General features: G+C 43.4%; 2 protein-coding genes across 4 annotated transcripts; one reads left to right on the top strand and one right to left on the bottom strand.

The window, feature by feature from the left end:
• Positions 1 to 4,759: 4,759 nt before the first annotated feature.
• Positions 4,760 to 29,639, bottom strand: LOC104564903 (protein FAM131B). The gene is made up of 7 exons (XM_010211538.2): positions 29,383 to 29,639; positions 10,707 to 10,816; positions 9,215 to 9,250; positions 7,205 to 7,298; positions 6,439 to 6,636; positions 5,968 to 6,111; positions 4,760 to 5,615 (listed from the first exon to the last, which is right to left on the bottom strand). The coding sequence occupies exons 1-7, from the start codon at positions 29,408 to 29,410 to the stop codon at positions 5,077 to 5,079; spliced, it is 1,149 nt and encodes a 382-aa protein (XP_010209840.1). The 5' UTR covers positions 29,411 to 29,639; the 3' UTR covers positions 4,760 to 5,076.
• A 16,246-nt stretch (positions 29,640 to 45,885) lies between these two features.
• Positions 45,886 to 58,226, top strand: ZYX (zyxin). 3 transcript variants are annotated; one of them, XM_088520810.1, is made up of 10 exons: positions 45,886 to 46,155; positions 49,978 to 50,238; positions 53,059 to 53,240; positions 54,344 to 54,436; positions 54,732 to 55,223; positions 55,552 to 55,693; positions 55,780 to 55,949; positions 56,112 to 56,290; positions 57,130 to 57,250; positions 57,687 to 58,226. In XM_088520810.1, the coding sequence occupies exons 1-10, from the start codon at positions 45,903 to 45,905 to the stop codon at positions 57,795 to 57,797; spliced, it is 2,004 nt and encodes a 667-aa protein (XP_088376936.1). In that variant the 5' UTR covers positions 45,886 to 45,902; the 3' UTR covers positions 57,798 to 58,226. The 3 variants fall into 3 exon arrangements, with proteins under 3 accessions (XP_088376936.1, XP_088376937.1, XP_088376939.1); XM_088520813.1 differs by lacking the exon at positions 45,886 to 46,155 and adding an exon at positions 49,305 to 49,406; XM_088520811.1 differs by lacking the exon at positions 54,344 to 54,436 and having other exon boundaries at positions 45,888 to 46,155.
• Positions 58,227 to 64,764: the final 6,538 nt, after the last annotated feature.

Here is a 64,764-nt window from a genome sequence, read left to right as displayed (position 1 = left end):
CTGCATCAGAGTTGTTCCTTTACTTTCAAAGCAGGTTTCACTTCTATCTTTGTGACTTTCTGCACTGGTTTGCTGGGGTCAGTTGGGCATCAGCATCTGCACAAGTACTCAGAAGTGAGCACAGCCAGGGCAGGCTGCCTCTTTCAGAGCAGCTTGCTATCTGATCAGCTGAGAGGTATAGTTGAACTCTTCTCTTTGCTGCAACTATACTATGAAATTCTTAGTGTGGTAAAGAAAAAAGGGTGAAGGAAAAGGCAAGCGGCTTGTCAGCAGCTTCCCAGAGGAGATGCTGATTTAGAGGCACAGAAACTGAAAGCAGCAGATTGACTTCTCCATACCAGAGCCTGAAGTAATGGGGTTGAAGAGAACTCACAAGGTTTGTAAAGAAAGCTTCAGATTTTTATAAATAAAAGCTTATATAAGCTTCCCTAGGACAATTCTTGACTTTGAATTTTAGAATGAATAAGCAAAATGCTGGGTAGTTTCAAAGATTATTCATGTCCTTATTTTAATCCCAGGCTCCTGAAGGGAGCAGGGAGCAGGGCCGGTAGACCTCATGCGACTGAAGCACAGGCAGGGTGCCTAAATATGGAAGACCACTAGATTTGGATAAAGAAAGTAAGATCTGATCCCCCCCCTGAGTTGTACAACTGTAGGAATAAAAGCATTAACTCGACTTCCTTTCCCATATGATTGCACTGAATTGCAGATTCATCAGATTACATATACAGTCATGTAAGGAAATGTTGTACCTACTGCTACATAGGTATAGGCCTAAACCAGTGACCTAGGAGGGTGCTTCAGTTTCCAAGCCATCTTCTTTTATCAAGATGTTTAGGATAAAATCTTCGATGTACCATTGAATACTTCCTTAACTTTTCTAGTTGTCCTCAACATATGGGAAATGTGCAGGATATATCTTAGATATGCAAGATGCCCATCTCCTATGCTTTGGTTGTTCTGAGGCAGTTACTTGCTGTGCTTTATTAGGATATACTGAAAGAGCTGTCTCCAATTCTTAATATAATAATCCTGCTAAGATTTTTCCAACCTTGTGTTCCCATTCCTCTATCTAATCACTTTCTAGGTTTAAATGCAGTAGTGTAGCTGATCAGATATAAGCAACTGCTGGAAAGGAACACAAGAGAATTTTCTTGCAGTGGAATCTGCAACCTTTTTTCAATAGGGTCACTTATGTTTAAGCATTCATTCATATTCAGCACAATAACAGCAATATCTCCTGTTGAAGACAAAAGCTTTAAGGTGGGAAGAATTTAGAAAAAAAAAAAAAGAGAATCTTCCACCTCTGCTGCAATTTCCCATTTTCTTAGGCGGTGCAGCTGCGTTCTACAAAGTTTATGTATAAATGAACAGCAGGGCTCACTTTCTTGGTAACTCTAGATCAAGTATATTCAGCTTACCTTTCCTGCTTATTGCCAGCCTCACAAATTCAGTTTGGGCTCTGAGTATTTGGCTGGACTTTCTCCAATTCATCCATCCTCACCAGGATAAAGGAACTGCAGGCCAAATTTTGCTCACAGAGCATCTGTGCCTTCCATATGCTTGAAAAGGTGTAGCTATATAATAAAAGTTTTTCTGGGAAATGTACAGCAGGTTCCAGGCCCCCCCTCTTATTTTGGTTACTCACAGCCAGTAGGCCTATTACATAAGAAAAAGCCAGGTTATACTAATCATTTTTCCATTTTCAAAGAAATTCAAAACACCTTCCCAGTTCAACTCAGCATGATCACACAGGTAGCTAGTGGTTCTCTAGCCAGTCAAGCTCGAGGCAACTGGAGAGGCAGATACTTTTCTCTTTTGGATGGTGGAGAGGTCCTGAGAAACAGCTTTTCCCTTTTTCAAAAAAAAAGGGGGGGGGGAGGAGGGGGGATTTTATTCACAGAAAGGGAAGATTTGTATAAAAGAAGTCTTATAGAATTTAATAAAGTTGAAATTAAAAAGTTTATATAGAGATTATTTTTCAACCAGTCAGATTTCACAGAGAACAAAAGAGATGAGTCTAGAGATCAGGAATTACACAGCAAGATATAATTCTCTACCCGTTCCACAGAGCTTATAAAACCCTACAGAAAGGATTTTTCTTGTGATTCGGTGCTGTAGAATTATCTATAAGGTGAGGGGAGGTTTCTTCTAATGTAGTATAATGTTTCTCTGCCACTACTTTGCTTGGAGAAACCATATATCTTTTATCCATTGATCATATATCTCAGTAAAAATCTTCATATGGAGCAAAGAAGCCCTGGACAAGGTGACTCACACATCCCAATCTTGCAAAGGATATGGAGGTTTCACCTACACTGAAAGTGACTAGTCCAGAATGGTCCTAGAGAGGAACATGGGGATGAAATAGTTCAGAGAAAAAAAGCAACAAGCCACCCAAATTTTCACCCACAAAGGAACATACCAGACAATTTTTGCTTCCCTGAAGTTTTTTTTAAAAAAAAAAAAAAAAACAGTAAGAAAAAGTTAACACTTACTTATGTGCTGAGGTGCCATTGACACCTGCCCAAACTCTCCCCTTCAGCTAGTTGATTTCCTAAGCCCTGCCCCACAGTTAGACCCAAGTTAGACCAAGAGTTCAGGACACTGAGCTAGCACTGTGCCTGCAAGAACTGTAGGAGATCATCAAAGTCTCCTGCCTGGAGGAGGTTAGCACCTGAATGTGTGAACATCTTTAAAGAGATATCAAAAGATCATCATTCAGGAGAAGAGCTACCTCCTAAGAAAGATGTAGGTAAGCCCAAGGAAACAGGGGTGGGGGGAGTGGGGAAAAGTGGTCACAAAAGCTTTTATCTCTTACCTACCCCAAATTATCATTCTTACTTAAGTCTCCCGAAGGTGTTTTCCTTTCAGGTGTAATGAAGAGGAGAGACAGATCCGCTTGATGTGGAGTTGGCTGGCAAGACTTGGGAGTTCATGAAGGAGTCCCCTCTTCATATGACTGCATGTGTGTCAGAAAACTGAGTGGGCTAAAATCCTATCTGAGAGTCCCATTCACATTTCTCATAGTTCTGGACATAATCTGCTTTCCTTGCCAGGAGCTGTCTGAACTCTGAGAGCCTTGAAGATACTACTTTGGTCACATTTTTGTCTCCTCATATTTTCTTCCTGAAAATATGCTGAGGTCTAAACCTGAATCAAGAAAGGAGCAGGTATCACTCTCTTGTTATCCGAGCAATGTATCAAGCCTGAAGAGAAGGCAAAGGATAAACAAATGTATCATGAACTGAACAGGGTAGCTATAAGTTGGAGTAAGAGAGAAAGAGGTGCCCCTGGGACGGTGTGGCAATGTCCAGGCAACTTGCTCTAGCTCATCTCTGGCATCAGATCTAAACCATGCTTTGCTGAGGCTTCCTTGCAAGTGGTATTTCAATTAAAACTCAACACTTGTGTAATCTCTGCTGGTTCTGTTGAGTCGTCTAGCAAAATCCATAGCCCTATACTTTCTTTTTTTTTTTTTTGAGGGGGAGCGGGAATTGGTTTGATTTTGCTCCAATTATTTTCTGATGAAATATCTTGAGTAGAGATGGTTTGTTGAATTTCCTTTCAAAGCCCTTTCCTCCAAACAGAATGTCTGTAGAAACACAGCAAGGAACTGTGGGAGACCAGACTTTCATTACTCAGTGAACCACAGGCTTTTTTAAGGAAAAAAAAAAAAGAGGGAAAGAACTTGTACAAATAGGGAAACTGAAACCAGCTGTCTCCATTTCTAAAGCGAAATGGGAGGGGAAAAGAAATGGAGGATTACTTAAATTGCTTGAAGGAGAAAAAAAAAAAGAAGAAAATATAGACAGGAAGAATTAAAAAAAAAGAGAGAGAAAGAGAGCAGAAAAATTTCTCTCTCACCCCTTTTCCTCCATTTACATTTGGCACTGCAGAATGAGTAGGAGACCTGGGAAAGATGCAGTATTAGTGATCAGCAAGGGCTAGAGCATGGGCCTTTCCCAGTATTAACTGGTTTGTTAAGAATGCTTACCCAGCAGTATAAAAGCTTATAAATAAATAAATAAATAAAAACTTCCAAGGCAAACTAGAAATTTGTGTTTCTGTAACTGTACACATTGTTCCTGAACCTGCAGTCTACTCTCTGGGTCTTAGTGCTGGCAAAAGAAAAGACAGAAGGATACAGCAACAGCACCAAGAAATATATGTTTTGAGCCCCCTGCAAGAGTTAGCTTTTTATGACTGCCTGTAGCTGAAAATGTCCTTTCCCCTGGCATCCAGTGCCCAACACCAAAAGGACACACCAGTCTTGCCAGTTCCTGGGCAGATAGAAATGTCAAAGGGAAAAACAAATAAACAAAGGATTAGAAGTATGCATGAGTATCTGAAAGCAGCGTTAGATTTGTATCCACATCCATTCCTCCATTCCACAGTACAGCCATGCCCACAGCATGTGTATTGCAGCACAGCCTGCGTCCATAGAGTGCAGCCCATATCCATTGAGCCTATAATTTCATACCAAGGTGCTATTGAGGATCTGGTTACAGAGCCAGTCCTTCAACTCGGTACAGTCTGTATTAAATACACCCTTATCCTCTGCACCAACCATGATCCTATACTAGTACAATCTATATTTGCAAAGCCGTATCTTCAGTCTATAACAGTCTATATTCACGTATTCTATCAAAAGGGACTGCATCCATGAAGTAACATGATCCATCATTCTTTCAAGATGGATACTAGCCACATAGCCACGCCCCATATCAAGCCTGTCTCATTAGCTGCATCCCCAATACCAGAAGAGTTTGTATTCAGAGCCAAAGCTTTGTATTAAAAAGATTTAGAAATGATTTACCAATCCAGATTTCTCCAAGCACCTCATGTGTGCTGCCCAGAGCAATAAAACTTGGAAATATGTGTCCATGGTGAAGGGGTAGAAGAGGTTTTCATCTGTCAATGACTTTCAATTTTCCTCTTATTTAAAAAATATATGTCAGGAATGGAAGGTGTGTCTGCTTGGAAGTCTGGGAAGCTGGAGAGAAGAATCCCTGCCATTTCATTCCTTTCCATCCCTTTCTTTGTTTATCAGTGATGAGAACTTCACAGAAAGCATCAGTTGTTTGATTCTCCCTCTTCCTCATCAAAGGACTGTACCCCAGAAGAGGTGACATCTGAGACTTTGCGGCTCAGTGCAGCATGCTCCAGCTCCTCTCTAGGAGATAGCGATTCTAGGTCCCGGCACACTGCATCATCCTCCTCTGGAGAGGGCTTCTTGTTTAGGAGAGGAGCCTTCTCCAGACGTGGGTTCCCTTCATCCTCAACATGGTCCTCCATATAGGTGCTGGACTCAGCCCCACCCTGAGCAGTCTGCAGGGGCCACACATGGACCAGCCCTGTGCTCTGGATGAAGTTCTGCTGTTGTCGCTGTTGCTGCAGCTGTTGCTGCTGGATGAGGCTGCCCTGAATCAAAATGCTTTCCTGAAGGTTTGTCTGGGAGTCATCAAAATTCTGGCCTAAGTATGAGCCAGTTGCTGGGGAAGCAATGAGGGACTGATCACTGGTCTCCCAGGCGTCAGATGAACCTAAGCAATACATGCCCTGTGAGACATAGGAATGAGGCCAGCTATCATACTGCGTCTGGGCCATGTGTTCTGCAAAAAAAAAAGGAGGAAAACAACAAAGAGTTAGTCTCTGCCTCAGGGATAGTTCGGGTGTCTATGTATCACACTTTATTGTAAAGGGAAGAAGAATGAAGGAGAAAGGTAGCTCCCCTTCCTATTTCCTAGGTATTATATCTACAACCAACTGTGAGAGCTGGTGGCTCTCCTCACTTGTGTCTAAGCAAACAAAGTAACTCTGTTAAGGTCAGATTCCTTGAACAGCTCCACCTGCTAGATTCCAATCATAAAAATAAAGGCTTGTATAAGACAAAGGTGGAAGGTTGAAGAGCAACTTGGCAACAAGAGAGAAGCATTTCAAGATTAATAAGGTGCTCAGGCTCACCTTGGCTCTCCATTAGCTCCTGATAGTTCTCAGAATAGTTGCCTGCTGGATTATCCTGATTTGAATTTACACTCACATCCTCACCATCCATTGAGGACCAGGCCATGAGAGTTGCCTCAGAAATAGCAAATTGCTCCATCACTCCTGTGTCAAAGGAGAAAGGGAGAGGAAGCAAGGGCACGAGGAAGTCTCCACTTCTTGCCATCATCTTTAATCTCATTTGCTGGTCACACTGTCCTACCCTAGCCTCAGCAACACCACCACCCACAGTTGGCTGTCCCTCTCTCTGCTTTGCATGCCATCGGCCATAATCCAACCACAAGGTCTCATCTCTTCTTTTTGCCATTTAAACCACCCCCAGACTCTCTATAGTTTTTGTTGTTGTTGTTTTTCAGCACTTAGGTCTCTCAAGGGTTCTGCTCCAGGACATCCCAAACCAACCCAATCCACATGCAGAAAAGTCAGAGCTACCTGCAAGGAAACGGGCCTCCTTTTCACCGTCACTCAGGTCTGAATAGGCATCAGCATCTTTGCGTGCCGTCTCATGCGTGTGCTGCTGCTGCTGGCTGTTAGCTTTACCCCAGCCTTGCCATTCAATCATGTGAGCTACACGGCCTTGGCCCATAGCTGTTGGCTTTGTGACATGGTCCTTCATGCTGCGGGATATCCCTAAGGGGCCAGACATTAGAAAACAAGGAGGGGCTATTACACAGCTCCAGGATTGTCTGTCACCCTGCTCACCCCTCTTTGGAAGTGGGCTTTTCCCTTCCTTTCCTGCCAGGATTCAGGCTTTGGGTTCGATGTAGGAGAGTTTCTCCATCTTTCCTTGGGATCGACTCTCAGAAGAAACCCAAACATGAAAGACCCAGAGAATTATTTTTCTTCCTTGCCTATAGTGCTTTTAGGACAAAATTGGGCATAAATAGTGAAAGCTGGAATTGAAAGAACTACGTAATAGAAAATGGGGTTAATCTCAGGACAGTTTGAGAGGAAGCAGTTGAAGACATCTCGGCTGCAGTGCACCAGGAAAAGCCAACAGGCATCAGACAAATCTGTCCTTTGAAGGTGCAACAGATATCTGCATCTAGAACATGTGGGTGTGGGTTGCTCTATGATCTAGACAGAGCAAAAGTCAGAATGGTGCAATTAGGAGACCAACAGGAAGAACAATGGGGAGAGGCACAAAGGCATGTGGAGTGAAACTACACAGGATAAACACAATTTTTCAGGACCTCACCAGAAAAAGATGATTTTGCCAAAGCCCCAATTCCATAAGCATTGGAGTTGCGTTTCAGCTTGGGGAGGATAGAGGTCGTATCTTCCATGGAGAGCTGAAAAGAGAGAGAATAGGAAGAAAATATATATCAAAGAGGAAAGGAATGGACTTAAAAGCTAAAGAGAGAAAAAGGAGAAGAGAATGAGAAAAAATATCAGGGAAAGACATCAGTTTAAGGAATCCAGAAGGCAGGAATATGAGGAGCAGAAGCAAGCAACAAGAAAAAGAACAAAACAGGAAGGAAAAAGTAGAGACAATTTAACTGGGACTAGCTACTGTGCAGCTGTGGGACAGAGTTAAGGCACGGTTAGGTGGACAGGCAGAGGCAGCCGAGAAAAGCCCCTCTGACCCTCACAAACCCTCCATGAACTTTCTGCATTGTTCCCTACTCTTTCTTAGACATGGCTGACAGACCATTAAGGAAGCTTAGAATGAGAAGCTGACAATGTACTAGAAAAGACAAAATAAAATGCAATATACTACAGATATTAATTTGTTACATATACATTTAGGTTTTGGTGTTTATTTTCTCTCACATTTTTAAAGTCTTAATAAAAATGAACTAACTGTATCAGGGATAAGCCCCGCTTTGTTCAAACACCTACAGCTATGAATAAAAGAAATAAGATCCACAGTTCTGCTGAATTCCCTTTATTCTTTTCCCTGTGCTCAAATTCAAACTCCCTGAATAACAACAACAGGGACCTATTGGGAGAGGTACAGCCAGAAATATCATCATAAAAACACATTTCCTTAAGACAAATACCTTGGACTTTTTCAGAGATGTCAGGCATTGCATTTTAGGCTTTATTTTCATTAGCATTAAAGAAAGCATTGCTTCTGCTTTTCCTTTCTGCCTCTCTGAATAACAAATCCACCACATTTCACACTGGGTATCAAAACTAAAGATACTCAAGAGCAGTGACCATAACCCCGGAAATTTTAAATCTTAACATGAAGCAAGTATTTGGTGTACTGGCCCAAACCTCATGAAAGCTGAGAGGAGCAGTAATTAGGCAGTCAAACAACTGGAGGTACAGGAAGCTATTACAAAGATATTGAATAACAAATCACCCCAGTCAGTTGTCGCACTATGAGAGGAGTGTTTCTCTGAAAACTGAGCGTAAATACAGTACCCTAGACATTGTATTACTTTGGAGCCAGAAATGTCTGTGTAAAAGTGAGCTGAAGCAACTAGAAAGCAGGGAAAATATAGCAGAAAGTGAAAAGTGCAGCTACTTTCAAAGTAGACAAAACTATCTCTGGTTATTTGTATGAACTGAACATTGCTAAAGAAAAAGGCAAGATGATAATTAGCATCGTATGAATTTAAGTGAACGCACATTTTAAGTTTCCAGAGAAAAAAAATATTTTGGCAGTACTGATATGTGATGTTCTTTTTCAGGATGCTTTTTTCATTATTAAACAAAAAATGATTTTTCCATGGCATAAGTATTAAGAGCAACTAGGAACACATTTTATTGAAACTTTAGCTTTCTCTACTTATTAACTAAAGTTAACTGGCACTGAACACTCTCCAAGAGACTTCAAAACTCCTTTACTTCTCTATGCAACTGAATATGAGAGATATATCTCTTCCCAACTCCTAAGAAAGATCAAAATATGCGTTGGTCAAAAACTACTTTTTGTTTAAGGATGATGGAGAGACACTTTTTTTATTTAGCAGTGTTCAGAAATTTCAAAAAGAGAGCACCATAAATGACACACTTAATAGCACTTAATAGCCCCAACTTAATAACCACCTATGGATTTAAATCACTACAAAACAGCCAGACACAGAGGCAAACAAAAATTCATCAGCATCTCCTGAACCCTAGGCAATGAAGAAAAGTTCAGTGGCACTGAAAGCTTTCAGTCAGATTTCCATCCTGGTCTCCATTACATCCAATGGCAGAAAAATCCTGGACTTTCTATAACTAGAAATTGAATAGTAGTGCAGTATATACTCACATTAATACCATCCCAAGAAAAATCTGTCCGTGTTTGCTAAAGAAAGGAAAGAACAACATCATGTTAGAGTAACAAGCTGCATATTGTCATGTATGTCTCCATCGGTTGATTATAATCATCAGTCATTTATTTAGCTGATAAATTAAAAGCTTTTGTCCGTCAAGATGAGAAGTCTGTCTTTCTCCCCTGCTGTTCACTGTGCGGTCTGTAAGTATCATGGCATTTGTAGGTATGCATGGGAATAGGATTTTTACAGAGACCAAGAGTGAGGGGCAAACAAAAACACCTTTAGGTAGGAATTCTCTTCACTTACTAACAGTTCTTCGTTAAATACTGCCACATTGGCATGCTTCTGTGGGAGGTGCATCTCCTGGGGTTAACACAAGGAGGAGATAGACCACTTGTGTGTTTTGAACATAAAGGGTTCAGTAAAAAGTTGTGGAATAATTTTCTCCTGGTGTAATTTTTTTCTGCAGTGTTTCAGTTGTGTCAACTCTGACTCAAGTTCCCTTTGCAAACCAGATCCAATTTCCATAACAACCATTACATTAAGCATTCATCTCCTTCAGCTAGGAGGACTTACCTGTCAACTCCTTGGTTTTGGGATGTGGACATTCAAGAAAATTAAGATTGCTCAATTACCTAAATCAAACTACATTCACATAAATCAAAGGGATATTAAGCTCCAATATTAGTGCTCTCATCCAGGCCTTAGATTATTGTACCTTAATCCTCTGATAGCACCTGTACAGGTTAGTGAGGTATACTTTATGTTCATTGACTTTTAGATGTGTATTTGATTTGATTCCATGAAAGGCTGTGCCCCACCATTTCCATGAGAGTACTGTGAAACTCCAAGCATTACAATTCAGAAAAATGTTAGGAGGAAATACAAATGCTTTTTGAGTTGTTTGTGAACTTCATTTTTCAATAAGTTATTGGTTTAAAATAGCTTTGATCTTTTTCCTAATTATGACTGCATATCCTCAGACTTGCAGACATGAAAATTCAGGTATCTAAGACTACAGAAATGGCAATAATTCAAAACAGGAAATGAATCAGCCTTTGAGATACTGCATAGTAAATCAATTGGCATTGAGTTAATAGTGAATGGATTCCTAAAAAACAAAATGGAGACAAATGTGTTTCTTCAGAAGATTATAAGAATGTGCTGCAGAAGTTGGGAGAGCCATAGTGCTGGACATTTTAATGAATCCAGTGCAGACCTAAAGGATTGTCAGAAATGTGAGAATTTTTTCCATGTTCTGTTCTACCCCACTTGTGAGAGATTGTAAGAGTTTTTCTTTCAAACATTTACTCAGTTTCAGTAGTTCAAAGTGAATGACTCCACTCCATCCAACACAAGTCAACACTGACTTTCTGATCCTTTCTCAGACAATGCCCCAGTGGTGAATAATTCTAATTTCTGAAATCATAAAGAATCAAAACTTTCCAGTTTCCCTGTGTAAGTGCCTGCAGTACAGGAACTCACCTCAGTGGAAGGTCGATGGAAGCTGCTGCCATGCAGAGAACTGGTGCTGTCCATATTGATTTGGTCCACATCTTTCAGTCCTTTCCAGTCTACTGCAATGACCTCGTTTCCTACAGAAATATATCTAGTCACTTTTCTTGATGCAACTACAACGTGTTTTACCAGTCTTAAGCCAGATCAGCTCAGCATATTGGAGAATCACTGAGTTTAAGGCCACAATGCCCAGCTGGAGCACTTAATCACACCTTCTGTGTATCATCAGTTACTACATTTCACCCTATTATCTTCATGTCAAGATCAGTCACCTGTGATCTTCGCAAGCATAATGTATGCCTAGGTAAAACGTAACTCCAAGAAGAAAAACATTTAGTCATGAAGTGTGATTGAGAAATAATCACTTCTTTTGATATGGTGTTCCAATATTAAATCATCATCACTTAAAAAGGCATTTCTCTTTTCTACTTCAACCTGCTTTGGTATCATCTTACAGTTGCTGGTCCTTGCTTTGCCTTTCCAAGCAAGATGAAATCACTTTTTAATACTTGTCATTACATTCCAGGAAACTTTTTCATACACTTACTTTTCTTCTGGACAAACTAAACAGATTGAGAACTTTGGGGATTCTCACTGTTGAGCATTTTTCTACCTCCCTCAATAAATCTCTTTCTAAAAAGCATCTCAAATTTATCAGTTCTATAAAATGCAGACATAAGAAAGTACATGTTACTGCAGGACTGATCTCACCCATTCTGTCAAAAAGTTAAAAAGCACTTACTGCTTCTGATCACATCAATCCATTCTGGTATAACCTTGCAGTATACACTCACATTTAGCTGTTCGTTCACTTGATTTCCTAAGCACTTTGCACAAGCATAACATTAATATTAAAATTATATATTATTTATTAAATTAAATGGTAAATAGTAATATAAAATAGAAGTGATAAAAATGAATTAATAAAAATTCAAAAAAAATACATAAGAAATTTTAAAACAAATAGAACTTAATGCAAAGCAACAGTCCTTAGAGAAAGTTAGAGAAGGAACATGGATTCCCATGTACCACTGCTCTGACCAGATAAATATTTACTATGCCTTTAGCCCTTGTGTCATCCTCAGACTCTGTTAAAAGTGATTTTATTCCTATTTCCATGTCATGGAGGATGTATTTAAAACAGAGTCTTTCGAACTTGGCAAGAATTTCAGTACCAGTAAAGATCACCTATTAATAAGTAATTCCAAGGATCAAATGAGTAATCTCTAGTCCATTTGACATACAGGTTATTGAATGTGCATGGGGCTATTCTCATCAGTTTTTAGCTTTTTTATTTGTTCTTTATAGGATTTTCATCTCCCCCCAAATTTGGAAATCCTCCTACTCGTTCTAGCAATTCTGGCACACTTATATCTGCTCATTGCTATACTTTGAGTGGAGAACTTCTGACAGGCAAAAGATGCTGCACACACTCAGCCCTACAGAGGCCTTCAAGAGATATATAGGGGTGGCAATTCTGAGACACTCATCAGCTGGAATGCAGAAAGCAGAAAACCAATTTGGTGTTAAAAAGGCTAAACATGGTGAGCTGAAAGATAGAAAGCAAGTACTATCTGATTTGATCACACCGCCCATTCTCCTCATTCTCAGCTATGCAAAAAGATCTTATTTCTGGAAAGAAAAATCGGGTTATATTTTCCATTTCTCACTTAAATTACATTTTCTGTTCATCAGGGTAACTGAAACTGTATATTTTAATAGCACCCCTCATATGCCTCTGACTAAGCAGAGTAAAGCAGAAGCAATTCAGGGATCTCTAAAAGAAAAAGGAAATTCCTGTATTGTATGACACTATTAAGATGCCCATTAGAAATCAGACACAGGAAATCAGACATTAGAAGTCAAACTACGGGAGGAATACCAGGACTAGGTCAAGCCAGCATGATAAAGACCACCTCACAAGTTTCTGATTCTCCCAGTTTGCTTTGAGTTCAATTGTTATTGTTAACTGTGATCAAATAATGAACTCCAGACATAAAGCTGAATTTGCTTTAAACTCCAATCAGGTCGTTTGGCTCCCATTTACAGGCAACTGTCTTTGCTAGGCTTAGGGGTGTTTAAAGCTGTGCACAGGGCCATCCCAAGAAGTCTGGAGACATCTCCACTCTTAAGACCATGCCAGCAAGTTTCCAAGGATGGGAGAAAATCATCAAAGTTTCTCTAAATCCTGGAACAGAATTTATAGGCATGGATGAGACCATTCCCTCATTTCCACTGGCTGGTGAGTACAGCTGCAACCAGTCCACCTTAAGCAAAAACTTATTTTACTATTTGATATTGCCATGCAACTTCATCAATATCTTCTACCCAGCCTTAGGTTATATTTTGGCATCCCCCGTTGGCAGCAATTTTTGTTTTGGTTTTGTTTTGTAAAGCTGTGGAAGATTATGACCACCTGAAACCAGCAAAAAGAGAGAGGGAGGTTTGGGATGTGCTTGGATCTAAGTGAGAGAGGCAGAGCCTTACTGGGGCACCCACGGGCCTGTTTCCAGAGCTGCAGGAAACTTCTTGGACCAGGGTGTTTAAAATCAAAGCTATCCATCTTCTAGGGCTAGGAATATCTCTAGAAAGGAAAGTACCTGATAGAGCCTTATGGTCACAGTCCGAGGAACATCTACTATAAGATCCAGTGATGGCTTAAAGTAAATGTGCTTGCTCTCACTTGATCAGGAAGATGTAGAAGGGAGAAGTGATGGAAGGCCAGGTAACAGACACTTGTAAGGAGGTGCAGATCTAGAGAGGCTGGATACAGGAATGGGTAGAAGGACTGAATGCAGCTGTGGTGAGATGAAGAGTCAGAGTGGTGAGAAGAAATCAGTTGGGGCCTCAAAGTGGAGTTAGGAGTAGGGGTGGCAGCTTGGGAGATCTGAGTGGGTATGGGTTGCTGGGAAGCACTGAGGAATTACAAAAACTTTTGGTTGAGTAGGTCTGTCTCCTCCCATTCCCCTTGTCTATGTTTGCTGGGATCCCATTGCCATCTTCCTGCATAGGCAGTCCCCAATCTTTTGCTGCAATCTCTCAGTGCAATCTTTCAGTGACACTAGAAGGGGAGGGCTGGAGCCTTTCTGATGAAGAGCTAATCTAGACTGTGATGCCGGAGAGGGAAATGGTAGACATGGATGCTTTCAGTATAGGCAGCAGTGCCATGGCCATTTTACCTCCATTTATCCTAGGTCTCTTACATTCAGTTGTTCCCAAGTGCAGTGCTGTGGTCCTTTCTAGGCATACAGGTAGACATCTAGACACCCAGGCACGTTGTTTGGCTTGCAGTACAAAACTGACTGCAGCACTGCTCTGTAAACTGCAAAGACCTAGGGAGTAAGAGTGATCTTTAGGAAATTTGGTGCTCAGTGTACTTGATACCCCCAAATAATGCTTAGTTTTTGCTATTAATACTGTTAGTGCAGTGACAATTTCCAAGAAGTCTGAGATGGTGCAAAAAACAAGTATTATTCTGGTATATGGTAGCATCAAATAGCTGAATCAAACATTAACATCAAACTCTCATCTGTCTCAAAGTCCATACACAGTTCCATCACAACAGAACTAAGGACCTATCAAATGCATTTCTTACTCTTTTTCTCCAGCTTAAGTATTACATCTACTACACAAGGGAAGAGAACCAGTAATTTATGATCTTGCATACAGTTTCACAGGTACTGAGGAATAAAAAATATATTGTGAGAAAATACATGTTTATTAGCTCTTATTTAAATTATTTAAATGCAAAATACATGCTGAACAGTTACAGCATGATACACTGTGGTTGATAAAGAAATCTCTGCGTTCTAATTGGCATTGGTCTTGGGGCAATATTACTTCCTCTTATTGAAAGTTGGAAACAGGTTGGGATTTTTTTCTAATCTGCTAGGAATTGCCAGAGCAATATCAAACCAGTTCAGCACTGACAGATGGAAGGAAAATTCAGAAAGAAACATGGACAGTAAGGTGGGGAAAATGAACTGAAAGAAGTACACTATATTTTAGTATTGTATTTATCCACCATCTTGTTAAAAATTCAACTGGTATTTCTCTTTCATTACCTCTGTTCGATCTCCTCATTCTCCATTCTGTCGTCTTAGCATTTGAGCTATATTCATCTCATTCCCCTTCCATCAGTATATATTTTGCCTTTTTGCTATCACCTTTCTTCTCCAATGTATTTTTCTTTCTCCTACACATCTTCCATCCCAGTTTCTGTTAACCATTATGTCTATGCCACTTGCAATTCTATCACCAGCCACCTCTTACAGAACAGGATTTGCATATAGAGCACTCTAAAGCATGAGTGGGTCACAAAATAATTCTAAAGTGGGATTTTTGCAAATAAATTACTGAATCAATTTATTACTGAAATGTTCTGAAACAAGCTAAGTAAAGGAAAACTGAGTTTCTGATTTTCTTCCCATTGTTTCTGCATGGCATGTATAGAAATGATGTAAAGCACTTTGTATTTCTCTGCACTTAGAGAAGATTGATTTTTAAAATTTTATTACTATTTTTTAATATCAGAAATTCCATCTGGAATTTCACCTCTGGAAGACTCGGTGGATAACTGAAAATGAAGTGGGAATTTAACTACAAAAAGAAATAAGACTAAAGAAACTGAAATATATAACTAAATTGTTTTCAGATGGTGGTTGCTTTATGTTTTCAGTACAAGTTTGACTAAAATATATCTGACAAATCATCAGAAAAAGAGTTATATGTTAATTTCCAATCATAACCAGCAGCTGAATTAATATTCTACCTCAAGTTCTTTAAGTCTTCAGAGCAAAAATACTCTCTTACTGTTATAATGTAATCTTATTGTAAATGTAAAAATACTTTTTAACACAGCCCTTTCTAAATCACAAACAAGAAAAAACATTTTTAAAAAAGAGAGAAAGTGTCCAAATCCTTTATTCTCCACTTCTGTTGTTGTTGTTCTTTTTGACTTGGGCTTTTTTGTGCATCTATAATAATGGACTCTCAAAAATTAGAAAATATATCTACTAATAATTCCAAAGAGTATGAAAAAGTCCTTTTTCATGGACGCAGTGGGTGTGTCAAACAACTTGTTTCAATGACTTGTCTCACTGTGTTGATTTAATGTTACCACTATTTCTATTACAGTAGCTTAGATTGTCACATATTTTGTATCAAGTCTCTACATTCTCCTGGAGAAATACATAGAATTTCTTAATTGCACATATTTTCTATATGTGCAACTTGATTATTAATTCATTTTATTCATTCATTTTAATAATTAAATGAATTTATTAATTAATTCATTTTATCTTTCTTTTCATTCTGTTTCTGAATAAGAAATTCACATTATTTTGTATTACTTATCTGGCGTAATGTTAATAAGTTCATTGTCTTTGGGATTTCTCTGGACATTTTCTCAGTTCTTCTTGCCACTTTGTATTTATCACTTTGGTACATGCATCTATGTTTTGTTCATTTAAAAAGGTACATGCTTGAGTCAGGTACATGCATATATGCCATCAATCATCTGTTCTGTTGTAACTTTTGTGCTAGATATGCAACATCTTCTATTAATTATCTTCTCTATTTTATTCAGCACAAAACAGAACAACACAGTTGGAGAATTTTCAATTTTCCTTCCAACAGGGAAATGTCAGGAGGCTGACATGACTCTGTGAAAATGTCAAACATATACCTAACATGTATGTGTGTCAATTGCTTTGTGAAGTGTCATGTCAACTGCTATAAGAAGAAACTTACTAATTACAGTGAATTTCCAGCACTGCTCTTACTCACTGTTAGTGAACTTTCTTTTGTTTCTCAAGTTTTACTTTCCCACAGGGAGCAGAAACATCATCATTTGACTTTGGTAGCCAATGTTAATGCTGGTGAAGATCAATATTTAGAGTAAATGAATCAATTATTCTCTTCTCCATTTCCCGAACAACTAAGAAAACAAGAAAAGTAATTATGGTAATTATGATCAGTCTTTAAATGGTTCTTTCCCTAATACCTTTTTTCATGATATTTATGGGAATTTAGTATCTTTGACAAATGTAACATCATAATAACATCATAACATTTTGTCAAATCTTGCTGAAATCAAAGAATTAGAAAAGATACCTTTTTTGCTTTGGTCACTCAAAAGAAGCGTGAAGTGCAACACTGAGGAAAGGAATAAGTCCGTGTCTAATACTTCCAGGTTACCTGAGGTTGATTAGAGCATACAAATTCTCCCAGGAAAAGATGAGAAATGAATCTGAATTACGTCTATACTGTCTCAGTTCCCTGAATCACTTGCAGAAGATGAAAAAAAAAAAGGCTTTTTTTTCTTGGATGAGGTAGAGCTGAGCAGTTTGGTGCTAACCAAAGCTGGTAAGTATATTGGCCTGCATGAAACAGATGCCTTGGAAATTTTGAATCAAAATGAAAATACCTATAGATCTGAGGTATCTGCAGAATTAGGCACTGGATGAGCAGTTTTCAGGATCTCTGCTTTGGATCTGGACAATTTAAATCCTGCTCCATTCCAGTCTGCCTCTTTCTGCAGACAGATCTCTTTTTGGTCCATGTCAATGGTTTTAACTTGTAAACGTGATACAGCCACTTAAGAATTAGAATTAATGAACACTCTTCCAAGAAAAACATTTTCCTTCTTGACTGGAAATTTTTTAACTAATTCTAAAGACTACTGCATACTATGTCCTTATAACCAAGGGGAGATGAGAGCCTCACGTTAGACACAGGCAGTGCTGCTCTGACAAGCAATCATATCATTTAAGCCAAGGAGGTACTGCAAAGAGAAGCGCATCCAATTAACACAATAAAAAAAATATCTCAAAGCCCTGTCTCATCAGCAGAACATTAGCCAACATTAACAGCAGTGACGAGTTTATCCTCATTCTTCACTGCTTCTCTGAAGTGCAGAGAATGTGTCCCCGGGGGCCCCATTCAACACAGTAAGTATGAACACGTCAATACAAACCAAGGCAGCATCTCTCTTTTGCTGGCTTACAGCCAACATTACCAAAGTAATATGCAGCAGGCAATTTCATATGTTGCTCTCTGTATGTGTTTAAATTTTAATCTCTGTGGCTGGACGTCACACGGCCACTGTCTTAGAGCATAACATTAATTCTTGTATCTGTATCTCATACACCCCTTATTTGCCCTGGAGAAACTGGTCCATCAGTCCTCTCCTGCAGGGCTGGAAAGGATACCTCCCTTCAACACGTGCTCCCTCTTTGCCAATGAAGCCCCATCTGTGTGCTACTATGGCAGCACAAGGCACGTGGAATTCTTTGGCCCTTTATTATTCCACAACATCCACAGCTTCCCAAGGAAGGCTTGGAGCTTTCCTAATGCCCCCCAAAACCACTATCTTGCCTTCATTTGATATGCCAGTGTGACCTTGGGAAGTCTTCTCCTCCTACTCCCTCACCAACCCCTTTCTTTCCATCCTAGTGACCCCAGTGCAACTCCCTCCAGGTGTCCATGGCACTGACAGAGAAACTATCCTCAGTCCCAAGAGGCCACCAGTGATGCCTGAGCCGACACTACTAGACCGAGCACTGCAATTCCACAAGCAACTGGAGAATATGCCAAAGACCAGCCAACAGAGAGACTGCAGAGGCTGAGCTCACAAAGCATAGTTACCAACACAGGGTTGCCAGTCTAGCCCCAATCACCCTGGGCCTATGAAGGTGGTGCCATAGCTCAGTATCACAGCCATCAGCACTGCAACCCCTAAATACACCCCATGATTTTCCCTGATATCCCAAGGATGTATCCCATAACATGAAACAACCCTTAGAGGTAGGTGCTGTTCATAAGGTCACTCAGAGCCCCAGAAAGGTTATGCACTTCTCTCAGCTGCCTGCCCTTGCATCAAAAAAGGAGTCAGACCAAAATGTACCAGCTGCTCTGTGCTGAGGAACTTTATTAAGCAGCAGAGTGACAGAAATGCCCCAATATGGAGCCCCTGGGGCACTACAGGCACTGTGGACTTACAGCAGTCTGAAGGCTCCTTGGCCCTATCATGCTGAGGGACAAGCTGTGCCACCTGCTTGTCTCTGCTTGACTCTTTGCTTTAGGCAGAAGATGCAACTGACCCTTACCATTGGAAATTACAATTTCATTCTCATCAGTGATGTTGGGGATCCACCAGGGAAGGGAGGAATGGGGCAGAATCATGCCCTGTACTATGGAGACCAAAGGTCTGCTCTGTGGTGCACAACACTACTTGTACGACAGGTACCACAGTCTTTGGCCAGTAAGTTCCTTAGTTCCCTTTTCTCTCCTTCCTAGTGAAATGTCAGTATATCATATGACTAAAACCCATGGGGTGGAGAGTTGGTCTCTGTAGGGGCTGAGTACTCCCCATCATTTTCTTGCAGGAGATCTTCACTGAGCTAACTAACAAGCCTAATTGCTGCAAGAGCAGAGAAGCACAGCCTACTTCTGCTGTTTCATGGAAGTCTTATAGATTTCTCTGTTGGAATGATAACCCTGTTCACCTTGGAAATAAAGATGCTCAATGTCACTGAGACCATGCCCGGTCACCTGCTGCGCTATTCAGTTTGCATAGAAAGACAGGTCAGTAACGCAGTTGATATCCGTACCCCAATACCAAGCCCAGAACATGTAACTCTACCAGGTAATGTCTCCCTTCCTTGTTTGTCTGGATCCTCTAGTGATTAGTTCTGCACAGGGACCTTAACATCACCAAGTAGACAGAAATAAGAGGTGGAAATACCAGCATACAGCAGGTGTATCTCATTCTGGTGAAAACTCCATCCTGGTAACTGTACTTCCTTCATCGAAATCGGAATAGCAGACTGTGACCCACATTTGACTGAATGGCATTTGCTTCATACCACAACATGTTTCAATATTATTCTTCTTAAGTTATCATCCATGGCAGTCAGCATCACCTCTTAGATGATAAGGCTGGTCTACTACATTTTAACCACAGATTAATACAGAATATAGACTTTCTAGAAGACTCTCAGGAATTCTGAATCAACAGATGAGTGAAGAAGCATGCTTTTCCCTTGGCCCAACTATGCTAGGATGTAGAATACAAGGCGCAGGACAGGCTCTTTTGCTACAACTACGTGAAGTCATCAAGCCACTGAAGGGACACAGCAGAATGAACAGGATGTTCTGGGGCTGGAGATACAGTCTTCCCAGCAGTTCAGTGGGTGCTACATGAAGCTGGGCAAGCTCCAGGTCCTGAAAGAACATCAGGCCCAGGACATATTTGTGTGATTGCAAATCCAATTCCTCTGAGAGACAGATCATGGCACATGCTTCCTCCATATCATGAGAAGAAAAGGGGTGACAAAAACATATTGCTTGCATCCTTGTAAAGAACAGCACTGCTCATGTAGATCCAAGAAAGAACAAGGGCCTTCTCTGCAGCCCACTTCTCTTTGTGTAACATTGATTTCTGTATTTGCTGTGCAATGAGTAAAAGTACCCAGTGGTTAGCAGAGCTGACAAGACTCTCTGGAGCTCCTTCTCACTGTGGCTGAGATCTCAGAAACACTCTACCACATGTCCAGGAGCAAAACTCCAGCCTCTGCCAGGTTGAGCCTCTCAGGAATGAAGAGGTTTGCCTCTCATGCCAGATGGCCATGATGACTCTTCTGCCAAAAAAAGCAGATCTTCTGCACACCAAGGAACTGCTGCCCAGTAACATTCCTTGGCACAGATCATAGCAAAAGCTACCTACCCGTGGCCTGTGCTGGTTTATGTGATAAATCCAGGCCACTGACACATGATCCCAATACAGAGCATTTTTCACAAACTATCTGACCTAGGACCATACAAAGACTCTCTGTCATTTGAACTCATTCTCCTCCTGGTTGCCCAACCAGAGGAAAATGCTTAACAGCAGAGGTAATGTCTATGTTGCAGGGACCTTTGTAGTGCTACAAACTGCTCCTTCAAGGAGCCTGTTGTCTTCAGATGGAGAGTGAGTCAGGGCTGCTGTCTTTCAGCCATCACTGCTCCATCATCATAGAGTCCTTTCTCTGTATTCTCTGTCAGGGAGTGATGGCCTGGTGAAGAGAGGACTGGGGCAACTCCACACTGCTTGCTTGACATACAGTGTATAATACCCAGATCATACCACTATCTTCTACCTTAGCTGAGTCTTACAGGAGAGCAGCTCCCTTCAAACCCTAGCTCCACAGAGCTCCTTCCCAGGCCTTGACCTGTGACTCCCTAACCACTTTATAAGTTTTGAACAGCTAGATGACTTACCTTGAAAATATCTCCATGCACTTATGTATCCATTGCTCAATTTTATCACACTCACCTCCCATCCATACATATGGTAGTGGGACAAGTTCTTTCAACAGAAGATGAGGAACCCTCCTGAAAAAAGCCAGTTTATACTCTGAGCTAATTCCTTGGCCCCTTGGGGGCATCAGCTTGACAAGCCTCCATCAAGCAGAAGGCACAAGAGTCCGTTCACAGGAACACCTCACTCATGTCCCTCTTGATAATCCTTTTTCTCTTCCTTACCCAGTTACTTCATCATCTTAGCACCTTCCCTTGGATCCAGCAGCTATCTTCAATAGCCTGTGGTGAGTCACCTTTACAAATGTGCTTTGGAAGTCCACAGGATCTCCTTTGTCAACATGTTCATTCAACCCATCTAAAACTTGTATGGCACGACTTCCCTTAAAACAACAGTGTTAACTTTCCTCAGTATATCTTATTTTATATCTTTTTATCTTAAAAGATATCTTCATATCTTATCTCAAAATCATCTAAAAATAGCATATTAGCTAACTTCCAGTCTTGTACTAAACTGATGTAAGATTTCATACATAATAATAAATAGTTCTGCTCTTTCCACCCTGAGGTTCTCCAAAAATCTTGTATGAATGCCACTAGATAAACTATTACCTGCTCTATAATCTCGTATGCTGAGGCCTCCATTTGAAGCTGATCTGATGCATACCCAATTAAGAAGGGTTACAGTAGATGAACCTCCACCAATTCTAACAAACACAACAAGCACAGATTAAAAAAAGTATTTCTTTTTTTTTCTGTTATGGTCTTAAATGTCTCTGAATCACCTAAAACATCTTTAAAACGTTATGCAGTAGGTTCTGCTCACTGTTCAATGCCATGGCAAGAGGCACTCATCTTTTATGGGCTCCATGACTGGCTCCTTAAGTAAACATTTAATCTTTGAATGTGACACTTAGCCAATCAACATACAGGGCTAACTGAAGTCTCATGTTACTACTGAGTTTCCTGCCTCCACAGCCTCTCTGATCTTTCTGTGCCTTCTGTCAGCATCCTGGCCAGCGTCATTAGTATAATCCCTAAAACTGTTTCTTTCCTATTTAGGTCTGGAATTTCAATTCACATTCTAGCATCTGGATGGATTGAACTATTTTTCTCCAATTAATAAGGGGTTTTCCATAAATTGTATCTGATCAAGCTCTATGGATACAACTTCATCTTCCCAAAATGCTCCCATTTATAGGTTTCTATTTTATAAATATACTCCTGTACTTGAAATTTTATGGCTTAAACTCAACAAACAAACAAGCTAACAAACAAAAAAAATTGATTGCCTAATCTAAACTCTACTATAAGAGGGGACAAGTTATTCTCTTTGTTAATTATAACTTTGGTTGCTATGTTTAACTACAGGGCATCTTTTAAATAACAAAAAAATCTTGGTTTTTATATACTTAAGTGACAAAGTATTCACTACAATTGGTAAATTATTCTGATAGTTAAGCAAATTTAGCATTTGACTTGCACCATATTTCTAGTCTGAATGTATCTACTATCCACGCAATGTGTCTTAACTATTTTCTCCTAGGTTATAGAGTCAGATGGTTTTGAGCTTCTTTTCTCCACTTAAAGACTGTCATCAGATCATCACAATAAGTTTTTATTCATGGTTCACACATTTCTGCCCATTCTTGAGTTTTGTAGCACTCCTCAAAGTAAGAATAGTAGAATTAGATAAAGTAGTTCAACAATATTTTCACCAATACCAAATGCAGAGAAAATAATAACCTTCTCTTCTTCTGTTCAATACTCAGCTCTTTATAGATCAAAGAAAAACATTAGCTTTTTTGGCTGCAGCACCGCAATAGAGTTTTTTACTCTACTGATTGCTCAGATATGCTCAGTCATTTCCCATGTAACTGCTTTCCGGCATAGAGTTGCTATCCTGTAAGTATTGTCAACTCTTTGTCACTAGATACATGAACTTATATCTGGCCAGGCTCAAATGAATACTGTTTGTCAAGATCCATGTCTTCAAATAAATCAAATTCCATGTCAGTGACCTATACTTTTTATTTTTATTTTTAACAATTCTGCCAGTGTTTGTAGATTTTGCAAAGTTTATCACTTTTTGGTTTATCATTTTTTTCCTCAAATATTTGAGCAATTTGTTAAATCACACAGCACTGACAATTATATTGAGAAATACCCTGTGCCACATGCTCTAGGAGTCCCTGCTTGAGCACGGGGGTGGACTAGATGATCTCTAGAGGTCCCTTCCAACCTTAAGCGTTCTATGATTCTGTGATTCTGTTAAATGCGGAATCACATAAGCAACACAGGCTTCTCAGCAATGATTCTTTCTCTGTTGTTATTTTGATACTTATTGAATTCTGATGTACTTAGTATGTACTACGATTATAAATTATTTATCAAAAGCTTGCGTGGTACTAAATTGCTTGCTAACTGATCAGTCTTCTTGTGTTTTACCAATATACAATTTTAGATCCTTTACCTTTGCCGGTCTGTTTGGGAGGACTCTCATAAAAGAAAAGAGAAATAAAGTTAGCTTGACTGTTTTAGAGTTAACTTAGTTAACTTAGTAAAGTTAGCTTAGTCTGTTCTGCATAAATGCATTCTGATTGGCATCCTTCTTTAAGTTTTCATTAATAGAGTTCTTAACGAACCATTCCAGTAATTTATCGGGAATTATATCAGATCAACAACATACCCAGGTCATCCCACAGAACCTTTAAAGCCATTATACAATTTCAGCATTTCATCTCTAGATCTTCATCACTATTTCAAAACTTACTTAAAAATAAAATTACAGTTTCAATTCTTTATCCAACTGTTTAAAAACACTTTGAGTACAAGTCATCTTAAATTTTCTGTTTTAACTATTATCATAGCATCATCATTGTTAGAACAGAGAGTATATCCTGAAATTAACTCAAAACTAGTATTCTCCTCCTACACCCCACAAGTAAACAGATTTAAATATATATTGATCGGTTCTCACTTTTTGCTTTACTATACCTCAAACTATAGCAGAATCACTGGCTCCCTATTAAGCCATAAAAATTCATTAGTTCAATTTTCCCTTCAACTGCTTTGCAATTTCTCTGATAATTCTCTCAGAATAACCCCCGTAAAAGTTATCAAAGCAAGTATGCTGTCCTTCAGTTCTGGTTGTTTCCTCCTCATCTCCCTGTCCCTCTCCCCCCAAAAAAGGTCTTAGGTCAACCATTAACATGTAGAAGACTTATAAGTCTTATACTAATGACAGTTACTGTCATGTTACATTACACATGATCTTCAGTATAGAGTTTTCTTAGAAAACTGAGTTATCCAGTTGCACTATTTGTTAGTCTTCTCTCTGCAACAACTTTGAAACCACCAGCCAATAACCTGAAAAGGGATAAAGCAGTCTCAAAGATTAGTTTTCACACATTTCATGACAACTGGCTTCTAGGTCAGGGAGAGCTTCTGTCTAAGTCCTCACTCTTATCCCAGAGCTACTTAGATAAGTTTTTAAAATGATCAGATTGAGAAACTGCTCTAAAGAAGGAAGGCCAGACTGGGAAGAAGTAGGACTTGTAAGATTAAAAGCAGGCTGACCTGGTGGAAAACATATTCCTTCATACCTCTGCTCTATTCTTCTTTCCTCAAATATGAAAGGAACAAGATGCCCTGATGCCCTTCATTTAGTCCCACTCCTTTTTCCAAATTGTCTGTGTAAGGCAGGTTAACGCCTTGAGCCCTGTTCCTTGCTCCTTTTACTCACATGCCTGTAAGTAAATGATTATTCCCTGATGCGTTGATTCATTTTTCTTTGGTTTGGCCTTTTCCTCTCCTATGCTCTTTCCTCTCTTCACTGGCTCACATATATGTTGGAGGTGAAGGAGGGAGGACAAAAACACTGGGGTCCTTGGTCTGTATACACATAGAGTATGTCTCACCTTTTCATATTCCAACCGCATACTCTTATTACCATGCGAGACGTCACCTCAGATATCTTCAGATCTGTTGGGGGAGTAGGGAGAAAAGTGAACAGGATATTCACTCATTTCTCCAGCTGCTTACCCTTCTCATAGTTGTCTCCTACGCTGCTCCTACTTTGTTAAATCTAAAGTAGCTGGCATAGAAATACATGGTCTTGGTTTCATTTCTCCTACTAACCCATTCATTTGCACTTAGCATAGCACAGCTAGTGAGGGAACACATGGAAAGCAGGTGATACCCTAACCTACTGGCTTCTTCCAGTCCACGGCCTCTGCCAGTCCATTGGGTATTTGTTGTAGAATGGAGTCCAGCAAACTAAGTCTCTGGTTTTGGCACATTCAAAGTGTCCCAGACACTATTTAAAAAAAAAAAAAAAGTCCTTTTCTGTCTGCATAGACATCTGTGATAGTCTGACAGTGAATATCAGCCTAAGCCAGCTATCACCTGGGCTGCTTTTTGCTCAGCTGCCAAATCAAACAAACATGGGTAGGACTTACGGTGACAGCTGAGTTTACTGCAGTGAGGGAGTCTGTGGCACACTCTAATGGATGCAGTTAAAGGAAAAGCGTAATGAGGGGAAGGTATAATAAGCATGTATTAAAGATGTGCATAGGACCAGGGGCCCTCTGGTAGAACAATGCCTTACCATCACATAACTGAAGCGCTGAGTTAAAGCTGCCTCAGAGAGTCAACCACTTCAGGTTTTATGTCATAGGATTACTCAGGACGGAAGGGACCTACAGAACATTTAGTCCAATCTCGTGCTCAAAGTAGAGTCGGCTATGAGGTCAGACCAGGTTACTCAGAACCTTGTCCAAACTGGTCTTGTAAATCTCCAAGAATGGACAATGCACAATGTCTGAGGAAAACCTGCCGCAGTGGTCAACTGTCCTCACTATCAAGTTTTTTCTTATGTGCAGTATTAACATTTCTGGTTTCTTTTCAACCCAACCACCAAAGACTATTTTGTTGCAATTTATATGAATATTTTGCAAGCATGTGATGTCACTTCACAAAACACATTTGCTACAGACTTCTGTGAAAAGACATCAGAGAAATCAGAGTCACCACTGGAAAAATTGAGAACACACATGAGCACAATAAGCTTGAGCTTTCCATTCATTTAAATCCATTCAAGGAATTAGAGAAATCTTGCCACACCAGTCAGAACAACCCATATTAGTATACATCTAAATTTATAGTCAAAGTTACAATTGCAACACATTCAGACTGGAACTACAACACAAGCAGACATACAGGCAAGCTTGAAGTATCTTAAAATGGGTTAATTCAATTACTGACAATAATCATGCTGATCACTGCACATAGTCAGCACTCAAATATCTGCTAAGATCCTGCCTGTATTTTACGGACTGTACTGTCCACCACCTTCAGTCAAAGTCTCCTCTACAATCATTTAAATTAAGTCCCAGATGACATGACGGTCATCACACAGCTTTCCAGAAAATATTACAGGGTAATTATTACCAACAGACCTGACTGCTACGTGCAATCAGGGGCCAGTTGTGATGCCCAGGAGGTCTCTGGTTAGTTGCATAGCTGCTATTTTGCTACGTAACAAAAAGCACACTGGTGTGTGCTACAGTGCATGTGCAGAGAATGTGACTAGGTATCATCTTAGTCTTTTAAGATCACTTTTCATCTTTTCTCATACCCTAGGAAATCCAAACCTGATCATTGACAGTGTGATTTCTGGTGTCCTTTCCCAGACGGAAAGATGTTATGTGACTCCATTTTGATTTTATGCATACAGAGTGGAACTACTCCATTATGACCCTCAATCATGTTTTCCCAGGGAGGGAATAACTAGAAAAATCATATTTAGGAAATAGAATATAAAGATTCATAGCACTAAACATGTGCTAGCTCTGACATCTAGCTAGATCATAGCAAAATGTCCCTGCAGGAGATGGATAAATCATGTGGTTTGCTTAAAATTGGAATGGAAAAAGCCTCGCAGCCAGCTCAGGGCACAATCCTGGATTGGACCTTATGTGGTGAATAAACTAAATCTGACTGATTAGGAGCTTTCTAGTACTAATTTCTTCAAGTTAAAGAATCTGAATTCTGGGTTCAAGTTAAAGAACCCAAAATCTGCTACATACAAGTTCAGAGGTAAAACCAACAGAAATGTGCCATCCTTTTATCTCCTAGAGGTCAGTCCTTACACTTAAAAGCACTTCAGACCCGTTTTTCTAAAGAATCCTCACAATAACTCCCAGGAAGCTGGGACACATATTCTATGCCATCCAACAAGAACTGTTCTGAACAAACCTACTTATGTGAAGGAGTCCAAGAAAAATTCAGACACCACTCTCTTCTCTAGGACTCTAAGTACATGAAGCCCCTACTGAAGCAAAACCTTACAGGTTTCACACAATGCAGGCATCGGGCACCATTCCTACATTCAGATCTGCCTGACAAATAGATTGTCTTACAAAACCCCTAATGCAAATCCCCATAACATGAGCTTAAGGAAAATTCATCAGGTAACTGTATAAATAGGTCCCTTATGTCCATTGTGCTCTCATTATCTAAAATGAGCATCTCTTGTAGAAAGGAGATATAGTAGGAAAAGTCCAGTATCTATAACACTAAGGCCATATTTTAGGAGTATAATTTGTGCACAGAAGGTAAATTTTCCATTATCACTATCCCATAATCATTTTTATGCATGGATACATAGATACTTTTTTTTATATATTTCTCTATATGCACACATAGCTACACAGTATTTATATATGCACATGATACTTTAAACAGCTCAATTGCACAGCCATTTTGGCAACTCACATTTCATAAGATTATAAAAATGCTGACATACACAGGAACAAATATCTGGATGGTTAAATATGAAAGCTGTGTGTCATTCTACATTGCAGAGAGTGGGTGTTTCTAGATGTGTTTGCTATTTTTTAATATTGCTGTGGGGAGAGGGATTAGAAACTAATGCTGCTAGTTTAACATTCATTAATACTGTTAAAATCAATATCACATATTGATGCAGCATTGATTATCTGCTAGCTAACAGTATAATCATGTCCTTGGCAGTTGGTCCAAGATGACATGCATGTATGTGTGGAGGATTTGGAAAAGGCAGGAGGGAGATGCAATAGATGTTTTGACATGCTACAGGCACACAGATTAGGACTCTCAGGATAAGTACGAAGAATCTTAAGGAATATAATGCAGTTAGCTGAGCCATGTGGCCTTTACAGAAGATACAGGAATCTTAGCCATGAGACATTGGCTAGATGTGGGAATTAAATCTCAAGGTAGAAACTGGAGCCTCTTGTTTAAAGTTTCCTGCTACAGGAGAACAGGGTTCCTGGAAGTGCTCACCATCAGCAAAGGGCTTTCCTGTTTAAACAAGGAGAAGTATCACAGCATCAGGCTTTAGCATGGTCCCTCAGAGTTAGTCTGAATAGGTGGTTCAATTCCTCCTTGCCTTCAGAGGTTTCATTTCCTCACAGATGACACAGGGCCTGTGTGCTTCATGCAAAGGCACGTAAGAAAGGGAGGTGTTCTATGAAATGAAATGTGCTTTTCTCTTAGGGGCTGTTTGGCCTTGAATGCCACATGCCTGTTTAACTCATGTCTGTGCACGGTATGAACAGAAGGAAAGTCTCTTGTGGGAAAGAAAGTGTGACACAGGATGCTGATTTTCCCTGTAGAGACCTCTGCTCAGTAATCAGGGGATCTTTTAGTATCTGTGAGTGTGTAGGAGGAGCAAGCTACGTTATACAGGCTAAAGGCTTGCGTTCCTCTGCTGAAAATATATGTGGCCCAGGAAAAACAAAACAAACAAAAAAAGACCGTGACTCTGTGAGGGGGGAGGGATTCTGTTTTATTTGCTATTCTCCATTGAAGTCTGGGCAGAGGGAAGGGGGAATAGAGAAGGCATCTGCATCGTGCAACATTATGAGTACACATGTATAATGATAAACCTGCTCCCGAGCAAAAGAGCCGCCGGCTCTCTGATTCTGCCTGGGGAGGCACGCCCCGCACCCCACACCCCGGCGGCACCGCACTGACCTGTATGTTCCCCAAGCTCCCGCCACGGCCGACGCGGGGAGATGTCGCCGCCCCCACGCCGGGCATGTCCCGGAGCCCTGCGCACTGCCTTGTCCTGCGTGCCAGCCCCTAGGCCAGCGGCCAGCGACTAGCCCATGCCCGTGACTCGCGGGGCGCCGGCGCCGGGAGAGGCGGGGAGCCGCCGCGCAGCTAATGGCGCTGGAGGGGCCCTCCGCAGCGAACAGGGGGCTACGAGGGGCGACCCGGCGGCGGGGGCCGCGGCGCGACCAGCCAGCGGCTGCGGCTGCCCGAGCATCCTCTCCCGCCGCCCCCGCCAACGCCTTACCCACAGTCCGGGATCCGATGCAGCCCATCACTCTAGCAGGTCTCCGGGGAGAGGCGACGGCCTCAGCAGCGAGGAAGAGGAGGACGAGGAAGACAGCGCGACAGGTCGGCGCGGAGCCGATGCCTTCAGCGGGAGACGCCGGAGCGGCTCAGGAGGGACCGGTGCGCGGTCATGGTCAGGTACGAGCGCACGCCGCCCGTGCCGGGAAGACGCCGGCGGGAGGGGAGCCCGCGGGCCAGGTTGCCAGCGGCCCCCGCGCCGCTCCTCGGCGCTTCGTCGCCTCCCCGCGCGGCGGCCGCCCCCCGCCGCGGCAGCGCGCCCCGCTCCGCCCGCGCCCCGACGGCGAGGCGGGCTGCGAGCGGGTAAACAGCGGCAGCTCCGGCCCGGCAGCGCCGCCCCGATTGGCCGCCGCCGTGCGGGGCCCGCGGAGGCCGCGCCGCCCTCGGGGAGCGCCGCGCGGGCGGCGGCGGCGCGGGGGTGGCGGGGTCCTGGCGGAGGCGTCCCCGGCGCAGGTAACCGCGGCGATGCTGCACTGGTCGGGGCCGGCGCGGGAGGCCCGGGCAGGTGGGGATGGGGGGCGACAGGAGGGGCGGGAAGGGAGGGCCGGGCGGGCGCGGAGGCGGGGGGGGGAGGCGTCCCCGGAAGAAGAAGAAGCAGCAGCGAGGGGCGCAGCGATGCTCGAGATGGAGGCGGCAGGACGGGCGGGCGGAGGGCGGCGATTTGCGAGGGTTTCTCGGTAACTACACTTGCAAAGTGGATTCAATTAAAAGAACATCCCCTCTAGTGGCCAGCGGCAGCAGTGGCAGCCGCATCCCTTGGGATGGGCCTGGTTCGTTCAAAGACACCCGCTCCTGACTGGGTCGGTGTATGCTCCTCGAGGGATTCCAGCCCCGGAGCCGCGGAGGCGCAGGCGGCTGCGGCTCGTCTGGCGATAGGCGGCTCTGCTTCCACTGCTTCATGCACCTCTTCCAGAGCCCTGGCAGAGCTGGGCGCCCTGGGAAAGCCTGGATGCAGACTTGCAGCATCAGCCCCATTGAATTGCCATGCACAGCAGTAAGAAGAAGCAAGTCCAGTCTTGTGGAAGACTGTGCAGACCTTTCCCTTGCCCTCTTCGCTCACATGGAGGTGGAGAGGGATGTTTCCAAATTGCAAACATGCTGTTAGTCTGTCCCTTTACAACCAAAATTATTTCTCAGCTAATGGCAGCAGCAACAAGCAGTGTCCTCCTGCTGTTTCTTCAACACCACTGACTCTTACCAGTCTCCTCCTTCCATCTTCACTCTCTGAAATTCTCCTGATTTCTCCCAGACCCTTTGAGCTTCCATCACCCTGCTCGAGCAGGGTGGGGTTGGGCTAGATGATCTCTAGAGGTCCCTCCCAACCCTAAGCATTCTGTGATTCTATGATCACAAAAAAGCCTCACCGATCTCACCATCCTCCTTCCATCAACCTCTCCTAACAACGAATTTTGCTGTTGATCCTAAATGAGCTGTTTCGTACTCATGCTTTGACCTGGAAAAATCAGGTTTTGTCCGCATAACTTAGAATTCACTCAAGATATCCCAAAAACCCTGATTATCAGCATTAATGAAAATCAAAAAGACATTCTCATAAATTGCAGTGACCCTATGCAAGGAGAAAAAAAGAGAGAGAGAAGAAGGAAAAAAAAAAAAAGGCTTTCCATAGAGAGAAATGCGTCTTGCCTGAAGCCTCTGAGGTAATAGCAAGAGGCAGGAAGTCTACTCACACAAAGTCCATTTTCAGAATAAAAGTTATGTATGGAGAACATGTGCAGACAAAAGGGTAGCAGTGTCTGAATAGAAGTAGCCATTATATCTTCTCCCCCTTTTCCCCTTCTTTCTTGTAGTAGAGACTTACTAGGTATTGTACATGTGTTACTTCTGAACCCTAAGAAATTGCAGTTTCCTCTTCTCTGGGTCACTGAGGTCAAGGAAAGTATGCTCTAGCACTGTAATACTTAATCACTGGATACAGCACATTATATCTCTGTTTCTCTCCCTGCTCTGCTTCCCTACATATTTCCAAACCTACCAGTTTTCATCCAATCTTTTTGATCACTCACTAAAGATAATTTTTCTCCATGTGCCTGCAGTCCTGGAATCTAAGTTTTTAAAAATGCTGGGAGAACATAGATCTGGAGGAAAATCATGCTAATCAAAGAAGTTTCAGCATCTCTGAAAAGCAGATACTATATTAACTTCTAACTTTAAATGCAAGGGAAGAAGAGAACAAACTAATACAGGCAAAGAGGTATAATAAGGGATAGAGCCTGGCTCAGGAAATTTTTTTTTTAAGTTAGTGGCTGCCCAAGCAACAGTTGTCCTCTACTTTGCAGTCATTCAGATGGATTGATCGAAACAGCTGTCCTTGGGAGTTCCCTGTAAGTGCCACCAAATCACATTTGTATCTTATCCTAGGCTGAAAAGATATGTTACTGAAAGAGCTGTGGGTATTTTTTTTTCTCTTTTGTAGTTCTTTCCTCTGTTCAGAGAGAATTTGTTTTCATTTTAATCCCCTCACACCACCACCAATCTGAACTCTTAATTCTATGAGCCTCCTTCCTTTACCCTGAGTGATATCGGGTTCCTCTGATTCCTTCTTCAGTGAAAACTAAAAATATGGACAGATATCAGAGCTTTGACTCGCCTGATTTTATTCCCTGTGCTTGTCTATGTATTCCCTTTGGCTTGTCTGAAGCTCTAGGTTTCAGCAATGGCACATTTGGATTTTCTTCATTAGGCTACATCACCTGCATTAGTTGATTGTGACTTCTGCCTCAGGGTTATTCCACAGTCAGACAATCCTCGAGCTTAGTCTGCCAGAAAAGCTGCTTTCCATTTACTGATGGGTTTGCCTTTTGCTTCTTCGGTGATGTAGTAGTTTATACAAGGAACTGTCAAGCACTTTTGCTGCCACAAGGTAAGTGTCAGGCATGTATAGCTGAGAGATAGCTGGAAAGAAGGAGTTCTGCACCCCAGAGGGGTGAACTGTCCATCATTCTCATGGAAATTAGAGTCAAGTATGTGCTTGTTTATCCCATAGAACTATTACCCCACCTTATGGATGTTTCACATGTTTTGATGCCACAAACCCTCTTTTTTATTTTTTAATTTGGAATCAATATCACCCAGTTGCTGGAAGAATCTTGTACGTTATCTTGCTATCTATCTAAAGCCTAACTTTGTCTGCCATTTTTTAATATCATCAGTTCGTTCAAAGGATAGATTTGCAACTGTCTTTTGGTTCTTATTAGTACATGTACTCATTACGGACCTTATGCATACAAACCTACACTTGAAAAATAATTTTCATTCTCATCAGAAGTTCATAAGATTACATAGATGATCAGTATTTCTGATACAACCGTATGTTCGTCCATACAGTAGGTTTGTTGGTAGCTCACTATCTGTACAGTTTCTGCTTTTTAGTAAGCTAGTATCTAACTTTTACTTCATGAAATCAGTTAAAATACAGTATTTATCATACAGTATCATAAAAATAGTCATTATTTTACATTCTGAAGAAATACAGCAGCATCTCAGACAGCAGATATGAGTGTTAACTGTTCTTAACTGACTTTTAAGACTACAGCCTGCAACAGTCATATACTGTGTGTGAGACATCTTTGGTGTTCTGAGTTTTGAGTCAAATGAAGATCATATCAAAATGGTCCCCAGCCAGATTCTGGTTTTGCTCTCAAATGTAGCAAGATGAAATTTTATGCCATTTCAGACACGTCTGTTAGTATGCTTCAATGGCATGTTCCCCACACAAGGCAATTTGTTTTGCTGAGTATTATCCTGTACAAAGGGGATAACAGAACCAGATCTTTGAACAAAGGACAAGAATACAACCTAAAGCTAGCTGTCCCTCCTCGGTGCCTGTCCTTACTTTTCCTAAGCAGCGTTATTCCTACTACAGGCACAGGAAGTGAATAATAACAAATAAATTGTTTTGATTTACTTCAATATATATATACTTTTTAAAATTTTATTTATTTTTTACTGCTCTGAATATTTTCCATAAGCATTTCAAGTACTTTCTTAAGATTGTACTTTTAAGTAGGAAAGTGTGTACAAAATATATATGTTACAGTGCAGATTTAAACGCTGGTCTAAAAGACCTTTTAAAGTAAGTTTTCGCTCAGGATTAGGGGACAGGGATTCTGAAGTATCTAGAGAGAGGAAGTAAAGATCGATCCTTTTTAGAGATAGGTATCTGAAAAAGAGGGAGCAACAGAAACAGTGACTTGCAACATCCTACATGATTTGTGTGATGAGCAGAGTTATATGCTCCTGTTATCAGTCAGCTGTAGAGTTTCCCCTCCACAAACCCTGTTAGGAGAGGCATACTGGCCAGGGGAGAAGGACATATCTGTGTTCTAGCTATCTTTACATAGCTACCCTTAACAAATTCTTGTTTGTAGAGCAGAGCGTTGGGTCTGCTCTAACTTATCCTAACAAAGTCAAGAATTCATCTGGTGGCAGGGTGACTTAAAATTCCTTTGACCCTTTTCTCCTCCAACTTCCTGCACCTATACCATGAATGCCACAGACACATTGATTGAAATATCATAGTAACCTAGATAAGCGTGTTCTCAGTAAGTATTACATGGCTTCAAGTTGAGTGGTGCGGTGAGTTGTGGAGTAGGGAACTAAGAAGAATTGTCCTCTCTAGTGGTCTAGTCCTCACCCCTTCCAACTCACATGCAGAGTTGTAATCCTAGGTTGGAACAGGAATGGTGGTGAGGAAAACATACTTCCAGCAATAACAAAAATAGTCACTTCATGCCCAGGAGGGGTCGGCAATAGCTGCCAGAAAAGCAATTTCAACAAACTTTGTTCTTTATCTTTGTTCTTTTTATCCTATACCTACATATCAGCTTGTTCCACACTGAGATTTTTCCAACATAACCCTTAACACAGGTTTATGCTATAAATTGGTAACTGTCTGCTTTTTTGCTTTTTAAGAGATGATGAATCACATCTACTAAATCTATTTCTGCAGATGTATTATAAGATAAAAATATATTATAAAATAATAATAAGATAAAAAACTTATAAACACTGGAACAAGTTCTCCATAAGAAACACTACTTCTAAAATACAAGGCCTTTTTCAGCTGCTCTAAGCACTGCCTGCTTAGTAACTTCATTCATTTAATCAGTTAATTATTAGGAACAGAGATTATATCTCAATAAGTGATACATAACCTTACTTTTTCCATTAGCTGCCCTTCAAACCACTTAAAAAGAAAAAAACAAACAAGTAAGTCTTGCCACCAGATGTTCCACTTTTAGCTAAAAATTACCAATTAAAAATGGTCTTCTGTCTATTATTCATCTTAATATTAGCTCTCATTCCCCAGTACGAAAGGGCTAACTGGCAACCATGTCTATACATAAGCCATGAAAAGGCTCTGAAAAAATGATTGTTTGCTTTCTTTTCCTTCTCTGCTCTTTTCTAAAATCCTTATTAAAAACTTTGTGGCCTCAGTGACTACTATCAGAGAAAGACACAGAGAAACTTTGGCCATGGATTCACAAAGGGGAAATCATGCTTGACTAACCTGATAGCCTTCTATGATGGAATGACCAGCTGGATAGATGAGGGGAAAGCAGTGGATGTCATCTATCTTGGCTTCACCAAGGCTTTTGACACTGTCTCTCACAACATCCTCCTGGGCAAGCTCCGGAAGTGTGGGATAGATGAGTGCACAGTGAGGTGGATTAGGAATTGGCTGGATGGCAGAGCTCAGAGGATGGTAATCAGCAGTACAGAGTCTAGTTGGAGGCCTGTAGCTAGTGGTGTCCCTCAGGGGTCAATCCTTGGTCCAGTCCTGTTCAATTTATTCATCAATGACCTGGATGAAGGAACAGAGTACTCCCTCATCAAGTTTGCTGATGATACAAAACTGGGAGAAGTAGCCGATACCCCAGAGGGCTGCACTGCCATCCAGAGGGACCTGGACACACTGGACAATTGGGCAGTGAAAAACCTCATGCAATTCAACAAGACCAAGTGCAAGGTCCTGCACCTGGGGAGGAATAACCCCAGACACCAGTACAGGCTGGGGACTGACCTTCTGGAGGGCAGCTCTGCAGAGAAGGACCTGGGCGTCATGGCGGACGACAGGTTGACCATGAGGCAGCAGTGTGCCCTCGTGGCCAAGAAGGCCAATGGGATCCTGGGGTGCATTAAGAAGAGCGTCTCCAGCAGGTCGAGGGAGGTGATCCTGCCCCTCTACTCAGCCCTGGTGAGGCCACATCTGGAGTACTGTGTTCTGGGCTCCACAGTGCAAGAGGGATGTGGAGCTGCTGGAGAGAGTCCAGCGCAGGGCTACAAGGATGATCAGGGGCCTGGAACATCTGCCCTATGAGGAAAGGCTGAGAGAGGTGGGCCTGTTCAGCCTGGAGAAGAGAAGGCTGAGATGGGATCTCATCAGTGTCTATAAGTACCTCAGGGGAAACAGTAAGGAGGATGGTGCTGGCCTCTTTTCAGTGGTGGCCACCAACAGAACTAGAGGAAATGGCCAGAAACTGAAGCACCAAAAATTCCACAGGAACTTAAGGAAAAAATTCTTAACAGTGAGAGTGACAGAGCCCTGGAACAGGTTTCCCAGAGAGGTTGTGGAGTCTCCTTCTCTGGCAATCTTCAAAACCCGCTTGGATGCAGTCCTGTCCCTTCCAGCCTTAAACATTCTATGATTCTATGTTTCTGGCAAGATGTATCTTCAGCTATGGAAAATTATACAAAGGCCTGCTAGCTTCATGCATAGAAGACATTTGCAAAAACCACTGTATACCTCTGATCTATATCAGGTTTATAGAGGCAGGAATCACCCTCCAGGGACTGCTGCTCCAACATGCTTCTCTGCTGGCCTTCTGCCACTGGCAGTATAGATTCCCCAGTAAGTGCTGATTGTGGCAGAGCTCTGCAATTGCTTCATAGGAGTAATGGAGTAGCTGCCACAAGAGTTAATTCTGCATCAAGCTGTATTAGCTACTGGTAGGATTTTCACGTGGACTGAACAGGAAATGAGATAGCAAAATGACTCATACCATTCTTTCTTGTTCAGAATTCCTTTGGTACCTAAGATAAACAGAAAGAGGTTTTATGACATTGAAATACTACTAATAATAAAAAAGGCATCATCAATGTAGTTCAGATCCTGAAAATGGTACAACGACAACATATCTGACATAAGCAGAAGGTTTGATCCTCTCAAGTTGGGAAAATATTTGAAACTATATGAATCAGGTGAAGATTATAAGGGACAAGAGAGGGAGATACAAACATAGCATATATTTGTATTACACATTGGGAGTACGAGTGAGTACGACTTGTATCTAAGCAGATGTGATCTTGTTCTGCCTACAACCAGAGTTCATTAAAAAAAAAAAGAAAGAAAAAAACACTGTCTGAGAGTGCATTAGTGCAATGCTGAGACAGAACTAGTCAACCTGCCCTCTCAGTAGGAGTATTTGTTAGAAAATGCTCATGGCACACACTTGTATTTTCTCCCATATTATTGAAGAGAGCTAACAGTGGTCTCCAAAAGATTATTTTTCCTCTTCCTCTACATGAAGAGTTCTCGAAGTATAGACACACCCTTTGGATATCTTGGAATTATCTATTGACAACTAAGCACTACTGGAATGTTCCAAATTAAAGACTAGCTTACTCAGAGGGAGGAAATGCTTCAATGTTAGCCAGATACCTTAAAATCACACTTATTTCAAACCATTCCATTTTTTTTAAAGGTATTTATTTATAATGTTTTAAAAGTTGCTACAGAGGAAAGATATGGCATCACAATACATACAGAGCAGGCAGTTAGCGGACTAGCTGTAATATATCAACAGCTCTCCCACACCTGTTCTACTACAAGATCCTGCTTGTGTGATCTTGCTAACTTAGTGGTGCTCCCTGAAAGTACAGCCATCTTTCTTTGAAAAACACAGATTTGGCATGTTGGTACCTATATAAATACTACACACCTATATAAATAATAAATATTCAGTGTTCACCACTATTAGCTTCTCAACTTCACCTTCGTAGTGTTAATTTTCTCACCTTACCTTGACATTTACCTTCAGTTAGCTTTTCTACAAAATTTCTAGCCTTTCTAGAATAACGCTGTTTTGCTAAAATTTTTTAATAAATATATTACTATCCCAACATTTTTTATCCGTGTCTGTTTTTTATGTAGGGACAGGCAAAATTGCTAGGTTCTTTTCTATGCATATTACATAAGATTTCATCCTTCATACATTTCCCATTTCAAGACTCCACAGAAGATTCACAAAAGGAATTTACCATCTGGAATGCTGGTGATGCAGTTTGTTCAGGTAGCATCTCAGTGATGTGTGTGTAACATGTGGATCTACTGCATGTGAACATATATCACCTTTCACTAGGGCAAGAACAACTATTGGCTTGTAGAACTACAACTCAGTATCACAGAACGAATGAGTTGATCCTGCATCATTTGCATCATTTGAGACTTCACCCACTCAACAACATCATTCTAGTGACTTATTTCATAAATCTATTCTACATCCTTGTATGTACATACCTTGTCTCAAAATCAGCTATGTGCCTATTCACATGGAAATGAGATTGGAGGTACACAGGATCATGCTGTGAAATTCTGGTTTGTCCTGCCATAGCCTGGAGCCCTGTGAGGGTGTATTCAATGGGGAGATGAGTAAGTTCAAAGATAAAGGACTCTTTCCCACACCCACCTTGCTGGGAAGGGCTCCACAGAGGCCAGGAAATGAGAAAAAAAAAGGGACAGGGAAGTCTGGGAGCATAAGAGAGGGGAAAATTGATGAATCTCTGGTAGGAAAAGTGAGAATCCACAGGTTCCTCACCATCAAGTATTTAGTAGAGAGGTATGAGGAGTTGGTTTGGAGAGGCAAAAGGGGGAAGTGACATGTACTAGGAAGACACCAAAAAAGGGAAAAACATGCGCTGTATGACAATATTTTTGGTAGGCTCTGAGTCCTATTTGGCTTTTTATTATACTTGCTTTATTCCCTACTGAATATCTGGTTCCCAAACAGTGAAACAGCAGCTACTTCTAAATGTCAGTTGAATCTGTACTAGTGGTGTTGCTCAAACTGCATTTTTAAAAATAGTCTTGAAGCAGCAAATGTGCTTTTTAAATTCTCAGTGTTATGTAAAAGGCACAATATTTTTAGCCTTACAAAAAATCAGTTGTCATCTTCTCACTCTCTCTGAAATATAGAGGATGGGGGTTGGAAGCTCTCAGATGATGTTTTTTGCAATATGGTTTTGGAGTTACACAAATTTAAATAAAATTTATGAAAATACCCCAAAGTCTAAAATGCAGTCTGATCAAAGAAGTTGTTCTTGTTTGTTATTGTTATCTTTTTTTTAATCTTTGTTATTATTCCGCTAGTCGAGGAGGATTGGGTTAGGGATTATTTAGGCAAACTGGACACCCATAAATCTATAGGTCCGAATGGGATGCACCCAAGAGTGCTGAGGGAACTGACAGGGGTTACTGCTCAGTGGCTCTCCGTCATCTTCGAGAGGTCATGGAGAGCAGGGGAAGTGCCAGAGGACTGGAAGAAACCAGTGTCACTCCAGTCTTCAAAAAGTGCAAGAGGAGAGACCCGGGAAACTGAAGATCACTCAGCCTCACTTCTGTCCCTGGAAAGGTGATGGAGCAGCTCATGCTAGAGACCATCTCTAGGCATGTCAAGGAAAAGAAGGTGATCAAGAGTAGTCAGCATGGATTCACCAAGGGGAAGTCATGTTTGGCGAACATGACGGCCTTCTACAATGGGATGACTGGATGGATGGATGATGGGAGAGCCATGGATGTTGTCTACCTTGACTTCAGTAAGGCTTTCAATACCATCTCCTGTAACATCCTCATAGGAAAGCTGCAGAAGTTAGATGGGTTAGATGAGTGGACAGTGAGGTGGATGAGAAGTGGCTGGATGGCAGAGCTCAGAGGGTGATGATAAATGGGGCCAAGTCTAGTTGGAGGACTGTGACCAGTGGTGTCCCTCAAGAGTCAGCACTGGGCCCAGTGGTGGTAAACTTGTTCATCAGTGATTTGGATGAGGGGACAGGGCACCCTCGGCAAGTTTGCGGACAACACCAAACTGGGTAGAGCGGCTGACACTCCAGAGGACTAGGCTGCCATTCAGAGGAAACTAGACAGGCTGGAGAGTTGGGCAGAGAGGAACCTCATGAGGTTCAGCAAGGACAAGGGCAGGGTCCTGCAGCTGGGCAGGAATAACCCCAGGCACCTGTACAGATTAGGGGTTGACCTGCTGGAAAGCAGCTCTGTGGAGAGGGGTTTGGGAGTCCTGGCTGATAACAAGTTAACCATGAGCAGCAGTGTGCCCTCATGGCCAAGAAGGCCAAAGGGATCCTGTCCCGCATTAAGAGGAGTGTTGCCAGCAGGTCGAGGGAGGTGATCCTGCCCCTCTCCTCAGCTCTGGTCAAGGCGCACCTGCAGTATTGGGTGTAGTTCTGGGCTCCCCAAGAACAAGAGGGACATGGAGCTTCTCGACAGGGTTCAGTGTAGAACAACAAAGATGATTAAGGGACTGGAGCATCTATCTTACGAGGAAAGACTAAGCGAGCTGGATCTGTTTAGCCTGGAGAAGATTGAGAAGGAATCTTATCAATACTGAGGGGAGAATGTAGGGAGGATGGGGCCAAACTTTCTCAGTGGTGGCCAGTGATAGGACAAGGGCTAATGGGTACAAATTGAAACAAGGAAGTTCCATCTCCATGTGAGGAAGAACTTCTTTACTTTGAGGGTAACAGAGCCCTGGAACAGGTTGCCCAGAGAGGTTGTGGAGTCTCCTTCTCTGGAGATCTTCAAAACCCGCCTGGATGTGATCCTGTGCCACATGCTCTAGGTGTCCCTGCTTGAGCAGAGGGGTTGGACTAGATGATATCTAGAGGTCCCTTCCAATCTTAACCTTTCTGTAATTCTGTATCTTTTATTACCACTTATTTCTTACAAGTTAGTGTATCTCTTACTGCAGTGCTTCCCAATCAAGTAGACAACAGGAGCTGACCAAGAAGGCTTCTTTGCTTCTAGGGTATGCCATCTGAGAAGGCTGTTGTTATCATCCAGTGCCTACCTATGCATTGTGTGGATATCATATATGACTCTTGCACTATTTTAAATTTACCACACCCTTACACAAATCCACAATCTTTAATGTTTTGCTTTAAAAGCCTGTTTTTAATATAAGTTCATATTCTCTTTTCTGTCAAATCTCATTTTTGTTTTATATTCTTAAGATAGAGGCTTAATGGGCAAGCTTGGGAAGACACTCTTTTATGCACTACAGCCAAAAATGCTATACGAGCAAGAAGGTCCCCCAGGGGTCAGTCCTTGGTCCAGTCCTGTTCAATTTATTCATCAATGACCTGGATGAAGGCACAAAGTGCTCCCTCAGCAAGTTTGCTGATGACACAAAACTGGGAGGAGTAGCCGATACCCCAGAGGGCTGCGCTGCCATCCAGAGGGACCTGGACACACTGGACATCTGGGCGGTGAAAAACCTCATGCAATTCAACAAGGCCAAGTGCAAGGTCCTGCACCTGGGGAGGAATAACCCCAGACACCAGTACAGGCTGGGGACTGACCTTCTGGAGAGCAGCTCTGCGGAGAAAGACCTGGGCGTCATGGTGGAGGACAGGTTGACCATGAGGCAGCAGTGTGCCCTCGTGGCCAAGAAGGCCAATGGGATCCTGGGGTGCATTAAGAAGAGCGTCTCCAGCAGGTCGAGGGAGGTGATCCTGCCCCTCTACTCAGCCCTGGTGAGGCCACATCTGGAGTACTGTGTCCAGTTCTGGGCTCCACAGTATAAGAGGGACTTGCTCACAAGTCCAGTATGCTTTCATGCCATGTCCTGGCACATGCACTGCACATCTCAGCATGCTACAAAAAGAGAAGGTGAACAGTCTGCAAAAGTCACTTTTCTTTATTTGGCTGTTTGTCTTCTTTTACAGCAACAAAATAATGACACCGGGGTAGAAAGGGGCCACACGGGGACTGGAGAGACCAAGATACTATTCCAAGTTAACATTGCTGAGGCTGCCCATTTTTTGGCTGTCCCTGCAATACTGAGTTGTACCACATACTTCTCTAAGAAGCCAACACTTCTCCTATTGTATGACCAGGAGGAGGAGGAAGCTCAGTATGAGATCCAGGGGAGTTGAGAGCCTCTTTTTTGCCATGTCACCAACTGGACCTAGGAAAAGAGGCCTTTTCCAAGGATGACATCCTTCCACACACACATGCAAAATCCCCTAACATACAACAAAGTGTGCACTCACAACTGGCGAGAACATCTCTCTGATTACACTTGTTTGAAGGAAGGCACACGGCATGCTTGTGCTCTCCCTAAGGCACTACACCTAGACAGGAAACTTCTGCCATAAAAGCATGACATGAGATAGAAAGAATCTTGTACCATATCCAGGAAGAGTAGGCTCTTCAACTGGCAGGCTGCCAGCTCTGCTTCTTTGACAGACATCTCTGGCAGACTATATTGGTGTGCAACAACTAAACATGCCACAGTTTGTCTTGCTGGTGGCAAGGTGTGGGGCATAAGGCTGTGGAAGTGACAAGTGTATCAGTGTTTCCCAAGTAGAACTGCCTCTGACAGGCTCCATTCCCAGCCACACGTATAGGCTTGAGCTAATTCAGCTGCATCCCACTATCTTCTTTAGTCCTTGGCTGGCCATTCTCAGTTTTATTGAGCCACTGAAGAGCTCGTACTCCAGCTGGCAGAAGGAGAGCCTCCTTGTTTTCTTAGTCTCTTGGGCCCAGAGCCTTGCAGCAATGAGCAGAAGAGAAAGCACTGTAGCAGAGATGAAGCTCTCCAGTGAGCACATCTCAGGAGCCATGGAAATGCAGACACAGGCCTACCCTGCTGAGACAGGGACGGAGGCAGCATGGACCCTTGGGGACAGAAGCCAATGGGACAGAATTGAGACTGTGAACTCATCTGCTGTTCAGAGACCTCTCTAAATTCATAATCTTTGCAAATAGCATTTTCAGCTGCATGCCATTTTCACAGATACACAAGCATGATTGGGCTCAGAAAGACTCTCTGATCTCCAGTGTGGGTGTCTGTATTTCACTCTTTGGCATCCAGCACTCTGCATGCATCCCACCGTGGAACTGAATCACTCCACCCTGAAACCTCCTTTAAGTGAGATTTGGCAAGTACCTCCTCTCTTTCCTGCACATCGATACAGACTGTTTCTATAGCATGAAGATATCTATAAAATAGCTGTTTGCCTGACCCATGCTGAAGGGTGAAGATGTCACTGCAGTAGACCTTGGATGTCATGGCCTCCTGAGCAACAGTGCAAAGAGTGAGAAGAAGCAATGATGACAGGTGTCACCCTGTGTCAGATGTAGCCTTTTGTGCGAAGCATAGTCATAGAGCGTGCTTGAAAGAGCAAGTTACAAATATTAGATGAAGCTGGTGCAGTTGGAACACAAAGAGGACCCTAGGAGAGCTCTTGCATCCACTAGTAGTATAAATACAGCTATCTATTGCAGAATAGCCTTGTATGCCCTGAACTTGCCTGTACCTCTTGGCCTGAGAACAGACCCATTATATATTCCTCACTTTCAGTAGGCCCAGACATAGCGTTTATATAGGATAAAATAGCACATGATGAGCATAGGAGTAGCAGCTTAGCATAAACCAATAAAACGTAGTTGGAACAAAATGAAGGCATATGACAAAAATAATCAGTGAAGCCACACAGATACGAAAAAGAATAGGAAAAGAATGGACAAAAGAATAGGAAATGCATATGGACTGCTAATTAGCATTACTAATCGTTACCTAATTTCAAATTGGCATTGCTATAGCCATTGATATAGATTAAAATTATACAAATTCAGACATTTTATACCATTAACATAACAAAAGCATCCTGTTCAGCATCCATGTTGCTTTGCTTTGACCCTGTTCTTTGAACCTGTTCTTAGCATGAGGATTCCCATTATGCAGCTACTGAACCATCTTGAAACTTAGTTGCCAAATCTAGTAAGATTTTTCGTCCTTAAAGTTCAATTCTCTATTAGTGTACTTGGAATCCTTCCTTTTGTATTCAATTACTTATTTTTTCTACTTTTACATCTATTTTATTTTCATGTCGTGGCTACCTAATCACTGATAGCATATTCTTCATCTCAGTGCAGCGCACATATTTGCTATATCAGTTCTGTATTGCATTTGTCTTTATTTATTAATTGTCTTACACCTGTTTACACAAAAAAAATCTCTATTTGAGATGGCTTCCTATGACTCTCTGAATTTGGCAGCTTTTGTTTGATAGCTGATACTGGAGTTTTCTTCCTGCCACCAATCTCAAAGAAGCATCCAGCTATAACAGCATATTCTAAATCCTTCCAGCATTTACTTTGTAGCAGGTTCTGTAGTCATACCACCCTATCTCTGTGTAGCAGAATAGCATTGATACCACGATACACTCCAAAATATCAGATCATACTATTCATGGAATGGGGGAGCCAAAGTGATTCATCCAGAAAACTGCTGCTAATTCCAGAAATGATGACCAGATATATGTCCTTTCGCACAAGAAGCTGAGCATCTCTCTCGATCCATCCTGTACCGAGACAGTTAAGCTCCTAGTCAGCACCCATGTTTTGCCTCAGTTAAGACCTTCACTGTAACAATACGCAGATTTAGAATGATATATTGCAAGAGAAAAGTGTCCACCCTTCCAAGCAAGGGAGGAGTTGCATGAAGGAAGATTATTAGCATAAGGGAGGTTCTTAATTTATTTCTGAAGGAATGAGAACTAACATAGGGAAAGTAGCTGAGATTAATTTCTGATGACAAAAGCAAACTTTTAATCAGGTATCTGGCAAGCATGAAATTTAACATCTTTTTCTTATTTGTATTCTGATTTGAGAATCAGTGCTCATATGGCAAGTTAACACAAATGTCTAAGAGAGTGTGCTTTTCCCTTCTCTTAGTCCCACTTTGCTTGATCTGCTTCCATGAGCAGGTCCCTGTGGGAACCATGAGGTAATGAAAGAATTCAGAGTGTAGTTATACAGTGCACTGGCTTCATCAGCAAAGCTAACTCAAAAGTCTGTTCCACACAATCCTCCTTGCCCTCATTGCCTGTTTCTGCTGTTCTGCTGTTAATATTCACGCCAGTTTGCTGATCTGACAATCATTCCATTACAGCTATCTGTGACATGGAAGAGCAAATCAGACAATTGAAATGATCCTACTTAAAATGGCTCCTTTGTTTTTAAGAAAAAATATCCATATCACTGAATAAAAAACATTTCTATTCAGCCACCAATAAGAGCATATCACATTGCTGAGAAAATCAAATGCACAAGCATTTGGATTTATGGAGATCTGACCAGAAAGAAGGGGTAGGAGGGAAAGGGGGAGGGTTATTTATTCATATAATCTCTTTTAAACCTCAACCTGAGATATTCTTTGTTTTCTTTGGAGTAAAGATTAACTTGTGGAACAGCGATAGAGTACTGAGAAGAAAGGCTGGTGTGGGGGGTGTGCTAGGGTATTGCAGAGGCCGAAGTGATTCCACAGCAGCATCTTTTTGGTTTTGCACTGACATCTTTCCCTTAACAAGGGGGAAAAGGATTGTCTGCACTAGAAAAGTGACAGTATTAGAACACCCAGCACACAATAGAGAAAATTTCCTTTTTCTACATGCTCTGTTTTGCTGGTAAAGCTCTCCTAGCTCTAGAGCAGGACTGAGATCCTGGTCAGCACTGAAAAATCAAACAGAAGGGCAGCATAAGGCAACCTAGCAAAGAAGTTCAAGCGGCTAATCTTTGAATCAAATTAGTTTAGCCTTTGCCTTACAGTCAGTATCAGAAGCACAAGTCACTTTTTCTCTGTGCTGGGGAAGGTGTCTGACGTTTGCTTCACTTTCTGCCGAATCGCGGGAGCGTGAGTCAGATGCTCTTGCAGCTGGTTCATGCAGGAGAGCGGCCAGCAGCGACCCTGACTCACCAGGGTTGCTAATCTTCCTCCTGAACTTTAGCTCAGCGGCTGGAAGTGAAGTCACGGGGTGTGGGTAGCTCCGGAGGTAGGGAAAGAGGGAGGAGCGTCGGGTTTGTGAGAGCCGAAGAAAGCGAGCCCCCGCTGAGGCGCGTGTCCCGGGGGGACGGGACGGGACGGGCGTCGGGGGCAGCTCCGCGCTGAGAGGCCGCAGTAGGCCGGCAAGAGTAAGGCGAGTGGGAAGTCCCGAAGGAACATGTCTCCTTTGCGACTGCTGGCAGGAAGACAAATAAATCCCCCTCCATGTAAAACGCAGCGGGGAACGTGAGATGCCAGGCTAGGGCTCCCGCCGCTGCCTGCGCAAAGCCCATTCCCCTTTCGGTACGCGTACTGCCCCGTTACCTCATTGCCACATTCCCTAGCGAGTGAGCTCAGCTGTTCGCACAGCCTCTCTCCTTATATGGTCAAACAACTTTGCCTGGGCGAGGCTTTTTTGCGAGTTGGTAGGAAGTGTTCGGGCTCAGCAGCTCCCCCAGTCCTCTTTTCTTCTGGCAGCCGGGCCGAGGGTGGCGGGCCGGGCCGGGGGCAGCGGGAGCCGGGCGCCCACCCCCGCGGCTGCGCTCCGAGAGCTGCACGCCCTGCAGCCGGGTTGACTTGTTGGCTCAGGGACGGCGTTTTCCCTGGGCGCTCCCTCGCAGCCCGCGTGCCCCAAGGTGAGTCTCTTCCCTTCGCTTAGAAAAGGCTTTTGTCTGCAATCCTGCCTTCCAGCCCGGAATGTGCTTGCGGTGCGTGGAGAGGGGGGATGCTAACTTCCTGACACTCCCACTGGGGCTCGGAGGCTGCCTCTCCTGCCGGTATAGTTGCCTGCCTTGCACAAAGTCGCTCGCTCACTTCAGCGCTGATTTATGGTCATACCCTCCCTCCCCCTCCCCATTTTTTTCACCCCTCACTCTTCTGCCGGAGTGCACCTCAGCGCCGAGGGCTTCGCGCGTGCGAATCTGGTGAGTTCTCTTCTCTCCCGGTGAAATAGAGTCAATTAAACATTCCTGTAGAGCTCTAGCAGTGAGGGAGGGGGAGGGAGGGGGTGCTGCCTTGTTTTAGTAGGGACAATCCGTCTTTTGTGTGCATATGGATGAGTGAGATACCTATGGAGCCTTTTTCCAGATGTGCTGAAAAGGGAGGAATGTGGGAGTCTTTGTGCGTGGAATTTGTTTAGTTCATAAGTTTCTGCCTCTCTGGGAAAGCCCTGAGAACGTGAAGAAGCAAGTGCTAGCAAATCCCTGGAACTTCTTAGCATTTAAAATATGTTTGCATAGCTTTGGGGTTATCTGCCTCCTAGTACAGGGTAGGTGGAAAAGCTTGAAGCCCTAAATGTCCCCTCCTCCCCCTCCTCCCCGCCTTTTTTTTTTTTTTTTTCTTCAGACTCTATCAGCTACGCCAACTGTGAGATAGGACTTTGCTCTCTTTGAAGCTTTATAACTTTTGGTCAGGCTGAGAGAACTTTACAGAATTCATACAATTTCAGAATTGTATGAAAGTGTGGAAACAAGCCGAACTCTTTAATCTATTTGCTCTGTTGACTTCATATTCCTGTATGCTTTTTTTTGTTACAGCTTTTTTTTTTCGAGTCCCCTCGACTGGAAGGAAGTTGGCAGTAGAGGCTGGTTGTGTGTAGGGGAAGTACAGATGCAGTGCAAGACCACAGTGGACTATTTTTTGCTAGGCCTCCCTGTGTGGCTTGAGCCAAGGGGGGCCGGAAAACAATGCTCTGCGCTCTCTCTCTCCTTGTGTTCCTTCTTCTGTCCCTCCCCCGTGCAAGGAGCTCAGCTTTTGGAACTGAGTCTTGGGAAAGGGAATCAAAGTTGTCTAGGTGTACAGTAGGTGGTCAGTGCACCGTAGGACTTTCTAAGAGGTGGCCCTAGTTGGCTAAGGGAGATGGTGCTTGATTCAGCCCTGGTACATGTACAGGGCAGAGCACATGAAGCCACTAAGTATTGTCACTTCATCCTGTGGGGACACTTTTTTTCAGAGCTCTGCCTGAGTCATCTAAATGCTGTTGCTGCAAGAAGAAAATCTCTCCCCTTGGGGACAATGTGAGGAGGTGGATTTGAGATTAGGTTTGCCTGTGTGACACTCCTTCTCCACTGTGTTTTACAAACAGTGCCACAAGACTCATGTAAAGTATGTGCTCGTGGTAAGACTTAAATGGTGGCAGCAGAGGAGGGGAAGCTCAGAAAGGCCAGCCTTCCTCAGCCTGTCTGGTCTGTGCCGGGGTGGACAGACAAACTGAAGTGAAGATGAGCAGGGGCAGCTGCTGGACGGAGGCAGCTCCTAGCAGAAAGTGTCTCAAGTCTGACAGCATACAGAGAAATGAGCTGCTTTGGGGTCAGAAAGAGAGCAGCTGCTCATAGTGAATCATAGTGAAGCCAGTGCTTTTTTTTGGTGAAGCTGCTGATATCTGCAGACTGTGTCTGATTTGACTAACTCCAGTACAGATCATGATCAGAAGTGACTGCCACTGTGATGTTCTGATCACAAGCAGAAATGAACACAACACAGCTTGAACACAACACAGTTAATTCCACTAGCGCTATTACAAAGTGGTTTGTTGCTCCACAGTGGAAGAGGGTAGTACAAGATGGAGTAAGTGCCTTCATCAGATGGAATGTGTAAAGAAATTCTGAAGATCTTGAGAACAAACTTAGCTTGCATGGAAGCCTGCATTGTGCCTGCAGGCTTGAGGTAGAGAATCTGTTCCTTCTGATGAGCAAGTCTGATCCCCTGGCACTCTGAGGAATGGGGAACAGGATTCCTAATTACCCTTTTGCTTGGTTTCTTTTCAGCACTGGGTCATATATGATACACTGAGCACTGATCTTTGGCTGACGCTTACTATTGCAACCTTTTCTTATTCAATCTGAATAGCCCAGCACAATTTGTCAAGCTGTGTTTAACGCGCTAGTCCTGTGTAAAGGAAGCAAAAGTGCAGCAGTGTGGACATAATGTTAGTTTATGTCTTCGCACACTTGCAACCTGTAGTATTTGTTACAGGTAGCTATATCTTGCCGTGCTGAACTGAGTGCTTGGAAATAGGCATGCAGGTCTCAGCAGCAATGGGTGAGTTGGCGGCAGGCGGATGTTTGTGGCGCCAAGGCTGTCCCAGCAGCTGTTATTGTCTGCGTGAGAGAGGCTGGCATTTTAGAAGGATGCAGATTCGGCCATGCCAACTCAGAATGCTGGCACAGAGCCCCTGTGCTAGCGGAAGCACTATTGTGCCTGGGTGTTAGGAGGGCTATAGGCACGCTGGAGGTTACAACAAAGCATCTGGTTTCATGGAAATTTTTAGCACGGATGAGATTTCTGGCCTGGATTCTGGGACTGCAAGAATCCTAGAAATGTGGCCTTTGTCATGAGACCTGTGGCTCCTGCAGTGGCTGGCTTGGTGGGGCTGTCTGCTGGTTATTTGAGTTTGGTGGTGGAAAGGAAGATTTGCGTGCCTGCATATAGTAAGTAGAGTACTTACCCCTTGCACACATTCAGCTGGCTGAGCTAGCTGGGTTCTTGCATCCCTCAGGCTGTCCTTGCACACAACTGGACTGTGGCGGCTTCACTGCTGTGCCTGAGCTGAGCGCTCTCTGCAGTAGCAAAAGGAATTGATTTGAAGGTGCCGCTTGCGCAGCAGAGGCTGCTGGGGGGAGCGGCTCCAGAAGTGTTGTCCACATGTCTAAGAATTGCTTCCTGGTGGAGTCAGAGCACGTGGCTGGCTCAGCCAGTGAGGGGCAGAGGGAGCCTGTGTCACTGACTCCAGTGACAGGAAGGAGAGCAAAGCACGGGGCGGGCGGCGGGGGGCAGCAAGATAGCAGAAGGCTGTGCCAGGGTATGTGATGTCGGGCATCCCTTAGCCTGTCTTTCATTTGCATTTGTTGCAGCTGCCTGTGCTCCTGTGGCGTGCAAGGGGTTCAAGGTAAAGGGGCTGGGATGGAGGAAGCAGGTGACATGCCATGGTTGGAAAGGTTGAGGTGAATGTTACTGGGGGTGTTACCAGGGATGCCACAGGATGAGGTCAGGAGGAAGCAGGTGGCACTGTCAGGGGAGTTGGGGGCAGGTAGAAATACTAATTCTACTCTTGAGATGGTGTATATGAGGATGCCCTCCTTAGGGTGTGTGGAGCAAGGAGTACAACTCAGGCTGGCTCTGCAGATGGCTTTCTGGTGACTAGCATCATTATTCTGCATATATATATGGGGATTTCTCATTCAGCAAAGAGCTTGGTTTTATGTATGGCAGTGGTCTGCCAAGGTTTTCTCTGTGGTCAGTGCTGTACTGAGTAAAGATGGTAAGGTGTTCTGGTTCGGTTGAGTTGTCTGCAGTTTCTGTTCTATTTTTCATGTGCTGGAAGTACTGTTCTGTTCAGGTCTTGTAGTCTTTGCCCTTATATAAGCTCCTGTATCCATCTGTTTCACCTATTCCTGTGTATTGATTTCCACTCTACCCCAAGGATGACTTCATATCTGTTTTCTCATTTCTCCCACCAGGTGCTGAGAAGATGACTTCCTCAGGTGCCCCAGGGGCCCGCATGACATCCACTGTCAGTATCAACATTTCTACTCCATCCTTCTACAACCCGCAGAAGAAGTTTGCACCTGTGGTTGCCCCAAAACCCAAGGTGAACCCCTTCAAGACTGGGGGTGTATCAGAGTCATCATTGCCACAGCCTCCTGGAGCTGGTGCCCAGCGTGCTCAGATAGGGAAAGTGGGGGAAATTCCATCAGCTTCTACATACATGCTGGCAGAAGGTAGGTGAGGTCTGGCATGACAGATATGAATGTGTTTCAAAATGCTCAGGGTGTGTAATCAGAATAAACATGAAAATAGGAGCATAAGTGCTAAAAATGAAGGATAGTTTTACTGCAGAGTCCAGAGTGAGATACAAAGGTTGTGAAGTGCACAAAATAATTCAAACCCCTTTGGTCTCCAAGTACATAGCGTCTCCATTAGGGAAGGAGCAGAGAAGGTGATTCTGTATTGTTCTGGTCTTTTAATAAGGCTGAAGGAATTAAATGGATTTTTAGCGGTATTCTATAACAGTACAATTGTGCAACAGCGGTCAGATTCTGGCCAGCGTGTAAGAGAGCAAATATGTTGCAGGGAAGTTGGTCCCTGGTGGTGATGAATCACACTGTTCCTTTTCTTGTTGATTCATCTCAGCACTGTGAAGATCCTTTTCTGCATTTGCAGTCTTTGCTGCTGGAGGTAGGGAAGAAGAAGTAACTGTATGAAAAGAGTGGAAACTATCATAAACAGGAAGTGAGATTTACTGCTCGTATGCCTAAATTTTACCTTTTTTGCTAGAAGTTTGCGTTGGGTGTGTTTTCCTGTGTAGAAGGACTGCTTGCTTTAGTGCTTTTTTTTTTCTTTTCTTTTTTTTCTTTTTTCCTTCCTCTTCTTTAATACATTTTTTTACCTTTAAGGAGCTTCTAATGGCATAGCCAGCCAGGTTGGAATAGGTCAGTGTGGGACCACTGGAAATCTCAGTAGGGAGCTGTTGCTCTTGCTTAACGCTGCATGTTACCCCAGGACCCTATCAGCAAGCATCTCAGCCAGGGCAGATATGTTCAGATAATGGAACTGCTGTATTAAATGTCTTCTTTTTCATTGTCTAGTGTTTGCCTGGTGGTTGTGCAAAGTTAGCAGGCAGCTGATGTGATGTCAGGAAGGCAAGTCCTGAAGAGACAAATGAGCGAGCCATTGTTTCCATTGGCAAAATCACTTGGACCCCAGTAGTGGGGTCTCTGTCTCCTAGAATTCCCCTTGTGCTAACTTGGGTGACCTTTCAATTATGTTCATTTGCCTAGAATCTTGGGTCTGTAATCCAAGGCCCCATTTTGGGATTCAGATTTTCACTAGCGTAGCTTTGGGGGTTAGGGATGTGTGGGTGGGAAGGCCTCTAACACAAATGCTGAATGACTGTAGTAGATTGGATGCTGTTAAAAATTATTTGTTCAATAAGTAGTGTAGGTGGAGGATTGGGTTTTGTTGCCCTGCTCCTCCATTCCCCTGTAAAGTGTATTATGGAGGAACTGAGTTGACAAGAGATTAGGAAAAAAGCTATTTGGCTTAAGCAGCATACTGCCACTTAGTAAGGGCTGCCAGCAAAGCTGTTCTGACAAAACATCTTAAGTACAGCTAAAAACAAAACACAGTCATGTGATGACAAATGCATCTGATACTCTTCGATCCTTCTCTGTCCTTCCTATCTGCTCCAAAAACAAATAATAGTATAATGTAAAGTCATAACAACTGGTCTTTTTGTATTAAATTACAGGATGGCAGAGTTAAAATCACTATAGGAATGCCATGGTTGATACCTATCATTCTATAAATTTGGTACAATAATTTTATGGGGTACTCTTGTGAGAGTGAATAATTTATAAAACAGAGTTTTGTGCATCTGTTTGAAACAGTGTGTTAGCAGATCAGGGCTTAATTTATGCAAAAAAAAGTAGATCAAAAAGTAAATGTGTACAATCTTGTTCCAAAACTGTAGTTTCAAATTTAAAAAAATAGCATTATTTGCCTTTTTCTCCATAAGAAGAAATTTTGTGAAACAAAATGAGGTGCTGCATACCAGTGCAGTTTATGCATTCCAATGGCTAATAAGATTTAAATTTTCACTTTCTGAAACAGGCAATATCATTTCCCTTAGGCTACTGATAAGTCCTGTTGAAGTTTGGTCAAGAACTGGCTATAGCGACCATATGGTCTGAAGTTTGCTGAACTCCTACCCTTATGCTTGTTGAGGCTAGCTAGGAACAATAGTGTTCCCATATATCTAGGAGGAGTATAGGAGTTGTCTGCTTATCTTTAGAATTCTTTGCTGCTTAGGTGATGAGAGAACACCTTCCTCCCATATATGGTGAAGAGGACTGACGTATATTTGACTGCGCTGTGGAAAGTGGAAGCAATAGTCTCTTTCTAGGAGACAGATGCTTTTTAGCCTTTTAGCCTACTCATGAGGAAGTTTTCAGACCCCTTTTGTCCTAATCTGTACCAAGCACAGGGTCATTTTAGTCTCCAAAAGGAAAGCTGCCTTCGTCTTCCAGAAAATGAATTGGCTTCAAAGATTTCAAAGATACCCTATATGCATGAGGGTGGGTTGACCTGATTTTTTTTTTCCATTTGTTGCTTGAAGTGCTTAGTAGCCAGCTGCAAGGCACCAGCTTGTTTCTCCATAATAGTATAGGGTCTTCTGTCCCTTGTGCTGCCAGCTGTCATTCCTTCAAGTGCTGCTATGGATTCAGCATTCTGAGGCACTTACTGGTGAGCAACGCACATCCTAAGGACCAAAGGATGAGAGGAGGAGTAGAGAAGGGCACATTAAGGCATAAATCCCTAACCAAGAATGTATAGAATGCTAACTCTTTTCAGTGACTAACTGCAATTGCTGTTTCTGAGTGCTTATGTGATGGCATAGCTTAGATAAGGTGAAAGCCAGGCTGTGGAGTTCAGTTCTCCTATATGGATAGTGGAGACCCCTTGATGATACTTTCAAGAATCCTCGTTGAACTAAGTAGGAAACTATTCAAAACTGCTTTTATTCTTATTCTTCCCTGTAGAGCTGCCACTGCCACCGCCGCCTCCTCCAGGAGATGATGCAAGTCTTTCCTCGAACACTGCATTTCCCCCACCCCCACCGCCTTTTGAAGAGCCTTTTCCTCCAGCTCCAGAAGATGTCTTTCCTTCTCCTCCTCCACCAATGTTTGATGAAGGACCTATGAGCAAAGTACCTGCCCCACAGGTGAGTGAGGTCTGGGAAGTGTAAGTTCTTGTGATGGTCTGTAATTGTGAGTTGAGACAGTTTTTCCTCTTCTTTAGCCTCAGCAGCAGGAAGCATTGGGATCTGGGAAAAGTGCTGCCCGTTTACTTACTCCATCATGGTCCTTTTCCATAAGATGCTGTGGAGTAAGCTGTGGAAGTTCAGCAGAGACAAATGCAGAGCCCTGTTTCTGGGATGGAACTGCCCTGTGCATCAGTTGAGGCCAGAGTCATCTGACCAGGGAGCAGTTCTACAGATAAGGCCTGGTGGACAGAAAGTTGAACATGAGCCTGCAATACACCCTTGTGGCAATGCAGGCCAATCAAAGACTAGGCTGCATTAATAAAAGTATAGTCAGACATCCCATACAAGTGACTATTCACCCCCTGTTTCTCATTATTGAGGCTGCATCTGGAAGATTGTTTTCAGGTGGGCTTCCCACTGTGGTACCCATCAAGGAATATTGAACTAGCGGCAGTCCTAAAAGGATGATGGAGTTCATTGCGGGGATGGAGTATGTTATGTGGGAGCTGCATTTGCTCAGCCTGCAGAAGGCTGAGATAGAGATCTAATTAGCAGCCTTCAATACCTAAAGGAGGGTTAAGAGAAAGACAGAGACAGATTCTTATTGGGACACAGCAGGAGAACAGGACAAAGTTGTAATACAGCAAATTCCTATAGGACCGAAGAACAGCCCATCCTTCTCTAAGGATGGTTCACGTGACACAGCTGTCAAGAGAGGCTGGGAAGTCTGTATCTTGGAGATATTCAGAAAACACCTCGATGAGGCACTGGTCAAACTGACCTACATATGAAGTTAATCTTCATGTGGGCAGTGAAATAGAGACATCCAGAGGTCTCTTTCCATCCAAAAATTTCTGTGAGTCTCTTTGGGTGTGCATGTTCCCTGCAACTTGTAGACCATGGTGATTATGCTTATGAATTATTCATTCAAGATCTGCTCAAGGCCAGGAGATCTGTGCCACAGCCCCAGGTGTCAAAATCTGTTGTAGGCGATACACCTGGGTCTCTGGCTGTTCCTGTAATATGCTCTGCTCCCTCTTTCTTCATGGACGGTTGTGTAGGTACGTGACAAGATGAGCAGCATTGATCTTGAGTTTTCCTCACTGTCCGTAATGTTGGATGACATGGAGAAGAATGATCCCTTCAAATCCCGGGTGAGCTGCTCTCCAGTGTGTTGCAAGTTGAAGGAGAGATGATTGGTTTGCCAAAGAGAGGTAGTTGAAAGGGATCCTACAGGAAATCAAATGTCTAGATAAACCATAATGAGAAAGCCTACCCGAAGGACCAGAAAGCATAGATTGTGCAACTTGTCAGAAGTGCTAAATATGTGGTAGTGTGGGGACTTTTATCATGGGTCTAGGAAAGTTACTGACTACTGGTGTAGAGGGCATATTTTCTCTTCCTTTTTGTCAACAACTGCATGTTTCTTTCTGGTTCCTTGATTTACAGGTATCTCCAGGATCCACAGGTTCTCTGGAGAAACAGTCTGCCCCAAAAGACCTGGTGGAAATTTCATCTGCACCCAAAGATCCTCCTCGTTCCTTTCCACCCAAGTTCACTCCAAAGCCAAGTGGAAGCTTATCTTCCAAGCCTCTTGAAGTGGATGCGATTCCTGCCCCAGCCCCATGGGCAGCCCCACAGCAGCACAGAGAGCCCCCAGCACCAATCCCTTCCCCCTCTTCTCTCCCTCCTTCTCAGCCTACCCCTAAATACACCCCACCTCCTGTTGCTGGATCTCCTAAGTCTGGGTCCAAGCCAGGTGCCAGCATTCCCATGACTCTGTCAAACTCTGTAAGAAATCCTACCTCCCTTCAGACTCAGTTCACAGGTTCTTCCTCACGGTCACAGCCTCCCAATTTCTCCTATGCCCAGCAGCGGGAAAGACCCCAAGTACAGGAGAAGCCACGTCCTGCAGAACAGCCTGTTACTGCAAAAGACATGGTAAGGAATAGAGTCATGGTCTTCGGACAAGAACAGAATCATTTAAGGTTAGAGGAGAAGGATGGAGTGTCTGTCCCTGGCTAGAGGGAGTTGTTCTCCATCTGAAAAAGGGCTCCTTTCATTATGTTTTTGAGAGATGGAGCTAGGCACGGTGGTGGAGGAGCATACATCTTTATGTAAAGATGAAAAGAAATGGCCATAGTGGATGGAAGATCCTTCCACAGAGAGAGGAAGGAGGTGTAAAGGAAAGAGAAATAGATTAGGGACAGGGCGGGAGGGGATCTGTCCATATGTGTTCTTTGGGATTCAATGTCTCATCTTCCTGCAGCGTAGACCCACGGGTTCCAATGCAGATCCCCCTAGGGGAAATTCTTCTCTGACCATGAAGGAGGTAGAAGAGCTGGAGATGTTGACTCAAAAACTAATGAAGGATATGGAGCACCCACCTCCAGCAGAAACCACTACTTCTGGTGCGTTCCCTCAGTGGACAGCAGCAGGACCATGCCTGTGGTGGTGGGTTTTCCTCTCTCTTATCCCTCTCTCCTTCCACTGGCAGAGCTCTGTGGCTTCTGCCGGAAGCCCCTATCAAGAACCCAGCCAGCTGTGAGAGCCCTGGACTGCCTTTTCCATGTGGAGTGCTTCACCTGCTTCAAATGTGAGAAGCAGCTGCAGGGGCAGCAGTTTTACAATGTGGATGAGAAGCCTTTCTGCGAGGACTGCTATGCTGTGAGTAATTAGGATGAGGGCTACTGGAGAGAGCTGAGCTCCCTGTGGTTGATATCTCTTGCTTTCCGTCCAAGTACTTGCAGTCTTTCACCTGTTTGTGGTGTCATATCCTGGGAGTGGGAGACTGTATTAATGTGTCTTGCTTGTTTCCTTTGGGCCCAGGGGACCTTGGAAAAGTGCAGTGTCTGCAAACAGACCATCACAGACCGTATGCTGAAAGCCACCGGTAACTCATACCATCCTCAGTGCTTCACTTGTGTGATGTGCCACACCCCTCTTGAGGGGGCCTCTTTTATTGTGGACCAGGCCAACCAGCCTCATTGTGTGGATGACTACCACAGGTATGGAGAAAGCCCATTCATGAGGTGTCTGAAAGAAGGTTCTCTTTTTCTCAGACCTATTTATTTTTGCTGTAAAAATAGCTGGCTTGGGCTGGGATGTCCCTGTGATTTGTTGTACAGGTTAAAAATGAGTCAGTGCTGAAACTCCCTAGCAGTGAAGGTTAACCATATACTAGGCTGTATTAGTAAAGTCTTCGGGGTGAGGGAAGTGATTACTGACCTCTGTTTAGCACTAGCAAGGCTGTGTCTAGAAGGCTGCTTCCAAGTAAAGCCCTAGAGTATGGGTGAGATGTTGATGATCTGCAGGCAGTCTAGCAAAGGATTTCTTCCAGAGCACCTGATGTGTTAGGAGAGGTTGAAGGTTTTTATCAGCCTGTAGAAGAGGATGCTGAAGTGGAGCTCGTGATTGCTGGCTGTAGCCACTGAGTAGTGAGATGCTAAAGAAAATGGAGACAGAGTCCTATTTTCATAGGAAGATGGGACAAGAGGCAACAGGCACCAGATGCAAAGGAAACTTGTACTGTGCATAAAGAAAAACTCCTCCCTGCTGAAGGTGCTTCAGCACTAGTGCAGGTGCAAGGAGACTGGGGAATTTGACATGTTGGAGATAACTCAGAAATCACTTAGGCGAGACTATGAGCAGCCTGTTCTAGCTCTGAAGATTGCCCTGCTGTGATTGCCCACAGCAGGGCAATCTTATCTTTATCAGGTTGAACTAGCGGCTTTTTCTACCTAAATCTTTCTGTGATTTATTCTTCTCTTGCTAGTCCTTCTCTGTCAGAAACCTGCACTGAATGTCAGCACAGTGATTGTGGTCTCTGGATTTGTGTGTGTTGCAGGAAATATGCTCCACGCTGCTCAGTCTGTAGTGAGCCTATCATGCCAGAGCCTGGAAAGGATGAGACAGTGCGTGTGGTGGCACTGGAGAAAAATTTCCACATGAAATGTTACAAGTGTGAGGTAACCCTGTCCCCATCCCCCTCATATCTCTGATTTTCTTTCTTCCCCCCTGCCCCAAAATCCTTAGCATCATCATCAACTAGGTTCCATTTTGATTTGTGTTCTCCAGCTCGGGTCCCTTTAATGTAAGAATGTTATAAAGCAGGTTCAGAAAAGGATTAGACATTCACGAATCTAAGGTCCTTGAACAAGGACTGTGCAGGGTTATAGCCTCTAAGATCCCTAAATAACAGCAGTTTATACAGTGGGAGCAGGAAGGGAAAGGATCATAAACGCGGCTGTGCTCCCATGCTCTCCCAAAATTGCATCTTCCATTAGCACCATCAGAGAGAAAACCCTGGGCTCTGTGGGCTGTTAGCCTGGTCTAGTATAGCATTTCTTATCCTCGACCACAACTGTTTCCTGCAATTAGCTCTTTGTTTTTCTTCCCCTTTAGGACTGTGGGAGGCCGTTGTCCATTGAAGCAGATGAGAATGGCTGTTTTCCACTGGATGGGCATGTACTGTGTATGAAATGTCACACTGCTCGTGCCAAAACAACACGCTGAGGCGCTTGGAGTGGGCAGAGCCATTAAACCCCTCCACCCAATGTTCTTCCCCCTCCCCACCACTGTCATGCCCCTCTGCCTGGCAAGGGAGATGCCTACCTTATGGAGACCCTGCCATTGCAGTACTTTCCTCATGTAGGATTCTCATAGACTTCAGTCTGTGCACTTGCCAAGGAAGCACACTTACTCCAGTCTCTACCTTCCTGGCCACAGTGTATTCCAAGCTGGGGACTGAGTGAGGTGGACAGAAGTGCTCTGTTCCTTTAGTCCCCTGGAGCAAGAGCTCTTGAGTAAGACCAGATCTCCACCACCACCTGGTGGCAGTAGAAAGAATGATCTGATGGCAGGTGATGGGCATTGTACTCTGAGGAGCCAAGATGAGATATTTTACATTAGAAGGTGGGAGCTTCTGTCTCAACACTGTTTCTGTCTTTGCAGTTATTTTCTTCTATCATCTTATTACAAGGATGATTATTTTTTCCTTTTTTCCTGTTCAAAGCGTGAGTACAAAGCATATTGAGAATCTCTTCTAATCGCTGGAAAAATACTCCTGTAGCTTTTCTACTTTTTTTTTTTTTTTTTTTAAGCTCTTCCCACTGGGAATGAATTAGCTTCCAGTGGGTGGACAGCCAGGTGGAGCACCAGAGTAGAAAACTAGTCCAAAGAATGTGTTTGTTTACAAATAAAAACTGGCAAAAGAGCTGGCAGCAGACAGTAAGGAGGTGCCTCAGTATGTGGATGAGAAATTGCAAACTGAGGAATGCTGCTTGTTTCCAAGCAGCTTTCAGTGCTGTTGGTGAAAGCTTCAGTATAAAAAAAAATGCTTGTCTGGCTCCACTTGTTACTGTACTAAGCGCCATTTTCTGGGTAAGAATTTCCCAAACTGAACAAACTTTTTGGATAACTATATTGTCCAGCCAGTGTTTGCATATAATAAAATATGGGTGTGTTTTTTCATTAAGGTGTGTCTTTTATATTTGTTCAGCTGCCCATGAGAACTGGTAGTTTAGGCAGTGAAGAATGTATAGTTGCTATTTCACCCAGACTCCAGAGGTACTATGAATCCAAGAAGGCCTTTCTCTCTTTACATCTTGTTGTTTAGTTTCCTCTTTATATTTCTGTGTCTGAAGAGTAGCTTTTCTCAGCTAAATAAATGGAAGACTACATTTCAGTACACCAAGACTGAAGCTGGCTTGGTGTGTCACGGGCAGATGGGTTATTGCAATCCACTTGCATCAAACTAGAACCAAGGAGTCAGGAGTACTGTTTGTTTGTTTGTTTGGCTATGCTAGCTTTGCCAGCTATTACTGCTCAAAGAGAAAGTTTGTGCTTGAGACTTAGTCTTACTGTTTTAAGCATGGTACTGTCTCTACAACTGCATCTGAAACTCATTTTTTGAAGTGCAGGAGCATTGAATATTACCCCACAGCCCTTACACTGCCCTACTCTGTTCTTATGCCAGTTTTTTGAGCAGTCTTTAATGACTGTGCAAATTTATCCAGGAAATGCCTGGAGAGTCCCTATAGGATGAGCAAGCAATAAACAAATCTGTGCATTTATTGTCATTTTAATTTCTACTGAGTACTTGATGGTTCCTGAACATCACTTCCTAGAATGGTTCGTGTTAGGTTATAGGATTAGAGGCTGGTAGCTGCAACTTCAAAAGACAGTGACAGCTGGGAGGAGAAATACACTTGCCCATTTCCTTCCAGTACTATTGCACCACTACTGTCAGCTTCATTATCTGCCTGGGGAAACCTATCAAGCTTAGGCAATGGAAGAGACCTTCTAAATCTCCTTGCAGATGAAGCGGGAGTTAGTGCCCCCATGGGTGTGGAACTGCTTATGAAATGCAGGAGAAGAGCAGTGGGGGGTTGTATAACACTTAGAGGTGTGTAGAGGAAGGATCAAATACAGGAAAAGGGAATCATTAAAGAGAAGAAGCAGCGGGGAAAAATAAAGTGAGAAAGACAGGGAAAAGGGCTATCTGCGAATAATCAGTGTGCTAGTCAGCAGGTGTTCCAGCCTATGTCCTGCATCTGATCAATGGTGTCCTGGCATTTTATTAAACTCTATTTCTAGCTTTTTTGTGGTGAAGGATTAAGCATGAACCATCACTGTCTGTCATCACTATCAGTGGTAGATGGCCTGGACAAGCAATCAAGGCATAGTATTAAACAACTCAGCTATTGATGTACATTTCTAGAGGGGCACTTCTTCAACAAGGGCATTTTCCAATTGTCTTGATGAAGGTCAATAAGATGGCCATGTTTCCTAGGTTCTTGTAAACCTCCCGACTCTTTGCTTACATGGTTCATGAAACAAGATATTTGGAATTTTTACCCTTATCCAAAAGAGTTCAGTTACCAGGTAAGCAGCTTTAGGTATACATTTGGCTGGCCGAAATCTACATGGAGATCATGTGCTGTCAGACTTCTGTGGAAATGTACTTCCTCCCCGAGATTCCTGAGTCCCAAGTGAGGCCTGCAATAGTCCTGGCTGAAAGTTGGGAAGAGCAGGCAGTGCAGAATACTTGTAAAACTGAGTCAGTGGGATCTCATCAGGGTGCTAATGAAAACAGGATAGGCCACATTATGAGGGAAGCTCTGTCAAACCATTTTCTGCAGAGTAAATAGATGTTTCAGGAGACAGTGTTAGACTTCCTGCTGCCAAAAGAAATAAATGGGGTATTTACAAAGCTTTTTCTCTAGATCAGTGTGCTTTTCCTGGGCCTTCCACTCATAGCTTTCTTCCCAATACTTTCATACCTGGTGTTCCAGCTCATACAAGGAATTGCTGGGGCCTACCAGCAATAATCTCTTTGCTTCATAGAATCATAGAATGCTTAGAGTTGGAAGGGACCTCTAGAGATATCTAGTCCAACCCCTCTGCACACGCAGGGTCACCTAAAGCACGTGGCACAGGACTGCATCCAAGCAGGTTTTGAAGATCTCCAGAGAAGGAGACTCCACAACCTCTCTGGGCAGCCTGTTCCAGTACTCTGTCACTCTCACTGTTAAGAAATTTTTCCTTAAGTTCCTATGGAATTTTTGGTGTTTCAGTTTGCGGCCATTTCCTCTAGTTCTGTCAGTGGCCACCACTGAAAAGAGACCAGCAACATCCTCTGCACTCCCTCCCTTGAGGTACTTAATATACACTGATGAGATCCCCTCTCAGCCTTCTCTTCTCCAGGCTGAACAGGCCCAGCTCCCTCAGCCTCTCCTTGTAGGGCAGATGTTCCAGGCCCCTGATCATCCTTGTGGCCCTGCGTCCCTGCGCTGGACTCTCTCCAGCAGCTCCACATCCCTCTTATACTGTGGAGCCCAGAACTGGACACAATACTCCAGATGTGGCCTCACCAGGGCTGAGTAGAGGGGCAGGATCACCTCCCTCGACCTGCTGGAGACGCTCTTCTTAATGCACCCCAGGATCCCATTGGACTTCTTGGCCACAAGGGCACACTGCTGCCTCATGGTCAACCTGTCCTCCACCATGACGCCCAGGTCCCTCTCCGCAGAGCTGCTCTCCAGAAGGTTGGTCCCCAGCCTGTACTGGTGTCTGGGGTTATTCCTCCCCAGGTGCAGGACCTTGCACTTGGCCTTGTTGAATTTCATGAGATTTTTCACCGCCCAGATGTCCAGTCTGTCCAGGTCCCTCTGGATGGCAGCGCAGCCCTCTGGGGTATCGGCTACTCCTCCCAGTTTTGTGTCATCAGCAAACTTGCTGAGGGAGCACGCTGTGCCTTCATCCAGGTCATTGATGAATAAATTGAACAGGACTGGACCAAGGACTGACCCCTGGGGGACCTTCTTGCTCGTATAGCATTTTTGGCTGTAGTGCATAAAAGAGTGTCTTCCCAAGCTTGCCCATTAAGCCTCTATCTTAAGAATATAAAACAAAAATGAGATTTGACAGAAAAGAGAATATGAACTTATATTAAAAACAGGCTTTTAAAGCAAAACATTAAAGATTGTGGATTTGTGTAAGGGTGTGGTAAATTTAAAATAGTGCAAGAGTCATATATGATATCCACACAATGTATAGGTAGGCACTGGATGATAACAACAGCCTTCTCAGATGGCACACCCTAGAAGCAAAGAAGCCTTCTTGGTCAGCTCCTGTTGTCTACTTGATTGGGAAGCACTGCATTTCTCCAGTGCAGTAAGAGATACACTAACTTGTAAGAAATACGTGGTAATAAAAGATACAGAATTACAGAAAGGTTAAGATTGGAAGGGACCTCTAGATATCATCTAGTCCAACCCCTCTGCTCAAGCAGGGACACCTAGAGCATGTGGCACAGGATCGCATCCAGGCGGGTTTTGAAGATCTCCAGAGAAGGAGACTCCACAACCTCTCTGGGCAACCTGTTCCAGGGCTCTGTTACCCTCAAAGAAAAGAAGTTCTTCCTCACATGGAGATGGAACTTCCTTGTTTCAATTTGTACCCATTAGCCCTTGTCCTATCACTGGCCACCACTGAGAAAGTTTAGCCCCATCCTCCCTACATTCTCCCCTCAGTATTGATAAGATTCCTTCTCAATCTTCTCCAGGCTAAACAGATCCAGCTCACTTAGTCTTTCCTCATAAGATAGATGCTCCAGTCCCTTAATCATCTTTGTTGTTCTACACTGAACCCTCTTGAGAAGTTCCATGTCCCTCTTGTTCTTGGGGAGCCCAGAACTACACCCAATACTGCAGGCGCGGCCTGACCAGAGCTGAGGAGAGGGGCAGGATCACCTCCCTCGACCTGCTGGCAACACTCCTCTTAATGCGGGACAGGATCCCTTTGGCCTTCTTGGCCATGAGGGCACACTGCTGCTCATGGTTAACTTGTTATCAGCCAGGACTCCCAAACCCCTCTCCACAGAGCTGCTTTCCAGCAGGTCAACCCCTAATCTGTACAGGTGCCTGGGGTTATTCCTGCCCAGCTGCAGGACCCTGCCCTTGTCCTTGCTGAACCTCATGAGGTTCCTCTCTGCCCAACTCTCCAGCCTGTCTAGTTTCCTCTGAATGGCAGCCTAGTCCTCTGGAGTGTCAGCCGCTCTACCCAGTTTGGTATTGTCCGCAAACTTGCCGAGGGTGCCCTGTCCCCTCATCCAAATCACTGATGAACAAGTTTACCACCACTGGGCCCAGTGCTGACCCTTGAGGGACACCACTGGTCACAGCCCTCCAACTAGACTTGGCCCCATTTATCATCACCCTCTGAGCTCTGCCATCCAGCCACTTCTCATCCACCTCACTGTCCACTCATCTAACCCATCTAACTTCTGCAGCTTTCCTATGAGGATGTTACAGGAGATGGTATTGAAAGCCTTACTGAAGTCAAGGTAGACAACATCCATGGCTCTCCCATCATCCATCCATCCAGTCATCCCATTGTAAAAGGCTGCCATGTTCGCCAAACATGACTTCCCCTTGGTGAATCCATGCTGACTACTCTTGATCACCTTCTTTTCCTTGACATGCCTAGATTTATGGGTGTCCACAATCTCTAACCCAATCCTCCTTGACCAGTGGAAAGTCTTCCTCTCCCGCTTTTCTCTCTTGTGTGTGGGCTCTGTATTTCATGGGGACAAGCCTTAGCAGTAGACTGAAGCAAAAAGACATTGAGTAACTCTACCTTCTCTGTATCATCCATTACCAAGGCACCCACCCCATTCAGCTGTGGACCCATTTTTTTTTTCCTAGTTTTCCTCTTGCTGCTTAGGTATTTGTAGAAGCCCTTCCTGTTGTCTCCAACATCTCTTGCTAACTCTAATTCCAAACAGGCCTTGGCCTTCCTTGTTGCATCCCTGCATTCTTTGACAATGTTCCTATGTTGTTCCCATATGGTCTGGTCCTTCTTCCACATTGTGTATGCTTTGCTTTTCTCTTTAAGTTTTCCCTAGAGCTCCTTGCACATCCACACAGGTCTCCTGCCTGCCTTACTTGACTCCTTTCTTGCAGGAATGCACTGATCCTGAGCTTGGAGAAAGTGGTGCTTGAATATCAGGCAACTCTCCTGGACCCCCTTTCCTTCTAGGGGATTCCTCCAAGTTGGTTCCTGAAAAGGTCAAAGTTCTAGAATCCCGCATTGCAATCCTACTTCTTGTCCAGCTTCCTCCTCGCATGATCGTGAATTCCAACACCTCACGGTCACTGCAGCCAAGACTGCTCCCAACTTTCACATTTCCAACTAGACCATCTCTGTTTGTTAGTATCATGTCTAGCAGTGCCCCTCTCCTTGTTGGCTCATCTACCACCTGCATCAAGTAGTTATCTGCAATGTTCTACAGGAACCTCCTGGACTGTCTGTTCCTAGCAGTGCGGTTATCCCAGCAGACATTGGGGTGGTTGAAGTCCTCTATAATGACCAGGGCTTGTGATCATGAGGCTTCTTGTAGCTGCCTGTAGAAGGTCTTATCCACTTCCTCTTCCTGGTCAGGAGGCCTGTAGCAAACACCTGCCACAGCATCACCCATGTTGACCTGCACTTTAATCCTCACTCACAGGCTCTCAACTTGTGCTTCATCCTCACCTATGCTGAGCTCCATACATTCCAGTTACTCTCTCATGTAAAGAGCAACTCCGCCACCTCGCATTCCTGGCCTGTTCTTCCTAAAAGCCTAAAGCCATCCATGGTTACATTCCAGTCATGAGAGCTGTCCCACCGTGTCTAAGCAATGAGATCGTTGCTCAGCTATTGCACACACATCTCCCCTTATTTATTCCCCATGCTGTGTGCATTTACATAGAGGCATTTTTGTTGGACACCCAATATACCTCTCCTTCTAGCTGGGGCAGATGTAACTTGACTATGTGGGCCTTCAGTAGTTCTCATATTTTGCTGTTTTCCCTCTCCAGGCTTCGAGCATCCTTCACTGGCTCTGGAGTTAGGCTGGTGAGAGTGGCATGGCAGGTCATCCCCTAACTTATCACCTGTTTCCCTGATGATGCCCCCCCAGAGGTCACAAGTGACCCCC

The sequence above is a fragment of the Tinamus guttatus genome, unplaced genomic scaffold (assembly GCF_059628265.1).
Source record: "Tinamus guttatus ecotype Peru unplaced genomic scaffold, ASM5962826v1 Tinamus_guttatus_pri_ptg000098l, whole genome shotgun sequence".
NCBI lineage: Eukaryota > Metazoa > Chordata > Aves > Tinamiformes > Tinamidae > Tinamus > Tinamus guttatus.
Note: the sequence above shows the minus strand (reverse complement) of the source record. Positions and strands in the feature narration are given on the sequence as shown.

Coding starts and splice junctions, on each gene's coding strand:
- LOC104564903 (XM_010211538.2), bottom strand. CDS start 29,410: ATGGGCTGCATCGGATCCCGGACTGTGG. Junction 7,299..9,214: donor TTTCTTGGGATGGTATTAAT/GTGAGTATATAC, acceptor CTCTCTTTTCAG/CTCTCCATGGAAGATACGAC. Junction 6,112..6,438: donor GGAGGCCCGTTTCCTTGCAG/GTAGCTCTGACT, acceptor CCTTTGACACAG/GAGTGATGGAGCAATTTGCT.
- ZYX (XM_088520810.1), top strand. CDS start 45,903: ATGGTCAAACAACTTTGCCTGGGCGAGGCTTTTTTGCGAGTTGGTAGG. Junction 55,224..55,551: donor CTGTTACTGCAAAAGACATG/GTAAGGAATAGA, acceptor ATCTTCCTGCAG/CGTAGACCCACGGGTTCCAA. Junction 55,694..55,779: donor AGCAGAAACCACTACTTCTG/GTGCGTTCCCTC, acceptor TTCCACTGGCAG/AGCTCTGTGGCTTCTGCCGG.